Source organism: Macrosteles quadrilineatus, unplaced genomic scaffold, assembly GCF_028750875.1.
Source record: "Macrosteles quadrilineatus isolate MER2022 unplaced genomic scaffold, UCM_ALF_1.0 Scaffold_7__1_contigs__length_78375512, whole genome shotgun sequence".
Taxonomy (NCBI): Eukaryota; Metazoa; Arthropoda; class Insecta; order Hemiptera; family Cicadellidae; genus Macrosteles; species Macrosteles quadrilineatus.
Window position 1 is genome coordinate 15,227,186 of NW_026542600.1, and position 72,089 is coordinate 15,299,274.

Consider the following 72,089-nt stretch of genomic DNA (forward strand, 5'->3'; position numbering starts at 1 on the left):
GGTCACGTGTTCAAATCTTAAAACTTCCTTATGAGAACCTATATCTTTTTTAGAAAGGTCTTAGATCAACATTTTGGTGAGAACATAACTCAATATTTTTTTAAATGGCGCCACTTTTGTGAATTTTTCGCGTATTGGTGTAATACCTTGTATTTTCAAAACCGCTAAACATTTTTCCGTTCTGATTGAAAATTCATAATCATGATAATCACAGCTTTAAGGCCCGTTTTGCCAGAAGCGTCTGGTGCGTCTGACGCTCAGCGATGATCGCTAGAGCGATAATCGCTCAGCGTCTATCGCACGGGCCTATTTTGCCAGAAGCGTCTGTTCCTTGCGATTATTTGATCAGTAGGTGGTTTACTTTGGTGGCAAAAGGAGTGTTTTTGAAAATGACCAGTAAAAAGCAAATAGTAAAGTATTTGTTAGCTGAGGAATTAGACGATGATGAATATTAGAAATGTTTTGCAAACCTAGGGAAGAAGGGCGTACTATGTTTTTAAAGAGGTCTGAAGAGGGATATATTAAATTAACTAGTGTCCCTGTTGCTCGAATTCGAGCAATTGCTAAGCATTACAGGCGTTAAATTAAAATAAATAACAGTAATAATTTCTGTTGACTTTAAAAAATTCGACTCAAAGATTATGGAAATACTCAAAGATGAACATAACAGATTGATATAATCAACATTTTTTGTAAATATCTTATAATTTTTCAAAAACTGATCTTGTTTTTTAGTGTTTTCTACAAATAGCCTTACTCATAGCCGTAGACCCTATTGGTTGTCCATATAATAACGATTATAAATAAAAAAATAAAAATAAAAAAACATTATTATATTTATTCTCATCGGTGGTATTCTATGACTTTCCTATGTTACCATAGTTTGCAAATCGGCTCTTTCAATGATTACTAAGAAATGCAGCACAGTGTTAATTTAGTTTTCTTTTTAATACATCAATTTATCCAGGCTCTCTTGCTTTTTCCCATTGTAATATTTACACCAACCTAAATTCAAATATTAATTATTTCATTTCAACCGAGTCAGTAAATGTTTGTAGCAAACTGTTAAAATTAACAAACTTATTAATTGTTTACAATTAACATACGTTCTTCTTCTCACTCATTATTTCTGACAACAGCTAGAGTTTCATAACAATTTGTGTTTTCCATGTTAATCTTATGGAGAAATACGAAACTTTAAAGGGCCCAAGAAATGTGACAGTGGTACTCTCTAATTATTTCCCAAAAAAGAAAGTTTCCTGCACAACTTCACGTTACGCTCTTTCCGATGACACCAAAATATGTCAATCGGTTCAGTAGTTTCGGAGGAGTAATTGTCACAAAAACCCCGCTTGCGTATTAAATAAGTATAGATATTTGAAAATCAATTTACAATTGACTTAACAGTCGTGTGCTGTTTCAATCAAAAATGGTTCAAAATGGCTTCAATCGGGTTTTCATCTTATTCACTACCTATTGAATCCCCACTTTGTTTGTGACATGTCACTAAACTTGAAAACACAACTTATTTAGGAAACAAAAGTTAAGTCAACAACTAAACACGTGCTTATTCCAGTAATAATCGCTAGCGACTGCGTCTCCGTCTGCTCCAGGAGCAGTGGTCCGCGTCAGACGCTTGCGTCTCAGTTACAGACGCTGGCGGCTGTAGCGATAGACGCTTCTGGCAAAATAGACCAACCTAAAACAATGCAAAGCAGTGGGCAGCGATTGACGCGGAGCGATAGACGCTGAGCGTCAGACGCACGAGACGCTTCTGGCAAAACGGGCCTTTACAATGATGTTTCACATTTAATAATTTTCAAAATTATCATTTTTTAACAAATTTTTTTAAATGTTGGTAGCCCTGTAAATTAAAAAAATCAATTTTCAACATATGTCAAATAGCATCATTTTAAGCGTGTTAAGATTAACAACTCTCCATTTTACACTTACTGTCTTATTTCTTTTAGTATTTGAGTAATAAACAAAAAAATTAATTTTTCCATATAAAATGCATTTCAATTCCAAATGCCTAAAATTTGTTGTTTCTAATTTATTGTTTGGTAATACAATTACAGTAACATGGTTAGTTTGGAGGGAAAAGTCTTTATTGCATCACTTTAAAACCAACAGTTTGTCTAAAATGAATGGTTGACAACTTATGATATTCTCTCTGAGTATATGTGTGCCTGTGCAACCACTTACAACACAAGAAACACTTTGAACACTGCAAACACTTTGAACACAGCAAACACTTTGAGTATATGTGTGCAATAACTGGTAGTTTTAGCCCGATTTCGATTAAACTTGACATGAATGTGTAGGTCTGTATACACTTGAATGAGTTTGTGAACCAGCAAGGTCATGAAAACAGAGTTTTATCGGTTTTGACATTTTGTAATTCTTCGCAAATCTTTGCCCATTTAAATAAAAGTTACCAATTTTCTCTACAGCCATCATAGAGCTTTAACAAAACCGTTGTATATTAAAGCGATATTTTAGGATTAAAGGTTACAGAGTAATCTAAACATTTGAATTCCCAATGATTTAAGGAGAAAAAGTAAACTGTTAAAGTTTGCTTGTTTATGGATAGATTTGTATATATTTTTTGGGAGTTGGAAACTAACTGATTTTAAAGTGACCTTTTTGATTCACATAACTATATTTTCTAATTAACCCTAACAATTATCTTTTTCTTTTTCTCCTTTGAACCCCATATAGGGAATAAGCTATCGCCGTAGGTCTCTTGGTAGGACCTTAACCAGAGACCAATTTACTTTGCAGATAATGTATATAATCATTGACTATACACAGAATAGACTTCCCATGTAATGTAAAAATTTGAAGCAAAAAAAGTGGTGAAATCTGTTGAGATGGTCGCCAACTAATGACAATATTATATGTTAAGTGATCAATCAATCAGCTGTTTGCTATGATACTGCATTGGTTTTAATTAATATTCAACCCAATACACCAGTAAACTGGTGAGTGAGATGGTCCTGAACTTCATCTATTTTATCGGCTTCAAACTTCCATATCACATGGGAAGTCTATTCTGTGTATAGCCAATGCTTGAGTATGGCGATTATTCAACAATTGGTATATATGTACATGTGTTGCTGGAATTGTAAAACACATCTTAATAGCCTAAAATTATGAAATAGGATGAATGAGGATTAAGAAAGCCAAAGTCTGGAGATATTCAACATTTATTACTCGAACATAAGACAGGTATAACAAACAATGAAAAAGACTGACTTCTATATGAGAATTCCACAATATTACATGTTAGCAAAAAAAATAACAACAATACAATTTCACATTCATTTTTTAATTAAGTTTTTTAGAACTAAGAATTACCGAAAAAAAATCCAAACTTTTGTTACTGGTGAAATTGTATTTGTTGGGTAGCAATAAAAACAATCATAAAATAGAATAACTTAAAAAAACGAAATTTTTGACCAAAGCATTGTAACAAGTTACAAAAATGTTACCTAAGTGAAAATAAAAAAAAAACTGTGGGATTCTATTGAGACTTAAAGCAGTTACAAGAAGTGGATATAGCCTATATTTAAATCTAAATATTTCTTCTTGTGACAACAAGGTTTAGTTGAATCATTTTAGATTTAAATATCAGAATTAATCTGCCTTAATTTAATTTAATCATCTTAGTCATTTTAAAACTGCATTTCTATTAATTAAACTGGCATTCAATGTTGAAAAGACATTTAAACAATTATTACTTGAAATGACAATTTAACACAAAAGAAATCATCCTCAAAACTCTTCATTTCAAGTAGTAAAGCACACAAACTGCTAATGAAGTGGTGAGTAGAAACTTTTATTTTTAGAGAATAACCAAAAGAAAATGTATTTATTGGATTATAGGCTACATTGCTCCTCTAACTAGTAAGACTGAATTTTTTACGATAAAGAACTGCATAAAGAACAATAAGTGCTATGGTTTTATGATGACATTTTACAAGTATGACATAATTTGTGTGAACAAAATAAATCTGAATAAAACAAAAACAATATAAATCTAAATGTCTAAATATATGAATTTCAACAACAAAAAATTGAATATCTCCTAATAAAGAATAACATAAACAAAAATTATATATTATCTTGAATCTAAAATGCACCTGGCATTATCAAATTTCGAACAACTTAAAGAATACTTTGCAGTTTCTGCTTTACCTTCAAAAACATAATGGTAATACAAAGTATTACAAAAATAGATAAGATTGATTCAACAATAAACATGTTTAGTCACTTATTTTGTAAATCAAAATTGTTGAATAGATAAGTATTTATAGTATATATATATAAGTATTTATAGTATATGAAGTTTCATCAGTCAACATCTGAAGGTCCATTTTCTGTGCTCATTTTCATCACCTGTAAGAAAAAAAAATATTAGGCCTACCTACTAAAGCAAAACACCAGTAAAGAATTATTCTTGAATGCCGAAATTGGCAAAATATTCTGTGATACAAAATATTAACATGCAGTAGGATTTTGGTTCTGGAAGCTGAAGGGAAAGGATAAAAATTGAAGTTATTGAAAGAGTAAGTGAGATTCGAGTTATTAAGGTGTTACAGCAAAATTTTGAGGTACTGAGCTGTTGAATTTTGGCAATAATATTACGTCGTAACCTTTATAGCTTGACTCTTGCATGCTCAACCTTATAATTAGAGCTCAATCTATGTTTACATAATAAAAGGTGACTGTAGAAGCAAGATAAAACAATTTCTTTGTCTTACTTAGTACAGTACAGTATTCAGTGGCGGTTCTATGACCTTGTTAAGGAGGGGGTTATTGGGGGAAAATTTGGAATTTTCAAAGCCATTTGGTGACTTTGTAAAGCCATTTTCAACACCTAAAACTGTGCCCAATGTCCATAAACTCCCATTTCACCTGTTGTTTGTAATGAGCAAGAAGACATTTAAAAAATTAAACTATGACGATTGCATTAATGAATTTTGAAACACACTGTAAACTATGGCCATATCCTCCTAAAAGCCGTTTGGTGACTTTCTAAAGCCATTATAACCTTAGTAAGTCGGTGGCTCAGTTGGTAGCGTCGCGGATTTCGGGCCCAAGGCAGCGATGTCGTGGGTTCGGATCCTGGTCACTGCCGGGTATCAGTACAGATCTGTGACCAATTGTCCAAAAACCTAACATTTGACCTGTTATATGTCATGCAAACAAGTAGACACGTTTTATAACCTTCCGTTTTTCTCCATTTCATAGATCTGTAAGAATATGTATAGTATCAAATTCAGTAATAGCATTGACTATATAAACTTAATTACAAGTGTTTCTATAGTCAATGAGGCTACTGGTGCTACCGCTGATGGCTGATGCCTGTGTACGTTAGTAGCAAGCAGGCAATTTGACAACTAGGAACATCACATAAGCTGTTTCCCCGTCCTCGCAGTCACAGTCGCTCGCGCATGTCAACAGCTGATTGCTGTAAAAATTGGATGAGGCGTATGACTTTCCATAGCATAGTGTTGTTTTATTTGTCGTGCTATTGCCCCACAAAGTTTATATATGTGGAACTTAATACTACTCCTGCCATCCCTTACTTAGTTTAATAAAAACTATATTGATGTATGTTTTATAACATTGTGTGTTTTAAGAATAAAATGTATGTTTACATTTATTTTTCCAGGGTCCAAGGGGGGCTTTAGCCCCTGTAGCCCCCCTTGGAACCGCCACTGACAGTATTCAGCAATAATAATTTAGGAAACTATTTGTACTTTTATAAAAGTTAATAACAAAAATGTATGTCAAGAACACAAATAATCTAAAACCTAAAAAATTGGGCCTAAATGTGTATCAACAGTACTACTTATATTATGTAGTCATGGTGCAATTAAGGCTGCAATTCCGAATTATCTTACTGGCATCTGTGGACGTTCACATCAACTAACTTGGCATCTTTACAATAGTTCATATTTGATTGATTATGTAAATATAATTTTGTTATTGTGTCCTTGTCAATTGAACTATGCAACATTGATAATTAGCTGGCCGTGTCATTATAGTTATTATGTCATTAGATAATTTTTCAATGTTTAACACACTGTAGCTCCTAAACAAGTAGGTTTAGAGGGAAAATGCCAAGAGTAAAAAAATCTTAAAATTATTTAGAATCTAAAACAAACATAAGAAGGGTGTTACATAAGAAATTTTAAAGTTAGCCGCCATATTGGGAAATGGCTATTTTTGAAACATTGGAATTCATATTTTTTATGTCATAAAAAACTAGTAGATATTCTCCATTTAATGTTCTCTCTAATAGTTTCTGAGATACCAATGGTGGCACAGTTAAATTGTTCACCCTGTATAGCATTCAGTGCAAAAGTTATTAAGGGCAGAGTCAAGGTTAGCTAACAAAGTTTTTTTTTATTTTTTTTTTTTTTTTAGATAAACTGAAAGTAGTGAATTTCAGTTTAATTATGTAAATTATTTATTCTTACCTTGACAGTTCAATCTTCAGGTCCCCCTAAAACCCTTGAAAAGTGGATTTTAGCGAATTTCCCTATAAAAGGTAGGTGTCAAGGTAAGACCTAGGCCCGGGACCGATTTACTTTTTAATTTTGATGTCCCCAGAGGCCAAGTACCATTCGCTCAAATTTTTATATATGTTTGTATATAAAATATATGTGTCTGTGAACATGATAACTTGAGTAATTTTTGCCCGATTTTGATTAAATTTGGTTTAAAGGTATACTTAAAGGCAGGATAAACTTAAATGAGTTCGCAAATCAGCAAGATCGGACCATGGGAACGGGGTTTGTCAAGGGTTTTATGGAGTAAAAATTGGGTTTTCTCGTTTTTGACTCTCATAACACACAATTTTCCAATTTCTCTCTAGACTTTTTTTTTAAAGAGATAAAAAAAATGATTTAGTATATCAAGGAGTTTTTGTATGTTTATTGGTAACGGAGAAAATTTAAATGTTTTTAATTTAAAATTCCCATGTTATTCTTATGGAGAATATTTTTAATGTAGATTGCTTGTTTATGAATATATTTTGTTTGATCAAACTTGGCAAATTTATTTATCTTATACTAAACTATTAATATTTTACTAAAAAACACACTTAATTAGTTTCCTTGTAGCAGCAAACCTAGGTAATCGGTAATCGTTACACCTAATGCTATTTAAATTTAATTAAAAATCAATCCAGACAAATGGAAATTTGCTTAGTCGGCAGGTTTGCTGCAACTGTTTTTTGTTTTAATTTTTTGTGATGAAAACTAATCCCTGTCTTTATGTTCTTACATGAAGCAATTGTGGGGTAGTGAGACATTTTTTATATAACAAAATAAGTGAGCAATGAACAATCAAAGAAAACCAGTTCAAATTTAAATTCTAAGTAGCACATTCAGTTTTTACCATTTCAAAGGTAAATGAAGATCTTACGAACAAATATCAAAAACAAAATTTTACTATAAGACCTGTATTGCTTATATATTGCTTATATTGCTTATATTTACAATTTAGAATAAAGTGTAAAATTATGAACCATTAAGAATAATTAACTGTCTTTAGTGTCGCGTTAAGTCAAGTCAAGTGCAGACACGAGTCTGTTTTTATCAACTCGAGGTACCGTAATGAGCCTAAGTCAAGCCCCAGACTCACACTTCCAGGTTCTGACTCGGAACCAGACTCGAATAGGATTCGCACAACCCGTTATATTGCCATCTTACGTCTCACTTTAGGGTGATGTTCGGACAGCTGTGTGGATAAAATGTAAAAGCCAACGAACCATAAGCTACGTAGCCTTGACTGTCATTCTGGCTATCAATCGATCAATGTGAAAAATATTCCCAGCTTAGAAAATATTGGCCCAAAATTTTAAGACAAGATTATTTAAGTTTGGATTTGCCAGTGATGACCAAATCTTAATTTGTTGTTTGAATTTAACCTGCTCCCGTTTTTCAACATAGTATATTCATAGAACCTGTAGATCATTCAAATTCTGACAAAATTCTACTTTGGTTGGGCTCAGTATATAGGTGAAACTATTGAATACACGAGGACAAAGTGACGATGACCATATCAGCTTGACATGATCTTATCTTATGATATTTTCTACTGGTTGCCTGATTTTGAAGGACCTACTGACATGATACATGATACCAGTATCAGTATGAATACAGTGTCAGCAAGAAGCGTTGTCTGATATTGAATTATCTACTGTGCAATATCTCCACATTTTCCAACAGTGGAAATAATTTTATAATAGGTAGATTTGACATCCAACAATGGTATTTCATGTGCGTCAATACAAGCAGTTACATTGCTCAACATTCTTTCATTGCTCTTAGGTGTGGCAGTTTTTACATAGAATTTAAATTGAATCTCAAACTAATTTTTCTTATTCAATGTTGGGTATCAGGTCTTGACGATGGATTCTCTATGTCCCAGCAGAACACCAATTGTCAACACAATCAACACATTCCTATTTTTTTCAAACCCACTGAGGGTAATTACTTTTTTACATGCTGAGTGCTGAGGCTAAAAAAATAAAAGGTCATCCGTCAAAGTTTATTCTTAATTTCTTTTTGTTTTGTAAGTCTGTCATCAAATATCTCTTCTATGTTTTTTGTCTAGAGTATATATATATATGGTTATATACACAATATAATTTGTCTTATATGCACACTCATTTTAACTATTATAAGCAATGTAATACCAAAATAATATTTCAATCTGTTAGAATATTACTATACCCTATGTTGAATTTTGTATAAAGTGATTTTATACAATATTTTAACTGTCAAAATATTTTCAATGTACTATTTTATAGTTTTTTGTAACTGTATTTATTAAAACTCAATATACCCTATAAGCAGGTGCCTTGCAAATTCCTTTCCAATACTACATTAAACCATTGACTGATGGTCTAATATACATAACATACTGAAGTCTAAATGTATCAATTGTCAGCAGGGGCATCGTCTTGGGAGGTAGGGGGTAGGGGTAGGGGGCAAGCCTCTCCCCCCCCTCAGAATCTGGGAAAGAGAAAAGTTGGGAATTTACTTGCTACAAGTTGGGACAGTTGGGATGTTGGATACAAGAAAAATATATTTTTAAACTAAATAAAATTTAAATATTTGCAAAAATCCATCAAAGATAAAAATTCTTTGACTTGGACAAATAAACTTGATGTTTCTTTGAGTTTATTTAACTTTGATTAAAGTTGGCTAAACACGCTTCATTTGAAGAAATCAATAATCAATTAATAGTTTGTTGTAATTTAGTTTGAAAAAAATGTTGTTCCTTATTGGACGTACGTTGGCTACCTTGATCCTCTCCTGTGTTGATGATTCTGAATGATTCGTCTGCGAGACTGCGAGTTTGAATTTTGAAAGTGCAATCGATGTAGCTCTTCAGTTCCATTATGTTGTTTTGTTTGTTAGTGTTTACAAGAAATTCAAAAATATTTTTTACGTCAGTCACATGAAATATATTTTATACCTTTTTATGTAGTATTTGGAGCAAGCTAACTGACAGGAGTACTTGCTAGTAAGTAGATTAAAATAGCATTAAAGATAGGTGTTGTGTATCGGTATTACTGTAAAACTCCTTTAAAACTCTTTATTTTTAGCGAATTTCCCATATAGGGAATAAGGTATTACCATAGTACTCATGGTAAGACCTGGACCTGGGACCCATTTTTTTTCGTTTTGAGGTCCCTAGAGGCCAAAAACACCATCCGATCGAATTCATATATATATATATATATTTATTTATATTATAATAAAAAAATTGACCATGGGAACGGGGGTTGATGGGGGGTTTTATGGGGTAAAAATGGAGTTTTCCCATTTTTGACTCAAAATACATAAAACTTTGCAATTTCTTTCCAAACTAGTTTGTAGAGCTTAAAAAAACAAATAATTTAGTATATTGAAGCGTTATAATGCACCTAATGGTTACTGAGAAAATTCCAAAACATTGTAGGCCTATATTTAAAATTCCCATGTTATTCTTATGGAGAATAAGTAAACTGTTGTAGTTTGCTTGTTTATTAACATATTCTGCCCAAATTTGGAAAATGTTTTTATTTCTTACTAACTATTAACATTTTACATAAAAAAACACTTTTACCCTCCCTGTTGCAGCAAACCTAAGTATGTGTTAAACTGATTCTATTTAAATAAGGAATGTGATATTTTTAAGGAGACATTTTAGTGTAAATCCAATCAGGCAAATGGAAATTCGCTTAGTCTGCAGGTTTGCTGCGGCGGGGGGTATTTAATAACCTCATGCAATATTTATTCTCTGAATATATTTTAAAAATCTACAAAAGTTATTTATCATTTCTAATTAAGGATTTACAAAAATGAATCAACTAATCACTCTGAAACAGATCTACGTGGATAAAACATGACCTAAAGTTTGATGTTTGACTTTCACGTCTAATTTTGATTTTTGTAAGTTCTAGTTTGATGAAGATGAAGGTTAAAATTTTTATTGTATGTCAGGGCCGCGTTAAGGGTCAGTGGCGCCCTGGGCAAACCCAAAAGCAGCGCCCCCCTTATATATATATAAAACTAAGGTTTTGACCACAGTAGTGTAGGAAGTGGAAGAGGGAAGAGGGGTTGACTCATCAGTTCGCCGAAATTCACAGCAGGTGCGGTTGGGGTGAGTTCAATGAATGCCTCTTGCCCTGCGCCAATAGCTTAATGCACTACGCAATGATTTGATTACTGTTCGGTACAGTAAAGTGTGCAGTTCATTGCATTACACACGTATTGAACAAGATTCTACTAAGGGAGTATGTTTTTTCCATGGTTCTACTATAGGCATATGCATATATAGGTATATATTTATACATTAGCGTGTTTTTTTACCAGTTTTGTTTCGGGTGGGAGTTTTCAATTCCGTATCGGTGGAAATACTGGTTAACTTTCTTTAAAACTGCTTCTTGAGCTTGTTTTCTTTGAGCCAACCGCTTGCGGCTCCCGATTCCACTAGGTTTTTTTATGCATGTTTCACTGTTTATAGGCCTACTTGTATCAACACTTCTCTATTTATTTATTACTGGTTCACTAACTGCAGTGTGAGTTTCAACACTGACTAGTGACTGTCACAGTTTAGGTTGTGTTGTGACTGATTTGACGACTGTGCAGCAGGCACAACACGAACACAACACAACCTACTGACTACCGAGGGAGGAGTAGCCTATTGTACTGACTGACTGGACTGTCGCCACGCGGTAGTTGGTAGTTGTGACTTGTGGGGATGGGGGTGGGACTGCGAGGGAGAGGGGGGCACGTCAACCTTAGGCCTGTAGACTACAGCTGGCCTACGTGCTATTCCCGTAATTTGCTGACGTCACCCAAATTGCAAACAAAAATCAGCTAATGTATTGCCCAGGGACATATTTCCGAATAGGCGGACTAGGCACCCGTCTAGGGCGGCAAATTTTAGGGGTGGCAAAATTTTGAGGGTAAAAAAATAAAAAAACAAAGTTTTAATCTAAAAAAAATTTTAGCAAATAATTTTGGGAACGGCAAAATTGCCATTTCAAATATTTTGATTAAGTATACAACTATTTCAGAACGCATCCAAGTCAAACAAACGTCAATAGTTTATTACACAGCTGTGTAGAGTTGTCCGTGCTGCCCTATTGGTCTGGCGGACACGCTCGCCGCGGGAGCGGGTCGCCGTGCCGGCCGCTATGTCTAGTGACAAACGTAGAAAACACTCCCTTCTGTTTACTTCATACACCACTACGCAGTGGCAGCACTATAGCTGAAAGATTCTTTTGCTAGGTTAAAATCAAGAAGGAAAGTGTGAACTAAATACTTACTACTGTACCAAACTTAACTAATTTAAAATTGTATATTATTCTTTCAGTAAAAGTATGTAATTTTTCTTTGCGATTCATGTGTTTTTGTTAGAAAAAAATAGTTTAAGAAAACATATTTCTTTCATTTCAAATCAAAGCCAATAGCACGTCTCTCAAGTGGATCTGACTAATAGTGTTCAATGAAAAGCGTTATAAGAACCATTGTATACAGACGATTTTGTGTGCCGTTTAAAGCCCCAAAATGGGATTGTAAAAATACTGATTAGATAAAAAAAATGGTGCATTCCGTGTAGGCCTATCCAAGTCAGAATGTTTTGAAAAAAAACGGCACAAAAAACGTCCGTTAAAAGGGGTCGAAATAGTATATTTCGTACCTAGGGCCGAAAATGAGGTTACATTATTGCTCTGTAGATGAATATAGAAGGCAAAGTTAAAATGTTGTTCTCCCGGAAGACTCCTCTGCATGAATGGAGTGGTGGTAAGCAACTGAGGATATGTACTGCCCTTTTTTGTACGGTAAAGACCTTATCACCATGGGAAGAACCACCCCAGACTTCAATACCATAAGTCATGACTGAGAAAAAACAACCATAGTAGACTGCAACTAACATTTCCCAGTCAAGAAGAGGTTGCAACGTCCTAAGTGCATGGCAGATGTTTTTCTTTTGATAACTCATCTACAGACCAAGACCTTTCTTTGGACACCTCTACCAAATTTCTACGCCCAGCCGTTCTCTGAAATTAATGGGGACAAAGTCTCCAATTAAATATTTAGATTCCCCCATGTTAATCTTATGGGAGAAACTACAACTTTGATGGCCTGTGGGGCAAAGCCCGAGGATTTTTATTACAGGATTTTGTGAAAGGGGGCGTCTACACGAAAAATAATTTACTTTGACACGTCGTTTGTAAAAATCCATCCATTATTAACAGAGGAGTAGTGTTTCGTAGAAATCGCCTTCACGTATTATATATAAGGATTGCCCCAAAATATGTCTGGATTTCCTATAATCGTGTCCGATGGTCTCCGCGAATACAGCAGTTCCGTAACCATTATTTACGATCACGGTAAAATCCGCAAAAATTTCTCTTGGTTGCGGCAACACATGTGATCAAGTCTTCTGATCGCGGCAATATTCGTTTATCTTCCAAGCAACTATGTGAACCTCTTTATTTTACACAACCACGGCGATTGGGACAATACCACATGCAGGTTTTGCCGCGATCGTCTCCAGCGATTTGTTCAAATCCTGTGACTATTTCCCGGGATCGCGGCAATGCCAGAATTGCAGTAACATTGTAAAGCCCCGGGTACGATACGAGTGGCGAGCGGCATGAGTGCGCTCTGACATCGGGTCTCATTTAGTTGCTTGTATATTTGTTGAGGGTGGCCATGATACGTCTAAACGGCGAGCGGCGGTAAGCGGCACCGCTCAGTGCCGTTCATGGTTCCAAGTCAAAACCGATTTTCGCGAAAATGGCGCTCGCAGCTCAGGTGAGTCATGCTTCAGTTCGGCCTAAAATGACAGGGAAACAGCAGCAAACATGTGATACGGGTTTATACGTGAGGTGCAGTCCAGGGAATGTTTGTGGAATGACCAGCACGGAAGTGTTAAAACACTTCAGTCACCAGAAAAGTATAGGAGCAAGTTAGGGTTGAGGTTTTTAAAAACTAAGTTCTTTAAAAACTAAGGTAAGCACAGTTTGCCATTTTTGACTAAACTGACTCCTACAACCAAGGAAATTTTATGAGCGTTTTAAATGTGCCGCTTGTATCGTAGCCACCACCGCGGCTTATGTGTGCCGCTCAGGTTGCTGCTCGCCGCTCCTATCGTACCCGAGGCAAGTGTCCTACACGATCGTGGCAACATCCACCATCATCTCAATACTAGTGACAATTTTTGCAATCGCGGCCATTATCTGGGATTACATTTCAATGGCGGTAAAATTTGTGATTTCCCGCGATCGCGGCAACGGCTATCATGATTTTTTTGCGATCGCGGCAATTTCTGCTATTCGTAATAGTTTCCCACAATCATAATTTTCAACTAACCCAAAACGAGAGAGGTCCTTCAGTTAGCACCTAATTAATTTTTGAACTTGAAGAAAAACTACGGTGCGAGGGAGGGCCTGGGGGCCCCAGGCGCTTGCCTCGTCCGCCCCTACGTACGTTCGGCCCTGATTTTAAATGGCCGCCATTTTGAAATTTGATGAGCCTGATCAAAGATATTTTCGGAGAATGTTTATACCTGTAGATTTAAAGTGTATACCAAGCTGTATAAAAATATCTTCTAGGGCTTTTGAGATATTAATAATTTAAAAGTAAAGCAACGCAAACAGCAAAAGTTACAATTGTTTGGTTATTGAATTATATGTATCAAGGAAAGATTGAAGCAGGCCTTAAGAACATAAACATTTAGAATTTGGAGTAGTGCCGTAGCATTATTGAAAAAAATAATAATAGTAAAAATGTTGTTTGGTAGAACTAAACTATTTTCATTCTGTTCAGAATTAACAAAATATGATTTTCCAATAGGTATCACAAAGGAATAAGTTCAGAATTATTTTCTATGTACAACAGTAAACAATTACTTACCGTTACTCATTTTTTGGCTTCTCGTAGTATTTTTCAGTTGGATCTGTGAATCTCGGCATTAAATAAGGATCGAAATCAGGTTCGTGGACAATTCTGAAAACAAGGAAAAATTAAACCGTTTGAAAATCTTGAAATTTATATTCAAACATTGAAAACTTTCAAAATGCAATTTTAACAATTTTTTAGTAAGCACACAAAACTAAAATGTATTGTTTTGGCACCATCATAACAAATTGAAAAAAAGTACAACTCAATAAAAATACCAAAAGATAGTATGTCCCACTTAAAACGTTGAATGTAGGGGTAACAAAGAGGTATGGACTGAGTGCCATTTTAAATCTATAGTAGTGAGCAGTGTGAGAAAACAAAGAAAAGTATAGTCTAGTGCAGCCACTAAAATTACATGTTCTTCCTGAGTACAATCTGGATTCTTAATTTTCTAAGGCAAGCTAACAAAGGTCCCGGGTTCAAATCCCATCAAATCACCAATGGATTTTATTCATGTGATAATGCCGCAACCCCTAGGTCTAGCCTGAAGTAATGAGAAAAACAATTCCGGGCTCGTGCCTAGCATGCTAGGGCAAAAAAAGACTTTCCTTTTAAACTATAAATTCATTTCAATAAATCTTTTTTGAGAAAAACTTAAAAAAAAACCTCTTGTCAAACACTAATAGAAAATCTCCTAACTAACTGTGTTGAACAACTCTGTAAAATATAGATTTCTAATGCATTCTGAATATAGAAAGAAATTTATACGTCTCGGCTGATTCTGATGTGGGACTTTTGTTCGGTAATTTGCTATTGGTAGAACATTCAAATTCTTCATTGGGTGAAACATTCGGCTGTCCATACCTTGATTCACTATCCATACGCGTTTCGGTCCTATCCTCCTCTCTCGGATCATGAGAGGATGGTCTTGTGCTGCCACTTCCTTCATCATTGCATCTTGGGCTCTGACCTTCTGAAACACACATTAGAAGTTATTTGGAGTTATTAGGATTCAAAAGAAAATCTTAAATGTAAGCATATGTTGATATGCACATCAAAATAAAGATAATTGTTAGTAAAATACAATGCCACAAACCCAACAGGAGAATTGATCAAAAATAGCAGCCGTTCAAACATAACACGCTTAGGAATTTGCTATGCAATGATACACTACCTCGTCAGAGGGCTCCCACTAGAGCATAGAATAAAATGATAAATGCAAGCATTGTACTATAGAAGAGTATTCATTTTGTTATGGTTGCCAGATGAATCAACCAATGATTCAAGACGATAAAGTTCATGGACCTGACCCAATGAAGATAGTGAAAACACCATCCCTGGAGGACCTCTTCATCGTTCTCAGCGTGAAAGAAGACCTCCTAGGAAACTTGATCTTTAAATAAAAGTTAATAAGTTCCCTCCAATAAGATTTAGTAATTTATGTTTCATGGAGAAGCTGAAGCGAACGAAGTCCTAAAACAGGTTCAGTCCAGTAGAGTTTCAGCTCTCACAGAAACTTCACAAGAGGTTTTACAATTTGTTCTAGTTTTGAGATGATATTAATTTGTTTTCCTTTATTAGTATACATAATTTACAAGAACAAAATAAATATATTAAGAAGGCCATGAAGAAGAAGTGGAGAATAGGCAAACAGAATTGGGACACAGTCTAGTAAATTCTACCAGTAAGTAAGCATTAACATTTATATACCGTGTTTTCCAAGTCTTCATAAGTATTTTTAGGCTCATATATTTGCCTTTATTTTATCTGGCAACGAGTATAAACTCAGTTATTTTACTTTATGCGTGTGTTATGGTTTTTTAATCAGTTAAACAAGACAAATTAAATTTTATTAGGCCTTGAGGAGTTTGGTCCAAACAGGCAAAGCGAAGGACTTGCAGGGAAATTCTGGTCGGCAAATACCATATATTTGCATTTATTTTAATAAGCACAGGTTGTTAAACACATCAAATTAAAGGTTTTTATTAGAAGAATAGAATGTCGCAAATTTGAGCTCAAAAGAACAACTAGCATAAGTAAAAAATAGCAACCGTTCAATGATTCAAAATTTCTGATTCAAGAAATCTTTGAACATGTGCCATTTTTTACTAAGTTTGTTTACTCAAATTTGTGGTGTTTGATTTTAATAAAAAATACCTCTAATTTGATGTGCAGGATTTTCTTCTGACTTCATACGGACCACCCCCCTGAAGAGGTAGCGCATCACTTAGTAATATTTTAAAATGGATGTGACGAAGTCTATTAGCTCTATCTGTATTATTTTTTTAAATATTTAACTGTTCTGGGACTTTTATTCCACCCGGTATATTTAGGTATAGACAGCAAATGTATACAAATCATGAATAGTGTTTCTTGAGACAACCCAAGAGGTTTTGTGTTTTAGTACTTAAAAAGGCTGGTTGAAATGAACTAAAACATGATTTACCTGTGGATGTTGAAGGCTGACAATCACTTCTTTGTTGAGCATTTTGGGGTATCTCACCCTGAAACTATTAAAACAATCTACTCAGTTAAAATATTCAAAAAGTAAGTCTCTAATTTTCTATAGTTTAGCTAAGAATGTAAATTATATGTATTGTACTAGTTTTTAAGTTCATTGTAAACCTTGACTATTTCGTCTGTTTACCCAGCTATACTGGCTTAATGTAAATGTTTAGGTGAAATAAAAAATTGGCTATTGACTAGAAATTAAAAAATAAACCTAAGGTACTCAAATGGAATGTACCTAATGGATAATTTTTTTATCACAATTTTAATAACATTAACATTCACTTCAAATATGCAATAAACAAGACATTACTGTACTAATAAAAAATATATATAAAATATATATTTAAAATAATAAATAAAAATAAAAAATATATATAAAATATATATTTAAAATAATAAATAAAAATAAAAAATATAAATTTAAATTAAAAATATATTTAAATATATATAAACATATATATACTCACCTTGTCTTTAAATATTCGGTATATTATTTTAAGAAACCTCTCCATTTTGTGTAATTGATTCAAGGACAAATGTATCCTGAAAGGAAAAAAATGATATAAATACATTTGCTTATTTTGTAACTAAAAGTAAATGATAATGTCCATGTTTGGCTGGAGAATCAGTCCCCCTACAGTATAACCTATAAGGAGGTGGTAAGATATTTCAGAATGGCTCAAATATCTTACCACCTTGGATTTAGTTCTGAGATGGAAGATTTTGGACATAACATGCATTTAAGTAGGTAACTTTTAAGTTAAATAGTATGTAAAATTATTTTACTTTATTGTCAAAACTGCTCAATTTTGGATGCTGTAAAGACGCCTTTTAAACCTTAAACCCTGTAGTAGCTAAATAAAGTACACTAGTTAATAATCATTGATTCGTTACTTAGTCTTATTATGGGCGAGCTGCAAAAGCAAAACATTGTGCACAATCAACAGGTCACTAAGGCAAATAACTAGGGGTCTGCAATACATAAAAAAGGTGGAATAGTACAATACATGGCCTAATTACCGCTATCGGTTCGGTACAGTATTTTACTCAGTACAGATTCAGTTTTGCACAACCTACAATGATTAATTAGGCCTACTTTACTTCAAAAAGTAAAACTAATGAGACAAACCATATTGCACAATGGATTTACGTAGTTTTGACACTAAGCAGATACAATGTAAGCAACAGTTGATGAAATGGTCTATCAAAGGAATGTTATATTTTACATTTACATATTATATATGTATTATATTTTATATTACATTTACATAGTATTATGAATGTTGATTCATTATATTTCCTTGTTCCCTTTTTGTTATTTTGGTTTAAACCTTTTGAATAAAAACCTCGCCGCAATTGGCGACATCTATTTAAAGGTTTTCAGCAGCAAACGTATTAAGGAGAGGGCACGCAAATAGGAATAGTCATGTTGCAGTGAAGCCAGCTTCAGCAGAACACTAGAGGGGCACGCAGAGCCGTAGAGTGGCAAAAAGCCGCAGCTATAACAAGGGAGAGATAGGGAAAATGTGACGTGCGCTGTTTCAAATTAAAATTGCCGCTAAACTAAAACACCTGTGTTATTCACCGATGGTATTCTTAAAGTAATTTAAATTTCCTATCGAATGGTGTCAATCATTTCTATAAAAACCATTATTTATTATTGAAGATCAAAGTTGAAAGAATTGGCCTGGACTTTGAACATATCATTACTTTAATTGTGTTTTTGAAACAAATATGATGTATCTGTACAAATTAACAATTTATTCGTGTTTCTTAAGAGTTTCTTAAAATAACAAATATATTTTTACCTATATAAAAAGTAGCATTTAGAAAAATAATTACAATCATTTAATTTTTTTTTCCGGTTTATAAAACATTCTTACTATTTATAGGTTAAAATGAGGAATTTAATTCGTTTGGTGAAATACATTTTAAATTTGCATTTTTCATAGTTATCTCGATTTGTTAATACCATCTTTTACTAGTTTTAAGGCATTTATGTACTAGGCAGGTGATTTTAAATAGCCAAAGTTAAGAAAAAATGCAAAGCCGCTCTAACTTTTTTTACACCAACAATTATATTACAAACATAAAAAGTAAAACAATTTCTTGGCAATCAAATTCTTGATTTTAGCGAATTTCCCTATTGGGAAGTAGCTATTACCGTAGCTGGCACGGCAAGACCTAGACCCGGGACCGATTTACTTTTTCATTTTGATGTCCCCAGAGGCCAAAAACACCATTCGTTCAAATTGTTATATATGTGTATATACAGGGTGTCCCGGAACTCTTTACCAATATTTTAGGGCATTGCTCCTGGGTAAGAAACATACCTAAATGTCATATTTAAATTGTCCGGAAGTCCTTAGTTACTCACACAGCCGCCATTTTGTTTTTTTCAGTTATTAATTTTTTTCCAAAGAATGGTTAAACATACGAAATGGAAACTTTGCACAAACATTATAGACAACTAGACAAAGCTACAAAAAATTATGACGATTTTTCAAATTCATAAAACAAAATGGCGGCCATTAAAAATTTTTATAAAATCAACGATTTTTGAGTTAATTAAGAAACAAAATTACTTACAAAATACTTATTTATACTATCACCGTAACAGTTTGCATATAAATATATAAAAACACGTGACAGAAGTTAAATGTAAACCTCTTCTTAGAGAAGGTATATTTGTATATGCCATGTGAAGCTTAAATTAACAATTTACTGGAGACAATTCATATTAACAGACAATAGGAAAATTTAACTTGGCAAAAAGAAGCATCCTGCATCAAGAAAGATAAACAAAGGAAAGCTCAGTCACAAAATTATTTTACTATTCAAGAGTACTTACTCATTATTGAGTATAAGGTAAATTCTGAGGAGCCGATTTCGAGGCCGAATGCGTCGTTCGTTTTCACCATTGCGACTCAATATGCACCTGACGATGTTGCGCATGAACGGGAGGTAGCATTGAAGCTCTCTTATCTTATTCCTCCTCCTCCTTTCTTGATCATTCTCTGTACACAAATGTTAATTATCAATGTAAATTAGTCAATAATTTATTTAGTATTAATATCTTAGGCTACCATCTTGATGTAGACAAATTTGTATAATTGGTTTAACCGTGGGAAATAAATAAAGGTTTACTTTTGTTAATACTACTTTATTTTTGTTAATATAGTCTATCCTGTTGTTATTGTTATATCTTGTTCTTGTACAGAGTTTATCATATTGTTATTTTTCTGTAAGTTGTATCTGTTTTTCATGAAGTTTGTTCTGCCTCTTCACTCGGCTACTGCATTGCATCATTGTTAATGTTCCTATACTGGTTTTGTTCTTCGAATCTCTCGTTTTGTCAACTTGTTCAGATAGTTTGTTATTTATAGTTGTTACTTACAGTTTGTTATTCATAGTTTGTTATTTATAGTTTGTTATTTATAGTTGTTATTTATCTTTTTATGTCTTGTTATTGAAGTATTGTTTTCCAGTTTTTTTTCACTACTTTTGTACTGGCCTGTGATTTTTTCTGCTTCTTCTGTATGTAAGATTATTGTATTTTTTATGTAAAAATAGTGCAACCATTAACAAATAAATAAATAAATAAATATCATGAAGAAGACCCATTAATAGCCAACTTAACCATGATGATTGTGACCTACTTAGTGTACCTACAATAGTGGCCCTAATGACTTCTAATATTCTAAGAAGTACATTTTTAACATTTTTGTATTATAATATCAAATTATTCTACACTATATAAAATGTAAATGTGTACCTATCTACAGATGTGAATAAAGATATTTTTATTTGAACGTGAGTGTGTGTGAGGTTTAGCTTGACTTAGGTGTATAGTCTTATATTTAACAATGATGTAAAAGTAACTCTGCATGAATCATAAAATATACACACATAAAAGTGTTTCTATGGCAGTTTCATGCAAACTTTTAACATATAAAAATGTTGTGTACCTAATTTAAATTAACAAGAGGCTCAAAAATATGTAGCTGAAAATCCCGATTTTGCCGTTTGTACCGTTGAAACCAATTACCTACCATTTTAGTCTGTAATTATGTTTTACAATCTTGTTAAAGAATATGTATAAATGTGTATGTGTATGTGATCAACTTAAGAAAGCCACCATTGGGATATCTGAAATGATAAGAATTAGAACAAATTTTAAATGGGGAACATTGCTTTATTTTTTGAAGCAGTTAAAAATGTGGATTCAGTTGTTTAAAATTCAGCCGCCATTTTCCAATATGGTGGCCAACTTTGAAATTTCTTATGGAACATCCTTTATTTTATCATGTTTTCAGATATTAGATACAGTTTAAAAACGTTTTAATCCTTGACATTTTTCTCTAAAACTACTCGTTTAGGAGCTACAGCAAAAAAAAATTACTTCCGGTGTACATTTTGCATCATGTAGATCCTAAACGAGTAGGTTTAGAGCAATGGTCTTTTAGGAATGTAGATGCAATTTTAAGAGTTACTATTACTTCACATTCTTGCTCTAAACTTGCTTGTTTAGGAGCTACATGATGCCAAATGTACACCATTTAAAGTAATTTTTTCTTAGGCTGTAACTCTTAAACTTTGGAGAAATAAATGCCAAGAATAGAAATATTTTTAAATTGCATTTTCTATCTGAAAAAATTATAAAGTAAGGTGTTAAGAAAATTTCAAAGTTGACCGCTATATTGGAAAATAGCGGCTGAATTTTGAAAACTAAATTAATACTTTTTTCTGCACGAAAAATAAAGGAATGTCCCCCATTTAAAGTTTTCTCTAATTCTTACCGTTTCCGATATCCTAATGGTGGCCTCGCTTGAGATGATCACCCTGTATATGAACTGAACGTAGATTCTTGTCATTTGCAATGGGCAATTACAGTAAACACATGACGTGAAAATTAAACTAAACAAATATACAAGAAACAACATGAATATTGAGTCCCAAATCAATCTGTTAGTTGCTCCTTAACTTGTATGTAATAGAGCATACAGTATGGTTGTTGAAACAAATGCTGTAAACAGTGTTCAGTCTGTTTAAACGAATACAAATGATTATTTGGTTGATCAATTTTAGCAAATTTCCCTACACGGAAGGAGCTATTACTGTAAGTGGCACTAAATCATTGATACGCATTATATAAAAGTACCCCTGCCGCAGCAAACCTGCAGAAAAATATAGGACATTTGTATAGTTATGTAGACTTAACTTTTGGTACTCTTATGTAGGGAGGTCCTTTCAGTAAAAAGTGTTTATATATCCCTCCGAGTGTCCATAGTTTAGGCCTTAATGTCCGCCAATTTTTGGCGCATTTGCAAGGTTTTATTAAAACGGATCTGGGAAGCTTAAAACAATGTTAATTCTACTGTTCTATATACCATTTTGTTTGGAAAATCATGGGCTTCAATATTATATATAAAACATAAGGAACATTTGTTTCAAAAAAAAATTTTTAGGTAAAAAAAAAATATTTTGGAAAAAAAAAAAAAATAAATAAGTTCGCGCTCAATGAAATTGTATAAATTAGGCTATAGGCCTATAAATATTTGAAAATAGCCACTTTGTTCTAAATTTTATGAGGATTACAAATATATAATAATATAAGGAAGTAGATTTGCAAATAAATAAGTTATGGGCAAAAAACAGATTTCAGTACATAGCGTTTAGCTAAGAATGCATAGCCTAACCATAGCTAGGAATCTGGCTGATAATTTACATCAATATCACTACCTACTTCTTCAGGATCATCAACCAGCCCTTCAAAATCACTTAAATCTTCTTATAATGCACCACGTATATCACTACTTTTGATTTTTAACACTAAAACAATGATAAACGTAATAAAACACATCAGTCATCGGTCCGAGATTAACCAAGCTGTTTAAAAATACGCTTGTCAGCTGTCTGCTACAATATTTTCGGAACTAAAAAGAATAGCGCTTAGAGATAGACCTCCGGAGAAAGCTCTGAATCTAACAAAAAGAACGATACCTAACTCGATCCAGTTCAATCCGATTCAGTCAGTCATAGAGCCTTCGCCGTAAACGATGTTCGTGTGTCGAAAAATCTACAAGTGACACTACACAAAGTGTGTCGTGAGTTGATTTTTCGACAAGTGACGCTCGGAGGGATATGTATAGTACATTTAGAACATACTGAGGCTTGTATTTTAATTTGTACTGAACATCATTAAATTAATATGAATAATATAATCTGTGAATTAAATCAAGTGTGTCGCATTTCTTATTAATAACCTCCATAATTTGTTAGTAACTACATAAAATTCCACCTAATTTCAAATATCATAAGTTACTAACTTGAAAAAAAATTGAATTAACTTACCATTTGGTGCCATTTGTGTTTGTCCTTACTGTATCCCTTTTTCAGCAATAAAAGTCTTGTGGGGTGCCTGAAAAATAGTTTTCCAGTTTGCGGTCACATATTTTAAAAATACCAAGAATAAGTGAGCCAGGTTGATGACGCATAGGCTCGATATCCTTCGTGATCATAATCGACTACTTGATTGCCTACTCATAGTTAACAATTTTATCACTACCCTGGGTGCAAGGCGTAGCTTTGGAAGAACAAAGTTGGTTACAAAACTCAAAACTACATCTTAGAATACAGAAGGTGCTAGAGAAAAGCGATAACCAATTTTATCGTCCCAGTAGGCAATCATGCCTATATGAAATAGTATGTTTATATTATTACAATTTTTTTATTTTTTACCCTCAGATGTGGAGTTGCCAAAGCCAGCGGCATAGAACTATGAAGTCGAAGGATGGAACCATGCAATGAATAGCCTTCTTGGTAGATCACCACCGAAAATAAGAGTTTTGCTTGAATTTTATACATATCTATTAGAATTAGTTTTTAGACATATATATTCCTATAAGAGATTTTTTTGTATATTTAATAATTTTACGCAAAATGTAAAATGTGTACACGTGATTTATATAAATGTAACTTTTCTTGTCTTGTAACCAACTTGTATTATATAGCCTACTTCACTATTGTTGGAATAAACGTCATCTATATAGGCATGTGAGTGGCTCGATTTTGATTGGGGGGGAGCCTCCCCCCAGAATTTGGGAAAGAGAAAATTTGGGAATTTCCTTACCACGAGTTGGGACAGTTGGGAAATCAGAGATAGGCCTACAAGAAAATATATAAAAAAAAAATACTGTAAAGTTTGAATATCGCACAAATCCATAAAAAATTTATAAAAATTACTTATTTACAAATTACTGTACTATTTCCGCCAATGTGTGGATAAGTCATCTGGTGTTGTTTGGTTCATAATGAAACAAAGAAAGTCCTGCAAACATATGATAACCCAACCTAACATAACTGCTGAAGCGCACTGTATAAGGGTAGCCTCTGGATACTTCCAAAGTACCTAACAATTTTAGGATTTATTACATAAGATTGATGACGTTAACCTATTTATATTGTTAGTTATTGCCTTAAAAAGTTGTCTTAACCCAGAATCTTTTTGATTTCCTCTGCATCGCCAAAATCAAACAGGCAGACGCAGCAAGAAACACATCCTGCTCAGTGCTTACTTGACATTGTTGTGGGAACTGGCGTGGATGTTGAAGAAGCAAAAGTTACAAGTCATAACAAAATGTTAATAACATTTGTTCATAGGCCTAACATTTGTAAGTAACTTTTGTTAAGTTATTTAATTAACATAACTTAAAAAGTTGATAGCCTAACATTTTGTTAATAACTCTGGTGTAAATGAGCCTTTATCCTAAATAACAACTTATGTTATTTTTATGCTGCAACATGAAAGGTGAGTCTAAATCTAGGCTAGGCCTAGTTGCAGCTAAGTTTGGCCTAGCAATTGCGATGGAAGTTTGGTAGGCCTAAGTTATAGGGGCTGATATTCATTAATTTTATTTTTGGCCTATGCTGTAATTAACTTAAGTAGGCCTAAAAGTGGAGTAAGAAATAATAACATAAAAACAATAACAAAAATAACAACATAAATATTCCATAATTATTTTGAACGATTAGGATATTTCTGTAATAAAAATGCTTTAATTAATCAAACAATCGTCAAAGCTGGCTCTTGGGGCCTGTGAATTGCGGTAAATTGTCACCTCTGTTGAAATAATGTGTCCAGTTCTCGTTTCCAACATGAGCGATTTGGTTAGGATCATAAATCACATGACCAAATCGCCAATGTGTGGACCACACTATGCCACATAGGTAAGACATAGACCAGTGTCCCATTTACTTTTGTTTTGATGTCCCTACCCTAGGGTCCGTCTAAATTCTAAATAACTATTGCAATTACTTTACTAAATAAAGACATATTTTATCCGCAATCATAAAAAATATTGGTCTAGGCTTAAGACCTATGTGTAAAATAGCCTAGAGTCACGAATTGTATCGTTCAATAATTAAGTTAAGTTAATCAGCTAGTTTTTTTGGAGTTTCATTTCATAACCTTTTCTATTCTAACCCAACACAAAACACAAGGACAAGCGGTCTTTGGCTGTCTTCATCATTCATCAAGTTACGATTTACAAATTAAAAGACTAAAAGAAAAAAGACTGACTAGTGTAGTGACTACGTCTACATCACACACACATATCACAATCGGTGGAATACCGAATAAATTGAATCGCTATAAAAAACCGCAAGTTGACTCAGACTTTGAATCCTCAAGAGTGACGTCATGACTGAATTCTGCTTCGGGTGAAATTGTGCTCTCCGACTCCAAGTGAATAGCCTACCTATGTAATTGTAACCGTTATCGATATAAAGCGATACCAGTACGATAGTAGGTAGGCCTATGACGTATCCATTACGTACTTTGTCCAACCCCTAGTCTAACCTAACCTAACAAGCAACATGGCAGTGCTACAACAACCAATTAATATTTAGGTTGGTACTGAAACATTTCCTAATTCCAAGCAAATTTCCCATAATTCTCCCGACTAATTACCCATTATTTCCCGTTAAATTACCCTTTTACACATTAAATGGCCCTTTCCCCGCCTAATTTTCCTATGATAAACCACGTTTGATGTCCCCAAAACCACGAATTCATACCTGTCCCCTTGTGAGTAGGAATTATTGCTGGTACTATTATATTTTCGAAAATCTCGCTTATTTGACGTCGGGTCCAAAGAATTCTTGCATATTCGCGATCTGCTTAATGTTCCGGTTAATTAGAGTACCCACATGACGTGTTTTGGTAAAAAAAAAATTTGATCGTTTTGTTAGTTTTTCCGCGTTATGGTCGTTTTCCGCGGGAAAAGAACGTCATTTTCGGAATCAGCGTTGAATTTTGAGTATAATAAGAAAAAAAAGTTTCAAAAATCGCGTGCAAACCCTAAAATGAATATTAACCGGTGACTCATCGCCTAGGTAGCGGATAGCCCCGGCTGACACAGCGAGGGATTATAGGGTTGGGCTCAGGTTCAGGTAGTCCTGGGTTCATCGGCCAACTTGAGTTAGACAAAGTAAAGTATGCTTTGGGAGTGGTGATCTAGCACTCTCCCTTGCTAGGCGATGACGTCATACTCACCTAGATATTCTCCCTTGAATGGCTTCACAGGACCCAGCAAAATTTTTTAAAATTTATAATTAAATTTTAAAGTAAATAAAATTTGTTCAGTCCGCACCCGTGCCGTGTGGGCCTAGCGTTTACCTCCAGCCCAGGCTCTAGGTTTCACTATCGATAGGCCTAGTGGCGTCAAACAACGACGCCATTGACCACAACTTACTGTACTCAAAGGAGGCTACGGTTACGGTAGCCACAGCGCTAATCACTCGCGAGAATAAGGAAGTCGCTAAATTTCTAGTAAGCAACAAATTTGACGAAGTAAGTTAAATTTTAATGAACGCCAGTTAGTAATCGACAGTAAATTACCTAGGTCTATACACACTGTAGACAGATACACTTACCTTTTGTAAGAAAACTCCTCTTCTACTAGAATCCAATCCACTGACCACTAAGTTACTACTTGATCTTTATATTTCAGTTCAGTTCAGTACAGATATGAAGAGAAGAAAACTAATATAATTGTTCGCAATGAGGAATGGGATTAGATCGAAGCCATAGATTAAGAAAATACAAACGAAAATGTTTTTGACAGAGCTTTATACTAGGTATTTGTTATACAAGTTGTATAGTTAGTACTTTTTCTTTCTTTAAGCTTAAAATCTGTATCGAACCTTATTCAACTGGATAAAGATTCAGATCCCTTACGCTACGATTGAAAGTACCCCAAGTAGCCACACGACTTGCTCGAGTGAAAAATACATAAAAATATATAAGCTAATTTAATTTTTTAAATGAATAAATATGATCCCGATTATCAACTACAAAACATGGACATAGGCAGGAACAATTATAAAAATAACATCTGTAGAAGGATACAAGTTCTTTGCAGAATTCAACTGTAAAACACATTTATGGGTGGTATAGCCATTTATGCAAGAAACGACATAGCCCCAAAAGCAATTACAATTACCCCGTTAGTAAAAAGCGTTATTAACTAGGGACGATATGGCTGCCTTAAGAATGCAGGTCTGTTTCAGGGGAGGTTTTGAGAATCAAAGGACATCAAACCGTTGGGTTTTATATTAGTCTAGTCGAGATACGAAATAAAACCCCTTAACCTTAAAAAAATGCTTTAAAACATTTTTTATGGTTTACATTTACAATAAGTATGTGAAATAATATACTAAAAGTCTAATAAAATCGGAGTCTCGGAAATCAGGTTTTTTCCATATGGCGTCCAGAAATTAAAAAAAATAATAAACCTCATTATTTTTTCCGTAAAAAAGTTTCTTGTTTTCCAATTAAAACCAAATTTAGTACAAACCTGTGAATTTGTACTATCTCGAAATACCCCTGCCGCAGAAAACCTGCAGACTAAGCGAATTCCAATCTACTTGGCTGGAATTCCACAAAATTATTCCCTTAAAATTGTCAGATTTATTTCCTATTTAAATATCATAAAATAGAATGTGTACTAAGGTTTGTTGCTACAAGTAAGACGTGTGTTTTTTTATATTTATAGCTTAGTAAGAAGTAAAAAAATTCCAAATTCCACTAATATATGTCCATGACAAGCAAGCTATAACACTTTATTTATTCACCATAAGAATAACATGGCCATTTAAAATGTACACTTTTTTCTCCGTAACAGTTAGGCATACAACAACGCTTCTGTATACTAAATTATTTGTTTTATGATCTCTTCAAAATGGTTTGGAAATAAATTGCAACTTTTTACGGTGAACCGTAAAAAATAGGAGATCTTAAGCTTACTCAATTTTTTAGCTTAACCTAGACACAAATATTAAAAATACACGAATCATAATTCAAAAACTTTCTTCAGGGTTATATGTTTTGAGGCGTGTGTCTCTAATGTAACCTGGACATTCTAAAAAAAAATATTTTGTCTTATGGTCTGTTAATCTATGAAGGAACGCCCAAAAAATTTAGATACAGTTCTGTAACTCCAAAAATGCTGTAAGAAAGAATCACGCTATACTTAGACAAATGAATAACTGTAAAAGATAAATTTTCAAAACTACACATTTTGACTGTCTGATCAATATATATATATATATGAATATATATATGAATTTGAACAAATGGTGTTTTTGGCTTCTATGGACATCAAAATGAAAAAGTAAATCGGTCCCGGGACTAAGTCTTACGATGAGACCTAATGTAATAGCCCTATATTCCCTATAGGCAAATTCGCTAAAACATAATAACATTCTAGTAAAAATAATATTGCATGCTTTTAAAATAATCTTTGTTTATAAATGTAATACGCTGTAACGAAACTGTCCATCTAATCAGTTGGTAGCTAACCCAGAAGTCAACAGGTGCGATATGTTAGTAGTCGCGTGACACAGCCAGGTAGGTCACACCACCCGTCGTGTCGTCACGCCACTTAAGAACTTGTTAATGTGTGTCAGACCATTGTCAGACCCTTCTCAACCCCTCGATTTATTCCCTAGTCCAAATATTTCTTTGTTAGAAAACATCTATTCATCCTAGTCGGTTCTACCATTGAATATCAATGGTTCTACGTACACTTATATTCAATATAAATCATTAATTACCATTACTGGATATAAATTAACTTAATAAATATAAATTGTTAGTTGTCACCTTATTACATTTATATAGTATGAAGTTTTTGAAGTCTTCCGCCCGCCGTAGCGAAGTCAACGTCAGCAGCAACTCTGGCTGGAGCTAGGTCTACTCTAGTTGATCAGGTCCCATGCTGCCTTGTATGGGTTTGCAGAAGTGGAGATCATGTCAGCCGCTGCAACCTGCTTTGCCTAATGGAGTTGGAATCGATACTCTTTTCTCAAGTCACCGTCACGAAGATATGGGTCCGGCCCCTACTTTTAGACATGTCAGACACTAGCAAAATGAACCTTTATTTATTTATTTGTTTATTTATTTACGGCAAAATCGCCATTTGTACAATCAATTACATGCATAACAATTTGTGGATCAATAAATACTATTAACATGCTGTAAGTTTTACATCTTGCTATTTGGTCATGCTTTGTGAATACATGCTAACACTAATGATTCACAACTGAGTAATGAAAAATGAAAAACAAATATATATACTATGAACATACAACATCGGCAAACAAGAGAAAATAAACATGCAATGGTCTTAAAATTGAACTAACATTAACAGCCTGCTTCGCTAAATACAGGATCGAAAACCTTAATAACCTTAATAAACTCACAAGCTCTTCAGAATACAGTCCTTGATTTTTCCTTTGACACCGTCAATTAATTACTCTATCAGTTGACTTAACTGTGTTTTTCTTTGGGGGTAAAAGTCAAATTTATTCTGAATTTTAAAAAAATTGTAAAGGCATGTTCGGTGGGAGTGCACAAACTTCATTAAACTACATATCCGCATGATTAGCAATCCCATCGGGGTTCATTGGTTCATGACGAATAGCGTAGAGCGGTGGAGGGGATGAGACGCCAATGTAGGGAAAGTGGGGGAGAGAGTGAAACTGATGAGGAAAGAAGAGAAAAGCGGTGGAAAATCAGTTTTCTTAAGGAAATAACTGATCAACAGCTCACCCCATAATTATTGTGATCTACGTAATGGTGTTTATAATACATGATACATACATGTATATGTGTTCAGGGACGTCATTCATCTATTGGCTGTAATGATTGGAGTGTCTAATCGAAATTGATAACCCCTTACAACCTGTTTTATGTACAGTTTTTAACCATCTTGTAAGTTAACAGTAAACTAGTGTAACTACAGTAGCCTAATTGTTTAAATAGTTTTATTAGACCTGTTTTATTTACGTTCTGTCCTTAACATCCTAATACATATGAATTGGACACTGTTCTAGATTCGTTGCAATTAAATTAATTGTTTTAACCCATCTTAAAATGTATTTTGATATATAACCAGATGCATGGTAATATCTGCAAAATTCTGCTGCTTTTAGCGATTTTCCTATGTATGGAATAAGCTACAATAACTGTATAACCGTAGGACACATGGTAAAATTTAGACCCGGTACGTATTAAATTTGACGCTAAAAAATAAACTTTGCAATTTCTTTAAACATTTTATTTATAGCCAAGGCAATAGTTAAAATTATTATAATTTTCCAAACAAATAGCCTAAACATCGCATATATGCGACAGTTCATTTTTGTTTATGTTTTTAAGTGATAGTAAGTAAAAAAATACCCCCCCCCCCGCAGTAAACCTGCAGTCTAAGCGAATTTCCATTAGGCTGGTGAGATTTCACATTAAAATGCCTCCTTAAAAATATCATATTTATTCCCTATTTAAATAGAATTAGTTTAACGAGTACTTAGGTTTGCTGCAACAGGGAGGGTAAAAAGGTGGTTTTTTTATGTTAATAGTTTAGTAAGAAATGAATGTATTTTCCAAATTCGATCAAAATATGTTCATAAACAAGTAAACTACAACAGTTGACTTATTATCCATAAGAATAACATAGGGATTTTAAATTTACAATTTTTTGGAATTTTCTCTGTAACCATTAGGCGCACAATAACGCTTCAATATACTAAATTATTTGTTTTTTAAGCTCTACAAAATGGATTGGAAATAAATTGTAAAACTTTGTGTTTTTAGGGTCAAAAATGGGAAAACCCTATTTTTACCTAATAAAACCCCCCATAAACCCCCGTTCCCATTGTCCGATCATGCTGGTTCGCGAACTCGTTCGAATAGATGTAGGTTTACGCGTTTGTACCAAATTTCATCAAAATCGGACCATTTTTGCTCGATTTATCGTGCTGACGGACACACACACACACATATATATATATATATATATTTAAACGATGGTGTTTTTGGCCTCTAGGGACCTCAAAATGAAAAAATAAATCGGTCCCGGGTCCAGGTCTTACCATGAGTACTACTGTAATAGCTTATTCCCTATATGGGAAATTCGCTAAAACAAAAACAGATTTTTCAAGAACAGTTTATAACTGAACAAATTTATTTGAATGTGACGATGGATAGAAACCGGCCGTCGCATGACGCATATGTGCGTCACTGTTCCATATGAATGAAATAGTAATAGAATGTTACGTTACTGGTCCTGAAAATAAGTGTTTGCCGGACGAGTGTGGCCATTCCCGTGCGAGACGAAGTCGAGTACGGGATTACCATACGAGTCCGGTACACACATTTTGGACGAGTTACATACGATAGTTTACGCCATACAGTACTATTAAATCTGTACAAATCCTTATATATTACCACCAACTAAAGGACTAAAAATCACTAGTCATAACCTCTAAGAGAGGTTATGTTTTTGTTTATAACCACTCATTGCCACCCAAATACAGTATGACCAGCTGATTGGTGTCGGTAAAACTTATTACAGTACAGTAGTACGCAATGAAACCCCATTTGATTAGGCTGGCGGCAAACAGCTGTTTTCTGGACTATAAATCCTTGCTGGGAAGTTCGTCAAAATAGTGTAGTGAGGTGTAAAATTAATTGTGTACTATTGCGGGAGCGAACGTGTTAAAGTTCCTGGGTAGGATTAGTGGTAGTGGTAAACGTCCGTCTCCCCAACAGAGCTAGAGGTATAATAGTTTATATTGTATATATGTATATTATATACATATGTATATTATTATATTATATAATATATATGTATATAATATACATATATATTATATAATATATATGTATATTATATACATATATATTACAATATAAACTATTATACCTCCAGCTCTGTTGGGGAGACGGACGTTTACCACTAATCCTACCCAGGAACTTTAAAACACGTTCGCTTCCGCAATAGTACACTGTATATATATTTATATAATGTAATTTATATATGTATATATATTTATATATAAATATATAATATATATACATACATATTACATTGTACAGTTCCACCTGCCGTCCATCCTGCTTATCGTTGTATAAATTACACACATCTTACAAAAATGCTAGATCCTTAATTAATTATTTACGTTAGTGACAACGATTCGGTAAGACCATAGACGGGGCAAATCTTCTCTAAGCCTCCAGAGATAAAAACAAAAATTATAAAATTATTTGTGTATTTTTTAAGAATACGAAAGGATGCTTACTAGGAGACTCAATATAAAATATTAACTCAAAAAAATATATAAAATATTGACTCCATTTAAATGTACAGGAATTAATTTTCAGTTTATTTTGTTTTGGTTTAGAAACACTACGTTTGATTTTAAATCTGTAGTTTAGTTTCGATCCGATTGATTGTTGTGCTTACCTTACCGTTACCCAAGAAGATGCATTGACCGTTACCATAGATGGCGGAAGTTTATGAAGAAAAAGAATATTGCAAATTGGATTGAAATCATTGAAAATTGTGCGCGTTTAAGGACAAATCATAAAATTGTTTTTCCTATTTCGCCATTAGAAGACGACGCTTAGCCTCACTAAGTTGGAGGTAAGTTAACTTATTGTTGCTAACTTAGCAGCTCTTTCGTCCGTACTCTGTTATCTAACATAATTAATTGTCTTCCACGATTTTCAATACTGTCAACAACTGTCGTTAGGCCTATGCAATTTGTGGATGCCTTCGTTCTAGGAAACCATCTGGTGTATGCCTAATTCTTGAAGCTTAATGTTGAACCTAAATTAGACTTAAATGTTGAATGGCCCAATAAAATTTTGATTTGATTTGATTTTGAAGCACACGATATACAGTACTACTTTACTAGGTTCGCTAAACAGTTAATTAAAGCATACTTTTTACAAATCTATAGGCCTATCTACACACTCAGAACGGGTACCATTTGCGACAGATACCAACACAGAAAAGGTTGGCTTTTTAACAAATTTGACTCTTGATCAACTTCATTCACCATATCGATAAGCTACTCCTGCCATTTTTTACTTGGTTGTCTGAGTTTTGGGTTATAGCCTAGGCCTACTGAACTAGGCTACTTATGTTATATTGCATTTTTTACCTTTTCTACCAAAATTAGACTACCTATTTTAAGTACTTTTGACCATTGGCACTTGTGGGAGAAACGACTATTTTACCCTGAAAATTGCGTTTAAACATCGCGAACAACGCTAGCCCTCCGAGTGTTAAGCGTCGCGTAATCGACGCACAACACACCCGCCGTGGTGTTATGCGTCGCTTTTGCGACACACAAACATAGTTTACACACTATCTGTTCAAATTCATATACATATATGTGTGTCTGTTACTGAGCACGATAACTCGAGCAAAAATGATCCGATTTCAACGAAATTTGGTACAAACGTGTAAACCTAATGTTTATTCGAACGAGTTTGGGAACCAGCATGTTCGGACCATGCGAACAGGGTTTTATGGGGGGATTTATGGAGCAAAAATTAGTTTTTCTCGTTTTTGACCCTCAAAAATATAATGTGCCAATTGGTATTAGTGATTTGTAATGCTTTTCTCGATTTTAAATTGCGTTTTTCGGGTTGAAATTTAAGTTAGGTGTTTGCCGAAAAATTGGAAGAGGAAAAAGTGTTTGAAACGACCTAAATAAGTTAATGAGAAAATTACCATTTAGCCTACTTACGTTAGTAATAAAAAGTTTTTCAAGCGCCTTAAATCACCGATTTCTAGCATTTTTCTCGATTTTCAGGGTGAAATTTTGGCAATTCCCCAAAAATTGCCAAAGGAAAAAAGTGCTTAAAATAGTATAATTTTGGTAGATAAGGCAAAAAAATCAATGTAACATAAGTTCAGTATTACCGAGTTTTGGGTTTTCGGTAATGCATTTTACTATTGTTAATCCTAATCTAATGTTATTTTAAATATATTTAATTGAATATCCAATCAGGTTAATGGAAATTTGCTTAGTCTGCATGTTTGCTGCGGCAGGGTCATTTGACTTCTGATGGGGGGGGGAGATGCCCCCAAATTAAAAACATGTCATTTTGCCTTAGATGGATATCTTTTATTGTTATGTTAGGCTAGCCAAATATACCCAGTTTGTAGCCTACTACTAATGTTCCCCCCATCCTTTTCTATTAGTGGACAAAAACACTATTTAACTAGGACGGGGGAGTTTGCATTGTTGCTGAGAGACTGAAATAAAGTATGTTAGCCTATGTCATACACCTATTTTCTGAAATCAGGAAACTGAAATTAAGTGTATCTATAATTTAATGGGGCCAATAATTTAATGGAACCATCACGGCCCCCTAAGACCCCCTTTTCTACTTATTAGGTAGTAAATTCTCCTTATTAGAATATAAGCTCTTTTGCCTTAGATGGATTCCTTTTAGTTTTATAAATCCCAATATACAAGGTTTGAACAACTATCTTGCCCCCTTTTCCCCCTTGGGGCCATAAAACCCTTTTACCTACATGAAATGAAGGACCTACATGTAGGCCTACTGAGGGGGACTAGACTCCCCAAGTCCCTTTGTTATATATATATATGTGTTATTAAAAAAATAGACTTTTTTTGTATTTATTGTAGATGGAAAATCATATCTAAACATACTTTAATATTAAATTAAAAAAAACATATTTAGTATGATAACACTAGGTACCACACACTGTTTAGTATGATTAGCACTTTTATAACACTTTAACACTTATAAGCACTTTTTAAGAAAACCTAAATCAGCAATATTTAACACACATTTTCCAATATTTTCTCGGGGGAGGACCCATCGACTCCCCAGCCCCCCCAGGCCTCCCAAAATGGGCCTGAGCTTTCTGTCTGACCCCCCTCCCGGGAAAAATCCTGTGCAGGACACTGAACCGGGTGTATTGGGATGCATCACAATAAAAGGAATCTATTTAAGGCAAAAAACATTTTTTTCATGAGTTGGGACTGTACCCTGATATAATATGAAAAAAGTGGGCTTGTTGGGGATGGTGATAGTTGCATTGAATTCCTCGTCCCAAAAATAGGGGGTAAATTTCAGTCTCCTTGCAGCATTTACAGGTGAATACAAGGTTTGAGGGGAAAATAGGCTACCTCTGAAAAATTTTATTTTTAACTTTTTGTAAAGTCTCTAAGTTACACAGCTCACTTTAACAAGTTATTGAAGAGGACCATTCTTTTTAGAAATGTATTGCAAATTATTTGTTAAGCCTAAACACCATATCTTGCATTAAACCACATAAATTTAGGCCTATTTTTAAAAATATTGATCATAAAACCAATAATTGCTTGTAGCCTACCATAGGCCTAAAGGAAATTGGCTAAAGCTACCAACTTTTAAAATGTAACAACCCTCCCCCCAAACCTGAAGCTCAAAATAGTCTAACTTTTTACTATACAATACGAAACTATATAAAATTGTGGTCATCTGCCGCGGATGCGGAGGGATCGTCTACATTCACAGAAAAATAGTGAACATCATTCGCGATCGATGAGTCATATTCGTCTTCTGTGATCGTGGCAAAATCATGAATGTGTCCTGTGGTTGCGTAAAACAGTGAACATATTGCGTGATCATGGAGACATCATAATCGCCTCCCTCTGATAACGGTGGAATCATGAACGTCTCTTATGACTTCGGAGAAATAGTTAGCATCTTGCGCGATCGCGGGGACATCATCTCTGTCTTCTGTGATCGCAGAGAGATTGTGAATGTCTCCTTTAGTCTTCCAATAGTCCGATCATGCTGGTTCGCGAACTCGTTAGAATAAATGTAGATTTTCACGTTCATACAAAATTTCATCAAAATCGGATCATTCTTGCTGGAGTTATGGTGCTAACTGGCTTATATACAGGGTGTTTTTTTTTAAAACTTGCATCTTTATTCATGTAAAAACCGCAATAGATAGAAATATGCAGTTTGTGGGAATCATCTATTGACGTAGGGGGCCCAATTGTTTTGAATTCAACGTTACATTCACATTCCCCCCATTTCCCCCCTGTCCCAACTTAATTTTTTTAAATAGCAAGGTACGCCTTGTGACATATCAAATGAAAGAGCATGAAAAAAGAAAATGTTTGATGAAAAAAAATTGAAAATCGGTTCATAAATTTGCGAGATATTTCCCCCCCCCCCCCTTCCCCGGAACTTAATTTTTTTTTAATAGCAAGGTACCCCTTGTGACATATCAAATGAAAGAGCATGAAAAAATAAAATGTTTAGTGAAATTTATTTTTCATTTGATATGTCACAAGGGCTTGCTATCAAAAAACAAGTTATGGGTAGGGGAAAAGGGGGGGGATTATCTCACAAATTCATGAGCCGATTTTAATTTTTTTTTCACCAGAAATTTTATTTTTTCATGCTCTTTCATTTGATATGTCACAAGGGGTACCTTGCTTTAAAAAAAAATTAAGTTCCGAGGGGGGAGGGGGGGAATATCTCACACATTTATGAACCGATTTTCAATTTTTTTTCATCAAACATTTTCTTTTTTCATGCTCTTTTATTTGATATGTCACAAGGGGTACCTTGCTACATATTTAAAAAAATTAAGTTGGGGGCAGGGGGGAAAGGGGGGGAATGTGAATGTAACGTTGAATTCAAAAAAATTGTGCCCCCTACGTCAATAGATGATTCCCGCCAACTACATATTTCTATCTATTGCGGTTTTTACATAAATAAAGATGCAATTTAAAAAAAAAACACCCTGTATATATAAAATAAGTATGGTTGTGATTAGGGCTACTACTATATTAATAATTGGAAACATTATAACAACATTAAGTACCCTTTTAAATTCATTTTAATTAACAAACGACATGTTTCTACACTTAGGTCATAGTCGTGTTTTTATACAAATACAATAACAAATTAATGAAAGGAATAAATATAGTCATATGTTAAGTTAACTTAAAATTTAGAGGATCTTGATCTATTCTTTGTTTAATTTTGCATATATTATATAATATTTCTGTTTTATTGCAATTGTAGGATTTTTTCGAATATCGGATTTGTTTTGTTGATGTTCATGGTATTCAGTTCATTTTGAGGAAATCTTTTGTAATTTGTTTATATATGAAAATCTTCTTTGACATTTAATTTTGTTTTTATTTCTTTCATATTCTAGAATTTCTAAATTTTCATTTATGTTTTTGTATTCATGTCGAGTTTCGATTAGGTGCTCTGCAAAATTTGATTTCATTGTCGTTTTGTTACTTGATTTTAACGCTTGTATATGTTCGTGGATTTATTTATGTATATCTATTAATTTGTGAGTTATGACTTCATAATTTTTTTTATTACTATGTAATTAATTTCTTTTATTTTTTTATGAAATTTTATTTATTTAACCTTTCACAATATCAATGCACAAAAAGCTGCTCTATGGTATAGTTGGCTCAAAACGTAGAGAGACACCCCCTCAGGTATAATGGACCGTCCTAATCCAAATCCCCTGTTGACATACCATTGACTCATAGATTAGGCCTACAGGTCTTCCAGTAGCACTCAGTAATATTTATAGTTAGTTAAGCGACAACAGGGACAAGGAGTCAGACAAAATTCTTAAATAGCAGCATAGGTCGAGTTTGGTATCAAATTAAAGGTCTCCGTTAGGAAAATACAATACCACAAACTCAATGGAATGGATAATGAAGTAAAAAATTACAGCTGTTTAAATGTTCCTTGAATTCGCAATGCTTTTACTGTGTCCGAATTACTGTGAGGTGCCAGCTAGAAGTTGGATGGAAATCATAAATGTAAGAATAGGTCGGTAAGCACATCATATTAAAGGTCTTTATTAGTAGAATATAATGCCGTAAATTAAAGCTCAAAATATCAGCTGGATAAAAAATGGCAGCCGTTCAAAGATTTAATATGGCAGATAAAAAATATTTGAATGGCTGCAATTTTTGACTTGGTTGTCGAAGTTAAGCATATGTTGATATGTACATAAAAATAAAGGTCTTGTTGAATTAAAAACAATTTCGGAAACCATACCTCAAATAGACAACCTAGTAAAAAATAGCAGCCGCTCAAATATTTATTGAATCTGCCATTTTGAATCTTTAAATGGCTGCCATTTTTTACTCAATTGTTCTTTTGAGCTCAAATTTTTGGTATTGTATTCTACAAATAAATACCTTTAATGCGTATCAACCTATGATTACGTTTACGATTTTCTTCCATCTTCTGGCGGACAACCCCTGGGAGGTAGTGTAATACCATTGAAAATTCAATGAATCTTTGAAGGTCCATTTTAGGTCTGGTTTGTGTCATTGTTTTTAGTTTAACAGGACATGTACATATCAACCTATCGCAGCCACCTCTAATACAAGGTCGGCCCACTTTTATAAACGGGCAGACTGGGCATACGCCCAGGGACGCTGAAGGTTTGGCCCACCGGGTGCCCCTCAACAATCACCTGCCCGCAATAGGAAAAAATGGGGGCACTGCTTTTGGGTTTGCCCAGGGCTCCACTGACCCTTAACGCGGCCCTGGCCGCGACTTTCGATCTGGCAACGCCACACTCACCCGCCGCCTGGGTCCGGCACTCGTGCTTGGCTATAAACATCAATGAGTGTTGCTGCTCTGTGTCAATGAATGAAAGTGTTTAAATTAAATGTTTTAGTGGATTTTAGGGTATGGTAAAATAGACAAATTAGAATCTAGGTTGTTTATTTAATGAAAAATTGCAACATACCACCATGTTGTCTAACCATATGTCTAAAACTAAAAATATGCAAATATAATATTTTTGGTTGCATTTATCATTTACCATATTTTAAGTACGATAAATGTGGAAATAGATGGGCTTTACATATTTCCTTTGTTAATTTGAGAATCTATAATATTATATAACAATTTCATAGTGTCTGTATATATGTGTGTCATTCAACATAGTAAAAACTACTAGACAGACTGGGCTTAAATTTTACAAAATATAGCTCATATACCAAGAATGGTAATACAGTAGGACTAACTTATTGCCACTTCAATATTTGTAGAGACTTTGGGATTTGTAGAGACTAACATCTAACAAATTGTTCAAGTAAAATCAATTTTAAATTTTTAATAGGAATATTATGTTTTAGTCTACCTGAGGAAACCATAATTTAGCGACAACAAAATTTAAAGTTTTCATTTTGAAGGTATACTGACTAAATAATTTATTTTCTTTGAATAATTAGGCTACCAAACAAAACGTTTGCCATTTTGTAAACGATTTTAGAAGCTAGGCCTCCATATGGCTTTCCACAATATTAATAGAATTTTTTTTATCACATCAACATTCAGACTGGAGTCGGAAACTATAATGCTTTTATTGTTATATGGTGTAGTGCATATTTTTTTACTAGTAGGCCTACTTAACAGAAACACCGGTTTATTTTTTTGAAGTGCTAGTTATTTAAGTTATTTAAATCACTTAACAACAGCTTTTATCAATAAGATATACAAATAAATAAGGAAATAGTACGGCATTACCCCCTAAAACTCGCTTCTCGCATCTCTATTTACACAAATCATTGTCTTATTCTTACATTTTTTTACAAATCTAAGTTCATATTCGTGAAAATGTTTCACACAAAAACGAGAACTGTTTTAAGATGTCTCATTTGACCAAAGAATAGCAGGAAGCTTTTGTTGCTTATGCGGCAGATCACTTAGGAATCTTAGAACACTGTATGTATTATTCATTTTTAATTGAGCTTACGTATTCTTGCATCCAGGCACATCACATTTATCTGGCATGCTGTAGTAACGAGTTCAGTGTCATTACTAATTAAGGGTATTAGAAACTCAATTATGTACGTCGGTACGCGACTCCTTCATTCACTGTAATGGCAAGACGACCGCGCACCAAAACACAGATGCGACGTTGCCACTTTTCGCTCGCCGTGGCCTTCTATTAGAGGTGGCTGTGAACCTATGCTTTACCTTTAAGAATTTCAACTTACTCTCTATGGGCCATCCCCCATAGGTGACATCCCGATTGACATGTACACAAAAAAGTAGCTTACTCTGCAATGTTATGCCAAATTTGGTTGAGATATCTTTTTTTGTTTTAAAGTTATCAAGTCGTCCTAAGACTTAATTGTCACCCTGTATATTATACCATATGTTGTGTTTTTCTGAAAATCTATACACCATAGAACAAAAAAAAAATAAATAAAAAATAAAAATATTTTTTTACAAATTTGGCCATTTTCAGTTTTGACTCCCCTTAACAGAATCCACCATTAGTTTATCCATTAGTTAATCCTCTGAACATTACGATGCTGTTCATAAATACTTTTGAATCTGATCTTAACAATTTCTATACGCTTATTTAGGTCTATTTACCATTCATATGTGTTTCATATGTGTCATATAGAGTCATGACTCATCTTCCGGCGTCGCCACACGTGTCCCCCGTGATTAACTACACTGGCCAGTTTTTACAGTATTATATTCGTTTTTTGTGTTTTTCGTGTCCGTGTATGTGTTTTAAGTGTAACGACGAATCTAACCAAATTGGTTAAATGACCTATTGACGTTTTTGTTAACCTGAAGATGGACTTTTCAAGTCCGAAACTATATAGTAGTGTACTACCGAAGCAGGATCACTTGACGAAGCCAGGCAACATAAACGATTTAGCATATGTGTTTGCTGACACATCTGGGAGCGCAAGCTGTAGCATTACATGTAATTCACTATAATTTTTTTATCCTATTGTTGTATTGTATGTTAATCAATCGAGATTGAGTTGTAATAAAAACTAATTATTGCTTTTTTGAGATAGTAAATATGAAATATATGTCAAATAGAAATATTATTTATACTGAATGATTTTAATTGTTTTCGAGAGAGAGAAAAATACTTGCACCGACCTTCGTTGGTATTGTGGAGGTGTAGATCGGCGACATCTGGCTGGGGTACCCCATCTTCAATGCTGTTGCCGTTGGTCGGCCATGATGGCGTATATCCTGTCCAGTACTTTATTGTACACTATCACTGACTGTCACTTATTAAATAGAACACAACTAAAATATCTCTCTGAAAATACTCAGAAAAATAAAGATTCCTTTTGATAAAAAAAAAAAATCTTTGCCAGGGCAAATAAAAGTTAATAGTATTATAGTTTAAAAATTACTGCGGGTAGAGTAATGCTTGATGTCATCGCAATGATGAACGGCAGTGGACTGTGTCTGAGCTGCGGTGAGTGTGTGTGTGGTGGACAAACGATAAGAGAGTCCAAAGGTTAGAAGGAATTGGTTCCTAACACCTATAATGTTTGTTAATACCCCTAATGATACATTACAAGCCATTTAGAATGTTTCTCCCTGTCGTGTTATTTAATTCAATTTGTTTTATGCCACATAATATTCCATCACCCCACAGAAATATCATCCTCTCTTTTATTTTACGAAATAATATTTACAGTCAATTCTCACCTTATTTATCCTGTATTTATCAATAACCAACAATAATCAAACCTACTAAGAATAATATATTATTGTAAGAAAATTTAAATATAATATAACATCATCCTTCACAACCATTTTTCAAAATTACACTCGGGCAAGCCGCATCCTGTATGCCTCCTTATTTAGTGCGTCTGCCCACACCTCTGCATCGTACAAGAGTATGGACTGGACCGAAGACATTAACAGCCTTCTATGACTGGACCGTGGCCCTCCGACATTGGCCATCAACCGGCTAAGAGAAGAAACCACCCTAGCGGCCTTGTCTGCTGCACGGGAGATCTGATCCCGCCGCTAAGTTTGCTGTCTACCATGACCCCAAGATACTTCGTGCTGCCAAGTATCTTGGGGTCATGAATTCATGTGAAAATCACCAGCTGTACTTTTCAACAATGGCCATATGACTTCCAGACCTTCCACCTTTGACTCTCCCTCCCTGCCAGCTCTTCAGTGTGTTAACTTAATTTATATAGGCCATTGTACCTAAATTAAATTCATTTTCATAATGACCATAGTTGGCCTAAGAATTTCAATGCTTATAGCCAAAAGTATAGGGAACAACTGCCCGAAAAGTACCAAATTAAAATTCATCGCCATATTCTTATTTATTTATTGTGTGGAACAAGGGTGAAGAAGCTTGTCTCTAGATTGGCAACCATCAGAGATTTTTACTATCTCAATAAGGACAAATATAATTTTGTAAACAAGCCTAATAGGCTTAACTCAAATGTAAAGTCGTCAAGAAATATTTAATTCAAATAGAACCCTTTATCCAAATTTAATCTTGAAGCATTATTTTACAACATTTAACGTCAGTGAAATACTTTTAATTATACTTTTATATACTTTTAATATAATATCTAATGTAATATAATAATGTAATAAATATTTAGCATCTTTCTGAAACCTAATATATCATTTGAACCAGAACGATCACTTCTCCCTGAGAATAGAAGCGTCCAAATAAAACTTACGAATAGCCTAAATCCAGATGACTGAAGAAATTAATTTTAGTTTATTAGGTATTGAACCTTTTTATTCAATTCTGAAGCCCCTCCATTTTGTACCATTGTTGTCAGTCCCATTACAGTCAATTAAATATATTTGTAATTATCCAATCCATTAATTTCCAAACTAATAATTATAGAGATATAATATAAGATTAAAAAAATATATAAGATATAAAACGTACCATAAATTAAAAAAAACCTATTTTCCTTTTACAAATCTTTTCTATGCCACCTGTCAATCTGGGAAGGTTTTTTGGGTGTTAATTTTTCTAAAAATGCTCACAAAAGTTTTACTACATTTTTTTACATTACTTAAGGTGCTAATTATGAACTTTATTTTCAGATGCCGAAATCAAAGGTAAAGAAAATCAAATCCTCTGGCAACAAAAACCGTTCTCAGAAAGAGTACTTAGTTGAAAAAATTGTTGCAAAAAAAATTGTGAAAGGTAAAACACAATATCTTTTAAAATGGGCAGGTTACCCTGACAATGAAAACACATGGGAACCAATTGAGAATCTAAATTGCCCTGATCTCGTTAATGAATATGAAGAGAACTTGAGAAAGAAGAGGGAGGAGCAAACTTGGGTTTCTGGTGCACCAAAGCGTCTCTATAAGAATCTCACAAAAAGCCCAGAGAAGATAATAAGGGTATACAAAAAAAAAAGAAGCGGAAAGCTTGTGTACGTCATGAAGTGGAAAGGTACATTCTTTAAACTTACCATTTAATATTAGCTGAGAAATATATAAAGGCTATTGTATTATGAAATTAGTTTGTGAACAAACCTATAATCGTAGCCTAACCTTATTTTTTGTTAAATAACCTAAATACTTATTTGCTGTCAAGCCTACTTATTGTTTTTTCTGTTTTTTGGTGGGTCGTAAATTGCAATATAAAAATGGTTCATGTTACCTTTTTGTGTCAAACGATCCATGGCTAACGTTCTTCTGACAACCTGAAGATGTGCTCTAGGGGCATGAAACAGCTGTAGTTGATGCTAACTACACACAGATAGTTTGATGCAAAAAGGTAACATAAACCATTTTATATTGTTTTTTGGGTACTGGCGGTACTGGTACTAAAGCCTTTGTCCCTGGCTAAACAAGACACTTGATCAAGCAAGTTAAAAATATCATTCGTAATTGAACTTGATGATTGTTGGCCTAGACAGTATAATACAACTGTAAGATTGAGTTGGTTTTATGTTAGTACAGCAATCTCATATGTCGTAGGCACATGGCTATGTTCTGAAAAAGACGTTGTCTAAGACGTGCGTATGATGTCACCCGCCGACCGGAACGGTGCTAATTTTAATTCACACAGCTGCCATCTGTTGTTATTGTTATTGTTGTTTGTTTTTGTGCACACTCATTGAAATTGAGTAGGTTTCTTACTGGTTTTATTTGTTCTTATACTGTATTTTTATATTTTCGTTTTATATTCTTATACTGTTTCAGTTTAAGTTTTATTTCTTATTTTATTGTTTTATATTAAATTAACTACTTTTAATTAAACTAACGTGGTTAAAATGCCTGGTAAGTGATGTGTTGTTGCAGTCTCAATTGCCAAATGTAAACCCGTGAGTTAGACCTACATATGACAGACCTAAAATAGTTCATCATTGTTTTCCTAAGAATGAAGAACTATGCAAACAATAGGCTCACACTGCTGCAAACGGGCAGATCAACAATTTATTCAACGTGTGACTTACATAATTTGTTCTGAACATTTTACTGACGACTTGGAACGAGATTTGAAAGCTGAACTGTTATATTTAGCCCCAAAGAGGACTTTTAAGACGGGTGCATTTCCAGCTGTTAACCTACGTATACATTTTTAACAACAAGAAGAATCACTTGTCAAAATTTGAAGCACAAGAATGAAAGCAGTACTAAAAATGACAATGGATCAAGTGCGTTAAGTAATTATGATACATCATCCAATGAATTTCAGAGAACATATTAAAAAACCAGTCAAATAAAGTGATTTTATATTAAAACAGAGAGCTGTTTCTCATACAAAGGCAGAAATAAAATGCGGGGCAAGACACTGGCAATCTGAACGGCAAGCATAAAGTCGCATTCTCGCCAGCTAGGATTTTACCAATCCATAAGTCAGTGTCAAAACCTTTAAATTTGTTTGCTTTTCCTAGTTTGTTTTAGATTTCCCAATCCTAATATTTAGTTATCCTTGTCCAAAAACAAGTTAAATAGAATGAAGTGCACCCAGCTAAAGATCCCTCTCTAGGACTAGGGTACCTGGTGAGAGGAGAAGTGTTCAGTGGGCACAGAATTAGCCGGGAAAGACAAAGATTGAAGCTGAGTAAACCAGGTGTGGAGTGGAAGAGTGACCACATGGGCTTCTGCCAATTATAAAGCAAACAAGTGTGTAACCTCCAATAACATCTCAAGTGCTTAATTTAAAAGTTTAGTTTTCAAATCTCACTTGTAATCATTGACAGTAAAACAATTATAACTAATCACGAAATTATAAGGATTAAATTTAAGTGATTTATATACTGGTTTTCAGAAGTGGGTCCATCATTTGCATAGTTCTTAGTCTTTGTCTTACCCAAGGGAATCTATGATGAAATGTGTTTAAATCTATCCCAGGAGTAATTCATGAGTTTTTATACAGACATTGTTTCACAATATGTTTTATCAATATGTCTATTGATGCAGACTGTGTCAAAACATCACTTAAGAGGCTGATCCCTTTATTTGACATAAAGTATAAAATTAAACAGGAAAAGTTTACTTGATTGCACAGAACTTACACAAAATCAAACAACAGTAACAACATATTTGACAGGTGGCAGCTGTTATTAAAAAGTTCACCGTCCGGCTCGGCGCGCGTAAAATTAGGCCAAATTTAACTGAGCGCCTTAGGTAGAATTTTCCCTTGATCGTGAACAATTATGGACATTTGGAGATATAGCCTCTGGATCGTTATTGAACGTAATTTAATCTAAGGCTTACTTTACAATCCAAATTATTTGTATAGTGGAGACCTAGGTTTCTATGTCGAAACGTTATCGTCAGTCCTTTGTCTCATAGGCTAGCTAAATTTCTTGTTTGCCATCTCTTGCTTGAGATACCGGTATTGTCGATTTGGTATAATTTGTACAAACATTAAACACATATATATATTTACAAAGACATAAATGGAAACAACACAGATACATGGCCATGATCTTCGTCTTTATCAATCCTAACCTCTGAAGTTGGGATGTGATGACTTTCGCTTCTAGCAGCATGGTCTTATCACTCCATAGAGTTCTGTATTTTTTCAAATAGGTGTTTGATAATATTGTATTGTATTGTATTGTTTATTTCTTATTTCAATTAATGAATCAAACATGATGTTAGCGGCAAAGTTTCTTTGGTCATTTAGTATGAGGGATAGGTCAGTTTTAGTAGTGTTATATATATATGAAAATGTTCTATTATATTAACTTGATGCTTTTGGGGCCTTTATTTAAGATCTCTAAGTTGGCATCTATTGAGGTGTAGGAATGGTTTTCTGAAATTAGATGTTTGGAATAGGTTGATGAGCTGGCTGAGTTCTTTTTTGGGGAAATGTTTTCTTTGAAACGCTGGTGGAAACTTCTATCCGTTTGCCCAATATAAAATTTAGGGCAAGAGCCACAATTTAATTTGTAGACCCCCGCACCTTCGAAGTTGTCTACAGTTGTCAATTGCTTTTTGTTTAGCAAGCTCCTGAAGTTGTCGATCTGTAGTCAACTTTGAGTCCCTGTTCTTCTAAGATTTTATGGAAGGAGTTGTTAATTTCTACGTGGTAGGTTGTAGTCAAAAATTCTTTATTAGTTTTGGGCTCTTGTTTTCTTTGGTTTTGTTTTTGTTTCATTAAAATCTTTGAGATAAGGTTGGGTGATAACCATTTCATGTGATAAAGTCCAATCTGTAGTGCAAGGGTTAAAGTATTCTTCCAGCAGAGACATGTATGACATATCTACTAGTTTTGTAAAACAGATCATTTTCTCTATAGTTAGCCCAATAACTTACTGTATTAATTGTTGTATTTTAGAAGGTATTTCCCTGATGTTTAAAAAATGTCTAGGGTTGTGCCTGTTCAAAAGAAAGGCAATCCCAACCTGCCAGAGAACTTCAGACCAATTTCTGTTCTGCCCTCTTTCTCTAAGATTCTTGAATTTATTATTAAAGAACAGCTCTCTCTGTATTTTGAAGCAAACAATTTGTTCTCAGCTGCTCAGTTTGGTTTCAGACCTCACCGCAGCACTACTGACTGATGCTGTTGACAAGTTAATAAAAGCTCCTTTCAGTCTTTTGAGGATGGGGGCTTTGCTGGGGCCACTCTTTGTGACCTCAGCAAGGCCTTTGACATGGTTGATCATGACACCCTCCTGGGAAAGTTAAATTTCTATGGGGTTAAGGGAAAACTTTTTGAACTGTTTAAATCATACATGACTGGGTGTGGGCAGCTGGTTTGTATAAATGGTAGACAATCCAGTATACAGCAATTGACCCATGGGCTCAGGGCTCAATTCTTGGTCCCTTACTTTTCAATGTCATGCTAAATGATCTCGCTTTGTGTTTGGGGCAAGGTGTCATCTGTTACGCAGATGATACTACTCTCTTTGAAACTAGCAATGAACTGGGAGATCTTGAGGAAGCCATGAAACGATCTCTTGAGGGGGCTTCGGTCTGGTTCCGAAAAAATCACTTTTTTCTAAATGAAACAAAGGCTAAATCAATAATCTTAGCCTAAGAAACTTAGAACATAGTGTGAAATCTGTCAAACTTCTAGGCTTACATCTTGAAAATAAAGTAAACTGGCATGACCAGATTAGCCATGTTTGTGCTAGACTTTCCAGAGCTCTGTGTCTACTCAGAAGATTGAGATATTTTGTACCAAAGGACTGGCTGAAAACTTCTTATCCTCCGGGGTCAAGAGAGTTCTGTGCTATCAAAAGAAAGCAGTTAGAGTAGTAGGTGGTGCTGATTACTCGGATCACTGTAAACCCATATTTGTAGCTGAGAGCTTAATGACGGTTTGTAACCTCTTTATTTTTCAGTCTTTGATCAAAATCAAGAAGGAATGGGATTCTCTTGAGCTGAGAGGCGACATCCATCCCTATAATACACGTAGGAAAAATGATCTCAATTTACCACATGTTAGGTTTCAGATGTCGAATGATATCCTTAGTTATAAGTTTTTTAATAAACTTACTTTTGTAGCTCGGAACCTGCCAGACCCAAAATTCAGAAAAGGGGTTGAGGGGCTCCTTTTGGCAAACCCTTTGTACAAACTTAAAGAATTTTTGATCTGAATGAGGAATATGTAAGTAGTTTTTTTTAGCTTTTTAACCGAGTGTTGTGTGCTGTTTTCTTTTTCTCTGCATGGTTAGTTTCAGGAATTTATTTTATATTGGTAAGAAACCTTGTACTATTCTCTTATTTTAGTTTTTATTTTAGCTGTAGTTGTACTGACGTTTTCCAGTAATGTAACCCTGCATTTTGTGGAAATAAAAATTCTTGATTCTTGAACCATTATTAACAGCTATTTGCTTAATGGGGTTCATCTCTTTATTGTAGTTCTTTTCATTAAGTGGGACATTTGTAAGCCCAGCGTGAATGCTGTGATTTGTGTTGGGTTGGATGGTTTGAATGGGCATGAATTACGTGGTCTGTGGCAGTTGGTTTTCTATAGATATTGAAGCTGAAGTCGTCTTTTGTTCTGGTGATGGTTAAGTCTAGGAAGTTAAGGATTTTTTCAGATTCTATTTTTAGGGTGAACTTTAGTTTTAGGTGGGCGTTGTTCATATATTTCAGGAGGACATCGAGCTGTCTTTTATTGCCTTGGAATGCGACTATGATGTCGTCAGCATATCTGTGGTATTCTAATATTTTAGAATTCTTTTCCCAAAACAAAGGGCTAGCCATGGGTTCTCCCCTATAACCAGTAATGTCCAAAATATTCCTAAACTACATTGAAAATTCTGAAATCCTGAATGATGAAAAGAACAGACATAAGTCTAATTGTTCATTTGAAAAAAATCTTTTTATGTTCTTAAAGATTGTTTTGTATAACTGACGCGACCTGCTGCAGCATTGTCGGCCTAGTGGTAAATCCAGCACTGGGTGAGAGTAGGTAGTGGAAGAGTAGTAGGGAGATTTGCAGGTCTATGATGAGTTGACGACCTGTGAGGTATCCTACGCAGGTGCCTAAAGCCTGGCTCCAATCTTTGGAGCACAAACAAGGAATTATGTTCCAATGCTTTAGTGTACAGTACACAAGTTGTGATTTCACAGTCCTTGATATTCTGCCAAAAGTTATTCTTTTACTTTGTAATGACTGTGGTAATGACTACTGTCAAGTGTTTACAGATAATTTTACTGTGTTAACTGTTTACTGTATTTCTTCATTCCAGGGATAAATGAAACTGGTCGAGTGTCCGCCAAAGAGGCGCACTTGAAGTACCCGCAATTCCTTATAACATTCTTCGAAGGACTAATCCAATGGGACTAATCCTAAACTATTTTTTTAAAAAAATTTGTAACATCTAAAAACATTGCATAGTCTATCTGAAAATTTATAAAGATATTGTCAAGCTTAAAACTAAATAACAGGACTTAAATAATTTAATAATAAAACATATCTGTAAAACATCAAAAATGTACAATAATTTTATGGTAGTCAATAAAATATTTGTAAAATTGCATAACAAGAAAATATATATATCTATCTTTGTAGGCTAACATTGAAAAATCAATTTTACCTATCATCAAATGTTATGGCGAGGAACAGGACCAGCTTATAATATTTGAGAATCATATAAAAAATCACTAACTTTATAATAGGCCTTTCTAATCAGAATGCTCTTAACATTATCTGCAAATTGTGTTGGAGTCATTGCTGTACTTTTCAAGGCATTTGGGAGTTTATTGTACAATTTATATAAGTAAATCCCGGTTTCTAGTGTTGTAATTGTGGCAATTTTTTTCAATAGAGTACCAATTTAAGTTATTTTTAACATGGCACAGAACCTCAAAGATGTATATACATGGTACTGTAAGTATCTTTAAACCTCTAAATATCTCTTTACATGAGCTTCCAGGCTGTTTGAGGGTCATGGCTCTTAGGAATTTCTTTTGTACTTTTAAGACGTTTTTTATTAAATTAGATGAACCCCATAATGTTATTCCATATTTCACAAATGGATAAAAATAGCCATAGTACAATATTAGTTTAGTTTCTATGCTGGTACAGTGTGCAAGGCAGCTCATGTTAAAACAAATTGTATTTAGTCTCTTGCATAATGGTATAATATGTTCATGCCAGTTTAAATTTTCATCGCATATTACACCTAATAATTTTACAGATTTCTGATTACTTAAATCATCGTTGCCAACTTTAATCTTTATTTCACCCTCTCTATATTGTATACTTCTGAAGTGAATTATATTTGTCTTGTCAGCATTCAGCAATAGTCCATTTATTTTAAACCAATGTTCTAATTCATTTATTATTGTCACAGCTGTAAATTCTATTTTTTTCGTGCTATTATCTCTAATTAATGCTGTAGTACCATCTGCAAACATAACTATTTCTGCCTTAATATTCATTGGAAGGTCATTAGCATATATTACAAACAAAGCTGGGCCTAAAATTGATCCCTGAGGAACTCCTGACTTTACAGTATCATATTTTGATTCATATTTCATGTTATCTATTATTAAAGATGTTTTTTGCTTTCTATTAGTTAAGTACGATCTAAACCATTTCAAACTGTACCCTCTGATTCCATATACTTCTTATTTTTTTTAACAGGACATCATGGTCAACACAATCAAATGCCTTTGACAGGTCACAACAAATTGCTGCAGTAGTTTGTGATCTGTCCCATGCTCTGTAAATATTATCTGTTAAAGAGATGAGCGCTGAGTTGGTAGAATGGGACTTTCTAAAACCGTGTTGACTTTTAGTTATTAATTTATTTTTCTCTAGATATTCCTGTAATTGTAAATTTGCAGCTTTCTCAAATATCTTTGAAATAACAGGTAACAGTGAGACAGGACGATAGTTTTCAATTAAATTTTTATCACCTTTTTTATAAATTGGCCTAACAATTGAAATTTTAAGTTTTGATGGAAAATCACCAGTTAACAATGATTGATTTATTAATGTGCAAATTGGCAAAGCAAGATGATCTTTACACTCCTTGATTAAGGTTACAGGAATCTCGTCCCAACCAGTAGCTTTCTTATTTGGTAGTGATTGTATGATCTTTAAAATTTCATTAACATGTACTTCTCTGAACTCAAAAAACAAACTTTTTGAGTTTATCCCTGTTTTACAACAGTTAACAGCTTTTTCTGGTGAACTTTTAATATTCAGTTTCTTTCTTATGTCTAGATAATGATCATTGAAATAATCTGGAATAACTTTGGGGTCTTTAACTATGGATCCGTTAATTAGTACTTCTGTAAAATCGTTATTTTTCTTTGTATTCATTCCTAGCTCATTTTTAATCACTTTCCAAGATGCTTGACTTTTGCACTTTGCTTGTTTGATATATTGATCATTTGCCCTTCGCTTTGCTGCTCTAACCACTTTTTTAAACACCTGTCTGTAAGTTCTGTAAAAATGTTTTGCTTCAGCACTTCCATTCTTTTTTGTCTCTCTGTGAAGACGTCGTTTGTTTCTACTTGAAACTTTGATCCCCTCTGTCACCCATTGTATTTCTTTTTTGTTTTTTACTCTCTGAGGTCTAGGTGGAAATACTTCATTCATGGTCAAAATGAAGTCGTTTAAAAAATTGTTATAATTATCATTTACGCTTTTCCCGAGCTCTACCTTCCATTTCAAGTTTTTAATTTTATTCTTAAACTCAGCTATATCATTTGGAGTAAAATATCTTTTAAGGACATGTTCTTTATTTTTTTTCTTTTCTTTAAATCTGGGTAATGTAGCCCAAATGGCACTATATGATCGGAAAGACCTATATCTTTAACGAGAATGTCTTCTATCTCATGCTTCTCATTAGTAATAATATTATCAATGCAAGTTCCACTGCTAGGTCTGGTCACCTCCATAACATTGACTTTGAAACCATTAAAATATAGAACATTCAAAAATCCATCTGAAGCCTTATTATCTAAGACATTAATATTACAATCAGTAGCTATTAATACATTTAACATTTTCCTCCCTTTCAACTTATTTAATAAATACTGTAACTTTTTCAGAAAACTAGCTAATGTGAGTAGTGTTTGTGTTTTAATTGTAGTGTTTTTGTTTTAATTGTTTTGTTTGTCTTTTGTGTTTTGTACATCTAAAACCCTAGTTAGTTTTAATTATTGTAAAATAAAAAGTAATGTATTAAAAATTTGGTATATTTTATTTTACTGCTGATAACCTTCCTATGGGTGATGTTAAGTATATTTATTTTAATCAAAACTAAATTTGCTTTGATAATAAGGCAATATTTTAAAATGTCCTCAACCATCTTATTAGTTGGGTTTATCAAGTAAATTAGTTGGTTACAGTTATTGAATTACCATTATATAAAAAAATCATTTTTGGTTGTACTTATTATCAATACTTTTTAGAAATAAAAACTTGGTTAAATAATATAGGACATTGTAATAAGTATAGTTTGTATATCCTACACATTCAGTGTGTCATAAGCGAGGACAAAAGTATGGTTTATTAAACTATGCCAGCAAGGTCTTGAAGCAATGTACAGAGGTACCGTGGTCATGGTCGTTAAACTACTGATATACCATATACAGTAGTAGGTGGTTTGTTATGACCTTATTTTATTATTGTATTGTTTACATCTATTCTGGTAATCTATATAACTGTCATTACTTTTAAGCTAATAAGTCTAGGGGTAAAAGTTTTAAAAATTAAGTTCAGTTTAAATTTTATCAGCATTATCTAGCTAATTTAAATTTGTTTCTTCATCAAAATTCCCCATTTTTGTCAAAATAACCTTGGTACATTTGGATAAAATATATTCAGTGGTTAATGTGTGATAATGTAAGAAATTTTGCATTGAAGCTGATCCCAAAAAGCTTTGCTCAGTAAAAAGAAAAATACCCCCGCCACAGCAAACCTGCAGACTAAGCGAATTTCTATTTGCCTGATTGAATTTACACTAAAATGTCTCCTTAAAAATATCACGTTTATTCCCTATTTAAATAACATTAGTTTAACGAGTACTTAGGTTTGCTGCAATAGGGAGGGTAAAAAGGTTGTTTTTTATGTTAATAGTTTAGTATGAAATGAATGCATTTTCCAAATTTGATCAAAGTATGTTCATAAACAAGCAAACTACAACAGTTTACTTATTCTCCATAAGAATAACATGGAAATTTACAGTTTTTGGGAATTTTCTCCTTAACCATTAGGCGCATAATAACGCTTCAATATACTAAATTATTTGGTTTTTTAAGCTCTACAAAATGGTTTGGGAAGAAAATGCTAAATTTTAAGTTTTCAGGGTAAAAAATGGGAAAAACCAATTTTACCCCATAAAACCCCCCATAAACCCCTGTTCCCATAGTCCGATCATTCTGGTTCGGGAATTCATTTGAATAAATGTAGGTTTACATGTTTGTACCAAATTTCATCAAAATCGGATGATTTTTGCACGAGTAATCGCGCTAACGGACACATATACAAATAAATATCTATATATATATATATATATGAATTTGAACGGATAGTGTTTTTGGCTTCTAGGGACCTCAAAACAAAAAAGTAAATCGGTCCAGATCTTACCATGAGAACTACGGTAATAGCTTATTCCCTATATGGGAAATTCGCTAAAAACATAAAGTTCTCATCAGGGAAAAATGATAGGTAACTATACCGTGAAGAAAACGGTGAGTATTAAGTGAAATTATTACATTTTCTTACTTACTACCATCATTTACCCAAGGGCGGTCCCATGACCCCCCCCAAAATATTTTTTATATTCATAAACTATTATACCAGGGGAACTTTAATAATTTTTATTGCAAATCGATCTACCAAATTGAAATTCATTGTAGCCTTTACACTTGTGGCGAAAGAAAGGACTAATTCGAGTCTGACTATTTTTGTACGTTATGAAAAGTAGGGAAGGTCGGCAGACGACGGACGATTTCAGCAGCCAACGGCAGTGTCCGATGCTGACGTTCGACGTTCACCCGCATTCTTCTTTTTCATTTTTTGGCATTAAATGTTATCATTCATTTTAACCTAGATGATTGAAAATTTGAATTGGGTATTGGATAAAGAAAAGAAGTTGTATCAATAGTCAAAGCTTGAAAGGTAGTTGAATATTATTTATCTGAGTTCAGCTTTAGGAATTTGTAATTACAGTAATGTAATTCAATGATTACCGTAGCAAATTTCAAAACTTTCAATAGGCCTATTAAATAGTATTCATATTTAGAGAACCTGATATCATATTTAAGAATACCACAACCCAATTGGCATGTTGCTAGCCACAAAATAATATTAAAATGGTAGTGTCTCAGTCTTAGATGTGGAAGGGACGGATTTAATTCCCGGCACAACCACAAAAACGTTGCACAAAAACTTTATCCTCAGGTTGACCCCTTGTAAAATGCCACTGGCACTGGCGTAGAAAAAATGAGAGCACTGAGAACCAATTCTTTAGGTGGTAGCAACGGGATGCCAACGGCAACGTTAGTTGGGTAGTGTACTTTGTGTAGGTTAACTGATGCTTACTGGGCAGGTATAATGCAGTCGTGTTGGGTGCAAGTTCTTAAACACTTCTTAGATAAAATAAGTTCTCTGGTCCAACATCTTGGTCTGATTTTGGACATTTTCTGTTTAGCATGCACATCGGCACCAGCTGAAAGGGTGTTTTTGTAAATCAATAATTCTTGAATGTGTTGTAATGTTGCAGTATTCCTTTGATATTAAAACCACAAGTCTCAATAATGCAAAAACATGACATATTGTACAAGTTTATTTTTAGACATTTCTTTGACATTTAAATAAACTGAAAAGCTTGAAGACATTGAACTAGGTCCTCAAAATAGCTTAAAAACCACTCATTTTAGCACGTTATTTCCAGATTTTTCCGGACCACCCTCCTTTGCTGGGGGATATTCCATACCCCCCAGGCCCCCCAAAATATATGTGTAGGACCGCCATTGCATTTACCATCGGCATTAACCCTACCACCCTTCCTAAAGCTATTTATTATATTGAGATAAAATGAATCTCAGTTTTAAGTTTTCGAATTACTCTTCCAGCCTCACAATTGTGTGTGAAGACGATGATTCCATCTGCAAATTACGTCATTGGCATTTGTCCCTCTTGGTAACCGGCTCAATATAAGCTAAAAGTAAGCCTAAACATACAACCATATAATAAGCACATAGTTGAAATAAAAAAAATATATTCTCAACTCAACGGCTCAGGAGTACATAAAACAATGATTTATTTTTAATTCAAACATTTAAACATATAGGCCGAATGATATTTAGTTTATGATTATTTAGTGTAGGTACCGATTAGGAATACAAGCAGACTACTGTAATTCTATTGAAATTTTCATCGCAAACTTTGGGTTTATGATAGCAAAATAGAGCCAAAAGTTTTTTTGTGAACATGAAATAGTTAGTCGTCTACTAAGATCCATGATGAAAATTGTTCATATGCAAGACAGCTTTGGTTATACAGGGTGGCGCAGATGGATCGGGTGATTTAAAATACTTGTCAAACTGTCAATTTACACCATTTTACATACATCCATTGATGTTGTATTCCTAATTACACTTAGTGCAAACCTAAACGAATTTAACTTTTTTTGACAGATATTGAATATGAGTTTCCCATTTTAGTTTATAATCAAAGTGTATTCCTAGAACCTTGTGGGTATTGACTGTTTTTATCTCTCCACAAGATAAATTTTCCAACTTGTTCTTTTCACAATTTCTAATTTTAAAGTACATTAAGTGGGTTTTAGAATCATTCATTAAAAGACCATTTTTGTAAAACCAATTTTTTAGTTCATCCACAGTTGCTTTAATTGATTCTTCTAATTGCTGAAAATCATTGTTTTTACCACGACATTATACATCAGTATACAAAAATAAACTACCAGTTATTTGAATCAAGGTCATTATGAAAATCAGAAATAGCAATGGTCCCAGAATAGAACCTTCAGGTATACCATAATGGACACTACCCCATCTAGATGAAAACCGTTTGTTCTGTTTGTAAACTACTGTGCGCTGTTTTCTATTTAGTAAGTACTTAGCACTAAGCTGTACACCTCGTAATTAATGTGGCCTCATTCTGGAGATAAAGCAGAGAGTAGAACACTACATCAACTACATAGAGTACTTAGAGTACACTACATAGAGTACTCTAGTTGTTTCATAAAATAGTTATAAAACATAAATGTATGTATATAGCACATACTATAACCTGAACACACAATCCAGGGAGTATTAAACATCGATGAGAGGAATCAGATGAGCAGTAGCACATGGGCCTGGCACAACGCATTAGACCGAGTCTACACTATCCGTTTTCTACGGTTCTGTTGAATGGGAGCGTTTTTGAAGGAAGACACCATCTCATTGTATTGAATTAGCATGCACACATTGTCCAGTCAAAACCGGAAACATCAACGGGATACTGCTGCCACGTGGTGGGGCTGCGGGATGTGAGGGAGGGGGAAGCCCCTGATGTAGTGAAACCTGTTAAACTTGTGCTCCTCATTTTTTAAAATTTTTACATAAAATTATACTTTTTCTATTAAGTTTTTCATATGTAAATATTCAGTTTTTAACTCTTCCTAAAAGTGCAGAGCCAGTTTTTCTATTTAAACAACCAATTATTAAATATCAGGGTTTTCCAAATACTATTTTAATATAATTCAGGATTATGCAGAGAAGAGAGAAGATGGGACCACTGATAAGGCTGGCCAAGGAAAGTTTGCGAGTTGACCTTTGACTAGGTAGGCAAGTCAGCTGTTTAATTTCATCTCAACAAAGTTTGTTTGCAAAGGACTGAACTTTGAACTGTAACTGATGAGGCTCTAATACTTTGTGGCCACATCTCATTGATCACATTAAAAAGGTGGAACAATTGTTATCAACAACTAATTGTACTTAATTTGGAATCACAATAAATAAATTTATCTGTAACTGTTCCTTAGAGTTTACCTATTTATACGAGGGGGTACCCAAAAATAACCGGAATTTTGTTTAAAATATACATATATTTATTTTTTTTTACAAAACAACCTTATAACCTTCAAAGTACTCTCCATTGCACTTTATACACTTATCCCATTGTTGTTTCCCCTGTTCGAAACATGCTTGGAACGCCGTTGCTTGAAGGCGCGTTGTCGTGGTGAAAAAACCACTCCCATGTTTGCCACAAATCAGGTCTTTTGCGATGGATGCTGTTCCGTAGCTAGTCTTCTTGACTTCAAGATAAAACACTTGATTTACTGTCTGGCCTGGTGGAACAAATTCTGAATGGACAATCCCCTTCACATTAAAAAAACAAATGAGCATTGTTTTCACACTCGATCTGACTTAATTATTTGAAAATCTACACAAATTAAGCTTTCCAACAACCCGTTAATTAACCAAATCGGTCCAGTAGAACTGTAGATTTACTTGTACAAAGATTTTCAAACCTGAATTATTATATGTAGATAATGTTTTTACTTGTAGAGCATTAAATGTACATAAACAAAGAGCGTGAGCATAATCGACGAATACACCAACCTAAACCAAAATCAATCACATGATTTAAAGAGCAATTACACACGCCTTGTTTGCAATCAATTACGGTACACAAAATTTGTATTATCCTTGCTATCAAAAAAGTGTATCTACAAGTCCAAAACAAAAATCCCACTTTTTGGGTCGAGAAAATCCCGTTTTATCCTACACATGAATTTTGCAAAAAATCCCTTTGCGAGATATTTTTTACTATAATTTAAAATAGCTCTTTAAGCCTTGCTATAGTACTACATTGCAATTATTCCATTAGGTATGGACTGTTTTATCTATATAAATCAGTAAGAAAAATAAGAATATAGGTTAGAGCAAAAAATACCTTTTTATCCCACATCCCGTTTTAATCCCTCATATAGTCTAAAAAATCCCGCTTATGATCTAAAATTTCCGTTTCGGGACAAAAATCCCACTTATATTCTAGAATCCCTGTTTCGGGATAAATATCCCGCTTATGGTCTAAAATTCCCGTTTCGGGATAAAAATCCTGCCTAAGGAGACCCTGCTTTTAGGGACGTTGCAATACTATCGATACCATTAGATATCGATAATATTGTATTTTGTTACAAGAATTATCGATCTCGGTATCGAATCAAGCGATACATTATTTTTTTGGGGGGGGATATTAAATTCCATACCCTCCAGACCCGCCAATGGTCATCTCCTCCCCCGAAATGAAATACTGGGACCGCCACTGCACATAAGATATCGGTGAAATTTCTGCTATAATAGATGGAGTGGGTTTACAAATAGAAAAAAATCAAAATGCTCTATTCATAAACCAGATAGAAATAACCTTACTTGTTTCACCTGATCCATAATGTATGAAATTGAGTATTTTAAATCATGTTTTATCTATGGCTTAATATGTATGCTTTAAATTAAGTGGTATGAGACTTAATTGTCATCAGTGGAGGATTCTGATTTTATTATCCAAATTCAATTAATATTATATACACTACTTACCATATATGTAACAATTTATTTTAGTTATATTTCTTTCAGTATTTATTACAAGTTTACTTGTTGGAAATTGGAAGCATCTACATTTTTCCAAATAACCACACGAGACCGACAACTCCCATTTAAATGGGAATATTACCGTCTCGACTAAATGAGATGTCGTCGTTAATGATTGTCGATCATATGTGACACACCCTTACACAAGTTGAGAAAAAAAGTTATAGGGCTTCACGGTCTTTGATGTAGCTTGCCTTCGAAACAGCATGTTTCGCAAAAAAATATGAAAAATATGTCAAGCTCAGAGCTCAGGATTTTCTTCTTCTCTTCGGGTTGAAAAGAATGAAAAGTGAGGTTATTAATACTTTTGTCAGGTTATTTCTTTGAAGTGTTATTCCCTTTCCCTTATGAATTTAGACCATAACTAGGTTTCAATCCTAACTTAATATCGTCTAAGGTTTTATAGCCTGGTACGTGAACTACAAACCTGCTCAAAGCAAAATGGGTAAAAGGTTGTGAGGCGAATTGGAACCTAGGTTATGTCAGTCAAGGTAAGAAACCAAACTTCTTTTACACATTTTGCTCAAAGTTTCATGAAATACTTTTCAGACCAAAGCAAATAGGTTTACTTTTCATGGAGATTTATATTGACTTGAAATTAGAGATTTGTATCAATAATTCATTCCCCCATCGCCATTAAAATTTGCTTTGGCCTACTCTGGGCTAAGCCTAGTGTTGACCGATCCCTTGCCATCATTGCTGATTCTCTTACAACAAGAAATAAATTGGCAATAGCCTTTTAAGTGTTATATGTGGATCTAAGGCCTTCTAAACAAACTGCAAGGCAAAGGCTAAATCTGCATAGGTTACTAGGCTCAGACATGTAGGCTTGAAATCAATGAACACATATTGTATAAAGATTCTTGCACCTACAACGGAAGTCTTGTGTCTAGATACTACAATTATTAAATGTTTGCTCCTGTAAGTTAAGCGGGCAGATTGTAGAATGCTGCAAAATTATCCAACTTGTGGTGGTACGGTAATGTTTAACATATTTTAATTTTTCACGGTACCCTATCATTTTGTAGCTTAGGCTATAGCCCGTCTTGCTATCCTCATCTTCATCTGGAATATAATTTGTAATTCTCACATTTACAAAAATAAAATGTAGATCCAAGCTTAAGTATTTAATTACACTTTACTTAGGCCTTAGGCTAAACTTAGGCCTAGGTCTACTGTGTGTCCTAACAGCAAGTGAGGTTAAAGTTATTTCATAAGCTTACCTAAGTTAGCTTACTCAATTAAGTAAACAGTAACTAAAGTACAAAGTCAAAAACCAGACAGTAATTATCCCGGTTCATGTAGGCCTTAAAAAATTATAAATGCCTAATAAGCTGATCCATGGCTCGTTATCACAGTTCTACTAAGAACTATTGGCTTAGAGCAGCTGTGTGCAGGCATGACAAACGAGGGAGGGTAGGGAGGGAGTCGCATATCACAACAAGCGCTTACAAATAAATTAGCCTAAATGAGACAAGCCATTGTCTCAGCAGGCCAGTTTAGTTGTACTCTTCACGCGTGTTGTGAACACTGTGCCGATCGCTGTGGGTGTATAAGCTATCATTTAGCAGTGTACAGTGCAAGTAGGCCTAAAGAGTCAGCTGCAAAAAAAAAATAATAAAAATACTACCGGTACTTCAGTGCATAAATTAATTATTGACTTTTAAATGAGTGGAGACAATGCTAGAGTGTATAACACCTAATTACATTTTTGTAACAAAGTATAAAAATAGCCTGTTTTTGAACATCCTGGATTTTTCTCATGTGTCGGATGAGATTTGGTTCTAATTTATCCCGATTATTAAAGCTCTACTGCTTCATGTAGACAGCTTCTCTAGACACTTTGGCTGGCTAATTTGCTTTTCACTTCACTCGACTTATCCTGTCATTTTAAGATAAATAGTGTAATTTGAAATACGGTGTGAGTAAAACTACTTTTAAATTCAACTATCATACTAACATGTGCAATGCAGCGTATATAGGCTATAGCTAACTTGTTATCTAGTTCCTCTCATGCTCTACTTCACTTCTAATTCAACCCCTAGAGTTTTAGTTCAGCGCTGTAATGTATTCTCTCCCAGCCTTTTATGAGTTCGACACACCAACGGGAGTTATGAGTTCCTCAAGTAACGGAAGACAAATATTAAGGAAAACATAATACAGTAAGCCTTAAACAAAGGTTATTGGATTTGATTTAACACACCTTTTTTATGTAGAAATGCAAATTTTTGGGTATTTCAAATAAATTATTGAAAACACATTACAGTAGACTCCCTCTTATCTGGACTCCTCGGGACCGAGGCTAGTCCGGATAACGGATTATCCGGTTAAACCGACGTCCCCAAAAACTCGTAAAAATGGATTGTTTAAATGCGTATTCAACTTAAATTTAGAGAGCATTGTATTAAGACACGTGATCACTGGTCTCAAATCTTTTCCAAGAGAACGATCGTTTCAGTACCGCCCACTTCCTGCCGATCTAGTCCGGTTAAACCTATGTGCTGATAAAAATTGTCCGGTTAAAGGGATGTCATTTCCCCCGAGTGTATTCCGGTTAAACCGATGTCCGGTTAAAAGGAGTCCAGATAAGAGGGAGTCTACTGTATATGCCTGAGGGATTTTATCAGTGTATTAGCCCCATTGCAGCAAAATGCAGACTAGGCGAATTTAAATTCGCCTAATTTTCGATTGTAATTTTACTAAAATCTTGCCTCAAACATGCCAAACACATTTAGGCTAGGCTATTGGTGTGGTGATTTAAAAAGCTGTATAAGGGGTTCAGTATTTAGATATCCGCTTTTATACTGGCCAGTTAATGGCAAAAAATGCTGCAACATGTTCAATTGTTTAATAAAATCCTTCAACCTTAAATTGTTGTTTCCACCAATTGTTCCTTTCCTTTGGCACAACACAGTAGTACATTTTAGTTAAATGTCTCTATTTTCAAATTAACCTAGGAAATAAACACCGTCCAGTTGTTACGCACATTGTTTCCCGGGCTTTAATTAATTAGATTATAAAAGGTATAATGTTACCTGGATCTGCCAGAGTAATACAAAGGCTGTCTGTCGAAACTACGCGTTTCGAAGCAATAATAGCTTCATCATCAGGTCTTCAAGAACACTTTTCACTCATCAGAGGTCGTCAAATAAATATAATTTTTACAAACATACATACGTAAAATAGTAGGCCTATGATCCGCGTGCGTGCACTTAGACAGGTTTGTCATGACTGCAGCGGTGAAGGTTGGTGTTGTGAACTTTGTCCCTTGCCGGTCAGCTGTTCCTGGTTAGCTATTACAGTATCATACAATGCATTTGACTGGAAATTTAGTTTGTCGTTTAATAGATCATAACTTTTTGTTGCTTTGTATATCTCGTATTCTTCTATGGCGTTCATGAAGCTTTCTTTTGTGCAAAAATGTAGGGGTGTCATGTTTGTTTCGAAATTTGTATAGTTATGATTTCATTAATCAGATGGGCTGCATAGGCCTAATTGGATTTTAAATGATTTTTTGCTTTTGGAAGGTGTTCTTTGAATCTGGTTTAGAAAGCACGGCCGGTTTGTCCTAGGCTATATAAAATTAATTAATTATTTATAATTATATAAATTTTAATTAGGTAATAATCTTATTTTGTGACCGACATTGGTAGGCATGATCATAGTCCTTACAACACTGGATTATTTCCTACGGGCATACTTGAAGTAGAAGGTTTAGGTTTAAGTCCAACTTGGTCCCAAAGCTAAATGGTGAAATTCACATTGTTATCAATCAATAAACTTCTTTATTTCATAAAATGTACAGATTGGTACATGAAATTATGTCAACATAAGTTTTCTTATCTAGATCGCTAAAACTAGGGATTTTGCAGTAGTCAAAACAGAATATATATAACAATTAATGACCTTCAAATTGATTTTCCTTTCTTTACCTAATAATAAGTCCAGCTGATTAACTCATCAAATGCAAATTAAAGTAACAGAAAACAAACATAGAACAAATCAATGGAGACACTTATTTTTTAGTTTTTTTAGTGATTTTCAATTACAAAAAAAATCTTGAATGGAGTTAAATGCTGATTCAATTAAAAATCTTTTTAATGATTTTAAAAATTTATTTGGATTTTCCTCAATTTTTAAAGTTTCTGGAAGGTGATTTAACAATTTGTTTCCTAAATAACTAGTTTTTTCTTATAAAATTCCAAATTGTTCTGCTCTACCAATCGGTGTAATCTTGTGTTATATTTATGAATATACCTATTGCAATTTTTTCATTCATCAAAACAAATTTAATTGACTCATAAATGAAAAGACTGTAGACTGTGAATATTTTATGTATACAAAAGACTTGCCTTACCGAGGCCGTTGATCTTAAATTCAACATTATCCTCAATGCCCTTTTTTGCCGGAGCAAAACTATGTACATCAAATTCTACACTGATTGAATGAGTAATTATTATGATTTTTTTTTATTCTGTAGGGCTGCACATTGACATAGGCTACATCATTTTTTATGTTTAATTTCAACTTTTTACAAACCAATGTGTTGGGCCTATAGATATAAAAATATGGTAATTAAATTGTGATGCCTATTATTCAATTTTAAAATGTTAACCTCTAACTGAATCTCCTTATAATAATAAAGATATTTTAGTAAAGAGCTTCTTCATGATTTACAGTATGATCTCAATATTGTTTTTCCATTCTAGGTTCAATCCCGGGATTCATTTCCACATTACTTTAGGCTAGGCCTACATGGGGATGCAGCATTACTACTAAGTAAATTCCATTGGTGATTGGCGGGATTTGAGCTCAGGACCTTGGGACCGAAGTCCCGCACTCTACAGCTAGACCAGCTCGCATATAATCTCCTTGGAGTGTCATCCTTCATGGTTGATATGGAAAGTGAAACTGCTACTACCGAACTTGAAAATGGTGAGTTTGATATACAGTAGCAAATATTCTTTACAAAATACCTGCTTAATATACTACCGACAAATTATGGTAAGGCCTACTAAGTTGAGCTTAAAAAAAACAGTATTGTTGGCATCCTTACATGTAGCCTAATTTAAATTGTTCAATGTATGCCCTAGTGTACTATAGATAATCAAGATCTCTACTCAGCCAAAGAAGTTAACTAGAGGTAAGACTCTTTATAAGTATAATTCAACAAACCGGACTCGAGTGCCTTTTGATTTACCAGTATTATTATTGCGGCTGGTCAATGGTCGAGCAGTCTAAGGCTGATTTTATGCACAGTGGCAGTCACCGAGCGCTTCTAGTTGTAATGAGTTAAATGGGAACATTTATGCTTGTTGGTAGTTAAAATATGTGTCGCCCGAGAAGTCCAACATTCTCTAAATACTAGTGGCAGTTTTAGGAAAAACCGCCACAAAAAGTGTCGCCCGTTTCCTCTAAATAAAATGAAATCAAATAGGTGTGTTTATGTGTGACGGGTGACAGTTGTATTTCCATACTCTTTATTGAATATTTCCATATATATATTCATTGTTACAAACAAGTCGTTATCACAAATCATAAATAATGTTGCCTGCCATGTTATTTGTAAGAGACAGCACAATAGCCCCACCGTGATAAGCACAAATGAAAAACAAAACTACATAATTTAGTGCTTGATTTAAGATATTCAAAGGTAGCCTATATCAATAAACATTTTTTGCTCAACAGTAGGCCTAACAGTTAAAATACAAAAAAAAACTGTACCCATAGCAAAAAAAAAAATGCTCCATTTATTTTACATCTTCATTTAGTGCCCAATTTGTGCTTCTACATTATGTTTCATGCTTTATGCCCAAAAGACACCCGAGTCATTGCGGAAAAATCTTCTGACAAATTCCTTTGATGGCAGGCTATATGTAAAATTTGACCCATCGATAGTTTATTGGAATTTAAACAATTCTTAATGTTGAGCACAATTGTTTATTTTATACCTTTAGACAAGTAACTAAGCACTACATGATGGAGTATTTGTTACTATCTGGGCTCATCATGATGGGGCCAAATTAAAGCAGGGCTGTAGACTAAGGGTTCGAATCTCATCAAATTCCGGTTTGGTGTGTGTGCAACTTCTGTATGTGGTAGAGTTTGATAAGAGAAACTCACCTAATATAAATGGCGGATGGCTGAGGAGTAAGTAAGCAAGATGAGTGGATTCTATTTGAGCTACGCCTCAAATCAGGCATACATTCTTACTGTGTGTGTGCATCAACCTAAAACTTGTACGGAGGTGAATTGTACTGATAAAATGTTTATGGCAGTGACTAGGATCCACCACGACATCACTGCCTTGGGCCTGAAGTCTTTGACGCTACCGACTGAGCCACAGACTCACCAACAATCCCTACTTCTTAAAACATTTATACAATGAATTCTTCTCCGTCGGAACTCGTACTTTTGGCTGTTTTTCACCTGACTCGACTATCTCAATATTCTATTCATCCATTAATTTATTCACTTTGTTCTTCCAGATGTTAGCTCCAAACCACATATAACAGCAGTTAGGGCCCTATTACACTTGGTCACCAGGCGACGTCACTTGACTAGTTGGTGGGCACTGGTTCTTATGGCACCTATTACACTAGGGTCACTGGTTGCGTCACCACTGTATTTTCGTGTTCTGCAAGTTCAGATTGTTGCCAGTGTAGTGGGTGGACGTACTGATGAAAAGAAATGCTCATTCTTGCTCTTTTGTTGAGGAAAAGGAGGAGACAAGCAAGGAAAATGTACGTGCACCCCCAAGGAAAATGTAGTGGTATCTTTTTCACCACTACATTTTACATTAGACTGGCTTACTTTTACTGAGTCTTCTTCCCCTTTTCCTTTCCCTGCACCTCTTCCCCGTTTATTCACTAATGTTTGCTCACTGAACATTTTTTAAACTGAAGAGGTAAGACGTGGATAACAGAGTACTTTGTCCTTCAACGAGGTGACAGCGCTGAATGTATGTAGACACTGGAGTGGAGGAACTTTGGGGGTTGGTCTCACTCCTGATGACTTCTCTGGTGTTGAGGCTGGCTGCCAGTACAGTAACCAGTGACCTGGTGGCCTGGGTGCCTGGTGAAATAGGGCCCTAACAAGTACATACGTTTACTACTTCCATGGGGGGGAGGGGTTAATAAAGTGCGTTTTTAGTAAAATTTAAATAAAATTTGTAAATAGCTTAGCATGTAGACACTGGAGTGGAGGAACTTTGGGGGTAGGTCTCACCTCTGGTGACTTCTCTGGTGTTGAGGCTGGCTGCCCGTACAGTAACCAGTGGCGTCACCGGTGGCCTGGTGACCAAGTGTAATAGGGCCCTTATACTTCTTTATGTAATTACATTTTGTTTGGTTAGAAGATCACAGTGATGGCATTGTTGTTAAACAATTCTATTTGTTACACCACAGAACTCACTGAAAACACCAAAAGACTTCTTATACCGTTTTATGACTTTATTTTTAAGCAAAATCTTCTTTCAACGTTCCCCAAACCAATAAAATTCAATCCAATGTGACAAAGAAAAACATGTTGGTAAAAGATTACTATTACTTCTCTTATTTTACTACTCTTATTTTATTACAATGTTGGTTTCAGCTATAGCTAAATTTGTGGTGGGTCCATCGGTACAATACATTAATACTAGTATTTAGATCTTAAAATGCTTAACCTCAAGTTCAAAGTACTAAGGCCTACTAGTAGATATATGTGGTAAATAATTTAATACAGTACCGTATGGTACGTATTTTCAAAGACAAATGGTTTCTTAGAAAACGAAACCATTCATGAAAATAATATTGCTAGTAACACGCAAAGAAACAGCACCGCAACCAATATTTCGTGTCTAAATATTTCGTGTCCTGAACCACTGATTACTAGTAGAATGAAGTATTTTTATTTATTTATTTATTACCTGCACGGCAAACACCATTTTACAAGACAGTTTAGTTGACATTGATTGTCAACTGACATTGAGTATGAACTGTTGTCAAGAACACTAGTGCACAACATACGCAGTTAGTCAAGGTCAGACGTGTTGTATATTGATGGGTCAGACCAGCGAGCGTCGATGTGTTAGTGTTGTGTTTGTGGTATGTGTGTGTGTGTGTGGTGACTGGTGTGAGGGATGGTGAGCGGAGGGGTAGCTGGATGCTGGGAGGGGGGTGGAAGTGCTCTGACGCCGCGCCAGCGCCGTCCTAGTAACTCATTGACGACAAACAGACAACGCAGTATGCTCATCCTCTACTCGCTCCGCACAAGTTCATACGGACCGTTAACATGATTGGTAAACAGTATAATAACAGGCAGATAGCATTCATGATTTCACTTTGTACTTTCTTTGACTTATATAAAAATAAAAAATATAATGATTTTCTTTTGCAATACAAGACGGATTAAAAATATTTTCAACAATTTTTGTTTGAAAAAATCTGTGCCCGTGATGGCGCCCCCAACAACTGTCACCAGGGGCTCATGCTCCACGTTCCCCCCCCCCCCCCAGTTACGTCCATGTAACATATTTGGAAGGCAATTATAATCATTTTCAGCTGTCAGTGTTTTTAGAAACGGTACTGGCTAATGAAACAGCTGCTTAGTCAGTAACAAAGCTATACAAGGCATCTCGCTCAATTCTACACTCAATTCATCCTTCACTCTTATTTGGATTATAATACCTACCTAGGTAGGTATGTCCCTATCTTAATTGATAATGATGCATAGTGACACATTAATTATTTAGCCAAAATCATTTTACACATACTCATATCAAATTGAGGTCCAGATTAAGCAAACTCTTTATTATACAGCGTGAGGCAGTGAGAGCACCCCAATTTTCTTTTGTTTTCACACTATAAGTAAAGCAACAATGAATGAACAACTGTACTTATAACATCAATTAAACTATGCCATTTTCGTAAATATTATGCCTGAGGCTATTAACACTGAGATTTTGATGTGGAAACATATTTTTTAAATTGTGATTCATGTGCGAAAACCCAGAGATTGTTTGGACTATATTCCATCCTTGGTCAACATGGCGCTGTTCCAGATTGGAAAACAATGGTGAACTGGGTAAAATTATTTAGGATAAACGCTTAAACCTTAAAAATAATCGGTGGGTACCGCAAAAACTCTTTGTACACCAGCAAATGTTGAAAGAGTACGAGTCGCAGTAATTCAAAGTCCAAAGAGATTTGCTAGGAAGCTTTTGTTGTAAGCTTTAAGTTGGCTCCTTTTTTTTGAGGGGGGGGGTTATTCTAATAAGCTACTCGAAGTTCGAGGGTTTTCAAAGTCAACCCACAGATTTGCTTGAACCCAAGCTAAGAATTGTCCAAAAACTAAAGTGATTCCTGAAGAAATGCCGGAGGAGTATGTGATGGAGTTTTAAAGTGACTAAAAAGGAATGTCAAGTAGGACAAGGACGTCACTTGCAGGATTTTGTTTTCAAGCAATGGAAAAATGACTTTGTTAAGTTAAAATGGCAAAAGATAAGCTGTGTTTTGATGTGCTGTTTATATCCATAGGGTGAATATTATTGATTTTGTACTAATTATAAATTGGGGTGCTTTCATTTCCCCACCCTATATTAACGAGGTCTAAATTATTGAGAGTTTAGAACTTATAGTTTTACTGTAAATACATGTAACTACTCTAAAGCGAGCAATATTTTCAGGTCCAGGACCCCCGGAGCCTGTTGTTTGTTGTCGCTGTCGTCTCGACATCACAGCTGATCAACATGTGTTTGATTGTGACAGCTGCTCTCATTCAACATGCCTCGGATGCCGGTTCAAGGAAGACATTCCATGTTGTCTGTGCAAACCTCAGATTTCATCTGAGACAGAGAATACAGCTCCAAGTTTGAAAGAAATGTATTCTCTTCATTTCAAACGTAGAAAATTCAACAAAGACCATATTGTTGATGTGGAATGTAAGTACTGATATTTCAGTTTCTAAATATCAAAGAGGTACTACAAAGTAAGTCGCTTACCCTCCTTGTCAACAGTTAAATATAATTCAGGAAACTTTTGGCCAATAGTTTTATTTAAATTTGCCAAACTAATTTTTAATAATAATTCAAATGAAATGAGGTTGGGATTAATTAACTTGGCACGAGTCATAATGAATTGATGGTTGAATACTCTTCCTCACGCACCATTTAAATAGTACCGCAAAACATCAATCAATATAGCAAAAATCAAGTCTGGGCTATCTGTTGCACCACAGAGAAGTAAGATACAGAGGATACATTCAATAATAAAATTTAGTGGTGTCTAGCACCAGTTGCTGGTGTCTAGAGCAAATTCAATTTGTTGTCCTCTTCTGATCACCTTTCCCCCCTTGCCATCACGTACTACAGCGCTCACACTGTAGGAAGACCATGTGCGCTACAACTGCGGTATAAAAATGCTACGTGACAATCGCACATATGCTCAAAGTCAATTCAGCCATTGAAAACGCTTGGGAATCAATGAAGACCAAAAATTAACTCCTTGCACTCAATCCTTTGCCTTTAGTAACAAAAAGATTTAGGCCTATTGAAAAAGCAAACAATGATTAAGATTATATGTAAATATATTAAATGTAATGTACTTGATTGTAGAATTAGTCCTTTCTTTATGCTCTTAATTGTTTTACAGTGTCTACAGACGAGGGAAATGTTCAGAAGCAAATGTGCACCATATGTAAAAGGGTTTTTAAGAAAAGTAACGCCTATTACCATTACATGTGCGCTACGGGGGAAAAACCCTTTGAATGTCCGGATTGTGGCCAGAAGTTTGTCAAGAAAGGTCATTATGAATCTCACTTAAATACACATTATGGTGAGTAACCATAGTTTGGTGGTAAATACAAGGTTTAGATTTTTAAAATGTACATATAACTATGCATAAACATCAGGGATACCATTTTTGATTTGTAACTGAAGAATTAACACGTTTGTTAACGAGCGCCGCATGTATGAGACACTGAGGTCATTAGCGACATCTCCATTTCCCTTCTGCAAGGTTCGCCCTATCCATCTTCATTTTCTTTATTTTATTTGGACTTCAATTTTCTCTTGGTTCGAGCGACACCACAGCTGTTCGTTTATTGTTTCGGGCCACCTTATCCTCAGAAGTCTTCTCAGGCACTTATTGACACATGTTTGCAGCTTATAAGTTATATTTTTCTTAACTTGCTTTTAAGTGAAAAATTATTTGTTGTTCAAAGCACATAACAGTTCAATGGCTCTATTTATTCTTCTCCACACACCATTTTCAGTCCCTCTATTCTTGTTTATTACACTACCTAATTACAAGATGTCATCCACTTTCTTGACCTTGTTATTTTCAAGTGTAATCGTGCCTCGAGCATCGTCATTAACCTTCTTGTACTTTGTCCTTTTTTATCTTATGTCCTACCTTTAAGGTCTCTTCTCTGATTTTTTCTGTTGTTTAGTGTAGCTGCTGCCTTGTTGATGATATTAAACATACACCAACAGCAAATTTTCAAGTCTTTCATTTGTTCAAAGACTTTCTAAGTAATTCCTGTTCTTCCTTTGGTGCTCTCCCTCATTATGTGGTATATTACAAAACAATGTGCCTGACAATGATCACCACTTTTGCATTCAATCCTTTCAGATATCAGGCCTCCATGTATAAAATAAATTGAACTACACAAAACTATATTTTCTTGAATTATAGTGTTCACAGCGTTTAATGGAACAAATAAAGCTGCATAGGTTAATGACTTTGCACTTACTCATGACTTGCAGTTCCAAATTGTCATGAAATGTATAAGACCACACAAAAATGTATCTTCTTGGGTTAGAGTGAATGTTGTTTCTTTCTTGGTTATGGCATATTTTCCATAGTAGTAACTAAAACATGAGGACGTACAGAGGCGAATGGCTTATCTTTTGGGTCTGTGAAAATGAAGCTTTCTTTAATGAAGTAGTTTGAAAAATATCAGACACTGTTCCGGAGAGAACCATCCAGTAGATGGGGAAAAAATTTAATATATATTAAATGACGTTGACCTCCAGTCTGCTATCAACCCCTCGCCGTGCCACACTAAATCAGTATTATCATAAAATAGTGCTATCTAAATGTTTGTGTACACGTACCATTATTATGTTTTTTTATGTTAGTGTTTGTTTTAATTGTGTTCTTGACGAGTTTCATGCTTTGAGAATGTTGTCTTCGTCTTCGCAACAAAACATATAAGCTACTGACTGAGGAATCTTAATCATTGGACTATTCCTGACGGAGGAACGTAAAATCCAATTTTGTCGTAACACGTTCCTCTTATCTCTCCATTTCAAAACAGAACGGTGACATCCCCTTTTGGCGGCTGATACACTTGCCCTTCTTCCATTCAGCTTTTGTAACCACCTGTGGGTTACCTGCTCCATCTCTTTGTAGTGTACCACACATATTTGTTTGCTTGTTTCTCTGCTAGATCAACACTGTTATAAAAATTGTATAAGAAGTCGTCCAATGCTTTCTATGAGACCGTTAAGCGTCTACTGACTTTGAACTAAGTGTCACCAACGGTAGTTAATTACTTCAATGTAAACATATATGATTGTATATATTTTATCTGTTTAGGATAATTCCGTCAGAGGTGCACAAATTGTACAATTTAATACCATACTTGTGGGTTTTATTTTGAATATACTGGCCGAAAGAGTATCCCATGAAATTATACCATTGCCTCATCTAACGGCAGAGATTTTCTTTGAGATCCCATAGATCTGTAAGATGTGCCGAGAACGAGGTAGAAACATCGGAACACTTATGGCTGGACTGTCCAGCGTTGGCCCAAAGAAGGCTTACATCCCTGGGGAGGCCGTTTCTGGAACCAACAGAGATGAGGAAGCTGGGTGTCTTTCAGCTCCTGGGCTACTTGAGAAGCCTAGGGCTGTCAGAATGATTCAAGGGGTGCTGCAATAGGCCTCCAGGTCGAAGTAGCCAGGGGTAGGCCATTACCCCAACCCCATAAGGAGGAAAAAAAAGATGTGCCGAAGGACCTGGTCAATTTGATGCATTTTATGGTCTGTAGAAACTACTTCTGGATCGTAAAAACATAAGCAGTACAAAATACTTTCGTACCTGGTACGAGACATTGTGTTTCCTTAAATCGGATGTTCATATAACGCATCTTTTGACCAGTAATGGTTCAATGTAGGAAACCCATGTTTCTCATTAGCATGCTTAGCCCTTAAATCTCTTTTATGTAATCTCTTGTTTCCTCTGTCCATTTATTGAGGACTGCATGTTTAGTCAGAGGCTTTCCCCGTTAACAGGTAGCTCTTTTATTAGTCTAAGTACGATTTTATCGAGCAGTGCATCGTCAAAATGCTGCTAAAAACTTCAAATGTATCATTAGTTTGTATTTTCATTCCTTCACGTCCGGTAAAGTCAAAACATTAGGGACATTTTTTGCATCTTTCCATAAGCCTTCTACAGCCTCGTATTGTTCGTGAACAG

The 72,089-nt window shown here is 34.5% G+C and overlaps 2 protein-coding genes across 2 annotated transcripts in view; one reads left to right on the forward strand and one right to left on the reverse strand.

Moving 5' to 3' along the window:
• Positions 1-4,328: 4,328 nt before the first annotated feature.
• Positions 4,329-19,843, reverse strand: LOC128998446 (uncharacterized). The gene is made up of 6 exons (XM_054424575.1): positions 19,789-19,843; positions 17,405-17,480; positions 16,873-16,936; positions 15,291-15,399; positions 14,439-14,531; positions 4,329-4,401 (listed from the first exon to the last, which is right to left on the reverse strand). The coding sequence occupies exons 2-5, from the start codon at positions 17,447-17,449 to the stop codon at positions 14,441-14,443; spliced, it is 309 nt and encodes a 102-aa protein (XP_054280550.1). The 5' UTR covers positions 17,450-17,480; positions 19,789-19,843; the 3' UTR covers positions 4,329-4,401; positions 14,439-14,440.
• A 39,066-nt stretch (positions 19,844-58,909) lies between these two features.
• LOC128998444 (PR domain zinc finger protein 15-like) overlaps positions 58,910-72,089 on the forward strand; it is a 65,990-nt gene continuing 52,810 nt past the window's right edge. Inside the window, exons 1-4 of the mRNA XM_054424573.1 lie at positions 58,910-59,117; positions 63,336-63,561; positions 68,294-68,548; positions 69,258-69,440. Of these exons, the coding sequence (XP_054280548.1) occupies positions 63,516-63,561; positions 68,294-68,548; positions 69,258-69,440 (484 nt within the window). The 5' untranslated portion in view covers positions 58,910-59,117; positions 63,336-63,515. The remainder of the gene's footprint in view (positions 59,118-63,335; positions 63,562-68,293; positions 68,549-69,257; positions 69,441-72,089) is intronic.

Bases quoted from the DNA above. Each gene is read 5' to 3' on its own strand.
- LOC128998446 (XM_054424575.1), bottom strand. From the start codon at position 17,449: ATGGAGAGGTTTCTTAAAATAATATACCGAATATTTAAAGACAAG. The intron at 15,400-16,872 runs GTAAATCATGTT...TGTGTGTTTCAG, and splicing joins TCAGCCTTCAACATCCACAG to AAGGTCAGAGCCCAAGATGC. The intron at 14,532-15,290 runs GTATGGACAGCC...CCTTGTTTTCAG, and splicing joins CGTATGGATAGTGAATCAAG to AATTGTCCACGAACCTGATT.